Below are 72,089 nucleotides of genomic sequence, written 5' to 3'. Positions count from 1 at the left end.
AACGAGGGGAGACCTGGCTACACTTGACACTCAGGGGCAGTAGGACTCAAGTTACAGAGTCCAAACTAAGTCTCACCCAAGCAGAGCTGGTAGACAAAAACATACATACACATATAACACCCAATATGTCGTCTAGTATACCGGGCCGTCAGACTGCGTTAGTAACTTCATCATAGGCCCGGCCCCGGAGTCTAGGACGGGGAAGGCAGGCGGCCGAGCGATCGTGAGGGGAACAGGGAGAGGGGACCTCAGGTAGCCGATTCCAGCCTGCCTCTACGCCTGCGCCGGATCGTTTCCCTGAGATCCTGCTGCCAATGCCTCGCATCACGTCTCCTCTGAGACCTGCTCCTTGGAGGAGGAGGGCCTCGAGTGGCCACACTAGCCACCTGGCCCTGTCTCTGGCCCACGGGCCGAGATGTGCCAGGCTGTCCCCGGCGTTTGGGTGCGGGCGTGGACCGGCGAGGGATAAAGGACTTAAACGCCGCTGAGCGCGCCTTCGCCTCCCTGAATTTTTCGACCACCGTCTCTATAGACGTGCCGAACAATTCAGAAGGCGAAACCGGGGCATCGAGGAGAAATCGTTTGTCTTTCTCCCCGATGTCTGTGAGGTTCACCCACAGATGTCTCTCTGTGGCCACCAGAGCAGACATAGCGCGACCAACCGCGGTCGCGGTCTGCTTGGTAGCCCTCAGAGAGAGATCAGTGGTGCAGCGCAGCTCAGTCACCTCCTCTGGGGAAAGTCCCAGGCCCTGGTCCAGATCTTTGAGCAGGTCGGCCTGGTACGCCTGCAACACTGCTACTGTGTGCAGGGCCGCACCAGCCTGACCCACTGCCGCGTACGCCCTGCCATTCAGCCGCGATGTTTCTTTAAGCGGCTTGGATGGCAGGGTTGGAGCCTTAAGTGTCGATGTCACCCCTGATGAAAGATAAGCCGCCAGGGTATCTTCCACAGGGGGCATCGACACGTACCCGTGCTCACGTATTCCCTGGACATCAGCATAGTTAACATGCTGATGCCTGTGAATGCGGGCCGAGTACGGTTTATCCCATGCCTTCTCGACCTCAGAATGGAGGTCGGAAAGGAATGGGAGGCTCAAAGGAGGTGGCCTGACATGGCCAGGAAGATACCTCTCATCAAGTCTACCGTGAGGGATCTCTTCCTGTGTGCGCCGCCACGGCAGATCTAACCTCGCGGCGGCGCGTTCCATGACGGCCATCAGCTCCTCGTACGCGGGGCAGGAGGGCTGGACAGACTCAGAAGACTCATCTTCGCCCATCTCAACCTCTTCCTGCTCGCCCTGGCTAGCAGCCAGCAGAGCACTCACCGCTGGACCCGAAGATGTGAGAGACAACACATCTTCTTCCAGCAGCGCGCTCTCGTCCCTCGCCGTCGAGCGCGAGAGACAAACGCCTCTCTCGAACTCATCAGCGAGCTCCACCTGCGAACCCCACGATCTCAGCCGCCAGGCAGCCTCAGCTGCCGCGGGACCAGAGCCGCGTGGGGCAGATGAATGTCCCGATTCTCTCGAGAAAAGGGACAAACGAGAGCGGAGCTTTTTCAAAGAAAAGCCCTCACAATGTACGCACTCTGTCCCCTCAAGAACAGAGCGCGCGTGCTCCTCACCCAAACATACAACGCACAGGCTGTGTGAATCATCCGGTGTCAGACTCCTCGGACACGGATCAACACACTTCCTGAACTTCTTACCTCCGGGCATCGTCATCATACTCACGCTTAGAACAAGGTGATCTGAAGAACAAAAAGAAGGTTGATGTATTCACAAGCGCCCCTTTTATACTGGTAGGCGCCTTGTTAATGACGTCACGGGCTGGCGCCGGTCAATGTCAAGTTCATTTGTTGTTGTTTTACTCGAGCTTCAGAACCGGTCACGCTGAAGGCAGTTCCCATAGTGTACTGAATAAGGACGCAGCGTAGAGTTCCCTCCGGAAGGGAACTTGTCGTTCTCTCTTTTCCCCTCGGTTGTTCTGTCTTTTTTTCACTCAGAATTGATTTACGATTTTTGAGTTAAATCGACTTATAAAATATGAATTAGGAGATATAAACTTGCATTTGCAAGAAAAAAAAGTCAGAAGTGTAAAATAAAATAAATAAATATTACGTAAAAATGTTAATAATATAATAATATTTAATTGCTGCAACATATATATATGTATGTATGTATATATATATATATATATATATTTTTTTTTTTTTTATTCCATGGATTTTACCTACCTCCACTTGTTACCAGTGTTTTTTTTGTTTTTTTTTTGTTTTTTGGAACCACCATACGCACAGCTACAAGTGACGCAAGTGTCTCGTTCTTAAAGGCCCCCAGAACCATTTTCATATCACTATGCATTACTTTCATTTAGTTCAAATGGTGACAGCATAGCTAAAACTACAGTCGTGGCCAAAAGTTTTGAGAATTACATAAATATTGGAAATTGGAAAAGTTGCTGCTTAAGTTTTTATAATAGCAATTTGCATATACTCCAGAATGTTATGAAGAGTGATCAGATGAATTGCATAGTCCTTTGCCATGAAAATTAACTTAATCCCAAAAAAAAACTTTCCACTGCATTTCATTGCTGTCATTAAAGGACCTGCTGAGATAATTTCAGTAATTGTCTTGTTAACTCAGGTGAGAATGTTGATGAGCACAAGGCTGGAGATCATTATGTCAGGCTGATTGGGTTAGAATGGCAGACTTGACATGTTAAAAGGAAGGTGATTCTTGAAATCATTGTTCTTCCATTGTTAACCATGGTGACCTGCAAAGAAACGCATGCAGCCATCATTGCGTTGCATAAAAATTGTAACATAGGCTCAGAGACGTTCGGATCCATTTGCAAGGCTTTATTAAATCCCCCAGTCACACTGGTAACACAACTCACGGGAGTAGTCACAAAGCACGCGGTTGTCAATAGGGCTGGCAGCAAGAATCATAAACTAGATAAACAGTCCGGGGTCATACACGAAGAGGCATACACAGGAGAAAACGCTCAGAATTATGTCCATGGGAACGATAAGTCTTCGCAAGGAAGTTCAGAAAGTCCGCGCCTTATAAAGGCTAGAAATCACTGTGAATATTGACAACACCTGAGGCGGAACAGACCGAGGTGCGTGGGTAAAAAGGGTCCGGGTAGGAACTAGAATGCGGGCGAAGGTTCCCGCTGCGACCGTTCGGAGAGGGCCACAGAGGTGCCGTCTGTGACAGAGCCCCCCCCCCCCCCCCGCGAGCGGCTCCCGAAGCGTGCCACTCCTCGGCGCCGAGGTCTACCACGGGGGCGAGAGGCCGGCTTTTCCGGGTGATCCAGGTGGAACGAGGCGGTGAGTTGAGGGTCAAGAATGTCCTTGGAGTTAATCCATGACCCCTCCTCGGGGCCGTACCCCTCCCAATCAACAAGGTATTGAAGTACACCCCCTCGACGCCGAGAGTCCAAGATCTGGTTGACCAGATATATATCCTCATCATCAGGTAGCAGGGGAGGAGTCTCTGCTGGGTTGACCTCGTCCTGGTTCCCCTCTCCACCAGGGTCCGCAGCGGACTTAAACAAGGAGACATGAAAGGTGGGTGAGATACGATAATGGGACGGTAATTGTAAACGGAAAGAAAGGGGAGTGATTTGTTTGATAATTTTGAAGGGACCCACGTACCTCGGACTGAGTTTTCTGCAGGGGAGCCGGAGACGAAGATCTCGGGATGATAGCCACACCCACTAGCCCACCTGGTACTGGGGCGCCCTCCTACGGAGCCGATTAGCCTGGCGAGTGACCCGTTGAACAGCTCTCTGTAAGTTGGTATGGGCGGCTTCCCAGGTAGCCTCACTTCTCTGTAACCAAGCGTCCACAGTGGGGAGGTTGGTGGGTTCACCGGACCAGGGAAACAACGGCGGTTGGAAGCCCAACACGCACTGGAATGGGGTTAACTGTGTCGAGGGTTTCTTCAGAGAATTTTGGGCATACTCTGCCCACAGCAAGTAGTCACTCCAGTCAGTTTGATTGAGATGGCAGTAGGCTCGGAGAAATTTGATTAACTCTTGATTAAGCCTCTCTACCTGCCCATTGGACTTAGGTTGGTAGCCAGACGTCAGACTCAAGTTAATATTAAGCTGAGAGCAGAAGGCCTTCCAGACTCGGGAGGTGAACTGGGGACCACGATCCGATACTATGTCCTCTGGTAATCCATAGAAGCGAAAGACCTGATTGAGAAGGACCTGAGCGGTCTCCCAGGCGGTGGGCAGTTTGGGGAGGGGAATGAGTCGGCAAGCCTTAGAGAACCGGTCAATAATGGTTAAAATTGTGGTGTTACGGTTGGAGGGTGGTAAATCCGTGATGAAGTCCACAGCCACGTGAGACCAGGGTCGTTCAGGGATAGGTAAGGGCTGAAGGAGACCAGCTGGGCGTTGGTGCTGCGACTTCGACTTGTTACAGGTGGCACAAACCTTAACATAGTTGGTAATCTGCTGGTTCATATTGGGCCACCAGAATTTGTTCAATACTAGCTCCTTAGTGGCCTGGATACCGGGATGGCCAGAACAGGGATTTTCGTGGATTAAGGCTAGGAGACGCTGGCGAAGAGTCTCAGGCACATAGGTCAACTCGGCAGGACATTCGGGAGGCGTGGGATCGGTCTGCTGGGCGTTGGAGATCTCCGTCATGATATCCCACTGGACTGGGGAAACGATCAACGTGGGTGGTATGATGGTAGCGTGCTGTATTTCAACTTGGGATTGGTCATACTGTCGAGACAGAGCGTCGGCCTTGCCGTTCTTTGACCCGGGTCGATAGGTAATCTGAAAGTGGAAGCGTGAGAAGAAAAGTGACCACCTTGCTTGGCGAGCATTGAGATGTCGAGCCGACCTTAAGTACTCCAAGTTCTTGTGATCAGTAAGAACGAGGAATGGAACATTGGACCCCTCCAGCCAATGCCTCCACTCCTCCAAGGCTGCTTTCATGGCGAGTAGTTCCCTGTCCCCAACGTCATAATTCCACTCCGCTGGACTGAGTTTTCTGGAGTAGTATGCGCAGGGGTATAATTTGGGTGGGTTCCCATGACGTTGTGAGAGCCGCTGGATCCTGATCTGGCGAAGTCTTCTGTAACATAGGCTCAGAGACGTTCGGATCCATTTGCAAGGCTTTATTAAATCCCCTAGTCACACTGGTAACACAACTCACGGGATGTTCAGCAGAGTAGTCACAAAGCACGCGGTTGTCAATAGGGCTGGCAGCAAGAATCATAAACGAGAGAAACAGTCCGGGGTCATACACGAAGAGGCATACACAGGAGAAAACGCTCAGAATTATGTCCATGGGAACGATAAGACTTCGCAAGGAAGTTCAGAAAGTCCGCGCCTTATAAAGTCTAGAAATCACTGTGAATATTGACAACACCTGAGGCGGAACAGACCGAGGTGCGTGGGTAAAAAGGGTCCGGGTAGGAACTAGAATGCGGGCGAAGGTTCCCGCTGCGACCGTTCGGAGAGGGCCACAGAGGTGCCATCTGTGACAAAAATGGCTTCACAGGCAAGGATATTGTGGCTACTAAATTGCACCTAAATCAACAATTTATAGGATCATCAAGAACTTCAAGGAAAGAGGTTGAATTCTTGTTAAGAAGGTTTCAGGGCGTCCAAGAAAGTCCAGCAAGTGCCAGGATCGTCTCCTAAAGAGGATTCAGCTGCGGGATCAGAGTGCCACCAGTGCAGAGCTTGCTCAGGAATGGCAGCAGGCAGGTGTAAGCGCATCTGCATGCACAGTGAGGCCAAGACTTTTGGAAGATGGCCTGGTGTCAAGAAGGGCAGCAAAGAAGCCACTTCTCTCCAAAAAAAACCATCAGGGACAGATTGATCTTCTGCAAAAAGTATGGCGAATGGACTGCTGAGGACTGGGGCAAAGTCATATTCTCCGATGAAGCCTCTTTCCGATTGTTTGGGGCATCTGGAAAAAGGCTTGTCCAGAGAAGAAAAGGTGAGCGCTACCATCAGTCCTGTGTCATGCCAACAGTAAAGCATCCTGAGACCATTCATGTGTGGGGTTGCTTCTCATCCAAGGGAGTGGGCTCATTCACAATGTTGCCCAAAAACACAGCCATGAATAAAGAATGGTACCAAAACACCCTCCAACAGCAACTTCTTCCAACAATCCAACAACAGTTTGGTGAAGAACAATGCATTTTCCAGCACGATGGAGCCACCGTGCCATAAGGCAAAAGTGATAACTAAGTGGCTCGGGGACCAAAACGTTGAAATTTTGGGTCCATGGCCTGGAAACTCCCAAGATCTTAATCCCATTGAGAACTTGTGGAGGCAGGTGAACAAACAAAAACTCACTAATTCTGACAAACTCCAAGAAGTGATTATGAAAGAATGGGTTGCTATCAGTCAGCATTTGGCCCAGAAGTTGATTAAGAGCATGCCCAGTCGAATTGCAGAGGTCCTGAAAAAGAAGGGCCAACACTGCAAATACTGACTCTTTGCATAAATGTCATGTAATTGTCAATAAAAGCCTTTGAAACGTATGAAGTGCTTGTAATTATATTTCGGTACATCACAGAAACAACTGAAACAAAGATCTAAAAGCAGTTTAGCATCAACCTTTGTGAAAACTAATATTTGTGTAATTCTCAAAACTTCTGGCCACGACTGTACTCCGGTTCCTGCCTGTCCATCCTCACTCCTCATCCTGCTAAAGTGTGACAGTAATGAGTCAAGAATTACCAAATACTTCAGAAGGGATTACTAATTATTTGGATCCATATTCTAAAGTGAAGATGATGGTAACCCACTAGTAACGACTTAAGTGTTACTAAAGCCATCGGATGTATTACTATCCAGAACCTTACAAAAACCTCAATAGTTTTTAATGACTTTAGTCATTACTAGGGAGTTATCATGGTCTTCACTTTAGAATACAGATCCAAATAATAAGTAATCTCTTCTGACGGATTTGTTAATACCTGAATCATTATACTAATTATACATTTTGCATTATTCACATTAATTATGAACATGTATATAGTATTGTCAGGGGTGCGTGCAGGATTAGACGAGACGATATACAAAATAATATATATTTAATATAAATCTCCAAGTGGAACAAGGCAGGAACAAGGCAGGAATATTCACACACATCTTTTTCACAAAAGGACCGACAGGGAACTGAAATCAAAGACAGACTTTTAAAGACAGACTAATTAACAAACACAGGTGACACAGATGACTAATAATTACAGGTGCAGGGAATCACAATGACGAAGGGCTAAACCAAATGACAGATCAACGGGGGGAAGACAAATGGGCAAAACCAATGACAAGACAGACAGAACTGTGACATTACGCCCCCCTCCGGAAAGGCGCGTCCTCGCGCCGTGGAAAAAAGAAAAAACGAGAGGGGCGAAAAAACCAGGAAACCAGAGTCAATGAAGGAGGGGGTTCCGGCGGAGGACCTGAAGCAGGAGAGCAGGACCCAGATCGCAGCCAGGATGACGGCCCACGGAGGAGCCGACGGAGGGAGGAGCCATGGTGGAGGAAGGACCGCCTACTCCGTGGGGCCGACCGACAGAGGCAGAGCAGCTGGCAGAGGAACCCGAGGCGGAGATGGAGAGCCGACGGACCAGGGCGACACCGCGTAACCGGAGGGCCAAGGTGGAACAGGAGGCTCTGGCGGCCGAGGCGGAGGCGGAGATCCGGAGGTCCGCGGCGGAGCCGGAGCGACAGAGGACGAAGGCGATGCTGACGGGAAGGAGGAGCCTGACAGAGCCGGAGGGACAGAGGGACGAGGCGAAGCCAGAGGAGTGGAGTCCCGAGGCGGCGGATGGTCGACGACTGACCAAGGCGGAGCCGGAGGGACGATGGAGCCTGGTGGAGCTGGTGGGCCGACGGGCGACGGTGGAGAGGAGGGCGTCGAGAGCCGTGGTGGAACCGCAGGGTCGGAGGGCCGAGGTGGAGATCTGGGCTCAGAGGCTGGAGGCGGAGCTGAGGGAACCTCCAGCCATGCCACCGATGTGAGTTGGCATCCCTGCGGCGAGCCCACTGCATAGATGGTGGGCTGAGGGTGAGCAAGGGGACTGGCAGATGAACTCCGGTTCTCTGGACGGCTGGGCGGAACCAGCAGGGACTCAGGACGGCTGGGCGGAACCAGCGGGGACCAGGCAGATTCAGATAGAAGAGAGCGGGTGGGAGGGAAGTTCATGCCAGTCAGTGGCTCAGTGACAAAGTCTATTAGGTCAAACGATTTATAATCCAAAACTTCGGAAAAGTCAATAAGGTCCCCAGAGTTGTTTTCCAGCTCACCCCCAGCGGAGTTGCAGTGGGCAGGGCTCTCCATTTCCCTCACTTGCTCCACATCGCAATCCACCGTCACAGATGTAGAATCCGGCTCACGCACCTGATCAGCCGGAGAGGACTCTGGCTCTGTCGCTCGCGGCTCTAATCCCTCATCCGCGGTGCGCTCGGGTTCCCACTCTGCATGTCGGGGCGATGATTGGCTGCTCTCTGGGTCGTGAGTGGGGCTGACGTCCTCCTCGACGAAGCCGACAGTCCAGGAAGATCCTCAGGACGCCAGCACCCACTCGATGTATCCGGCAAGGCTCTCTCGAGGACCCTCCCCGGACAGCTGCGTCTTGATGTTTTCATTTAATCCGTTGCGGAAGAACGTGCACAAGCAGCTGTCCGGGTAATGAGTAGATGGGACGAGGAACAGAAAGTCTCTGATGTGGTCCTCGAGAGAGTGTTTCCCCTGCTTCAGGAGGATGATGATAACGGCAGGGTCCATAATAAATCAAAAACAAAACATTTCATTTTTTGGTTAAAGTTTTTAAAGGACGTCGTGACATTAAAAGATGTTTATGTCATTTTTGTAACCATGACGCACAAAAAAAATAATAATAATAATAAAAAAATAAATAAAACTGTGTAAAACACACAACGAAATTATTCAGTTTCTGAATTAAATTTCACTATTTTACCTGTATTTTAAATCGCACATTTCATTCAGATAATCTGGGAGGGGGGGGAATCTATTTTTCTAACTAACAACTAAGGTGTATCAAGAGAATTTATTTTTTATTGAACAAGTGCAACTAGCAACCTAGTCCACATGTGACATGCGTATTGCAAAGCACCTCTCTCCAAGTCTCTGAGGTGCCGCTTGACAAGCTTTTCAATATTTTCTTCTTTGCATGGTTAAGAGGAAAATGTATATCTTTTTAGTATCTTATTTTCAAGCATGTCTAAAGTTTATATATATGTATATTATCAATATTTTACTAAATATGTTGCTATGTGCTTTGGAAAACATGTTGCTAAGGTAATCCGAGAAACTGCTAAATCTGACAACAAAATTGTTAAATTAGTAACACTAAAAATACTGCAACATACAATCTATCCCACTTTCTTGCATTTTCTTCGCTGCGGTTGTAAATGTCCTTTTTATTCTGAGTTCACCAAGCTTGAAAATGTATATATACGGATGGCTTGCTGCTGTGTCTAATAATTTATGGTGTTATTATTGTTAAAAAAAATATGTTCTGTAAATGCTTTGTCTGCTGGTTTATGTAGCTACTTTTCAGTACACCACATTAAGTGTGCCATTTAGTACTGTAAGACTTTGAATGTTAAAGTGCAAATTAACATCCAAAATAATGAAATTCTGCGGTTTTAATATAAATTTGCAAACATTTACACACATACAAGTACAATGAAAAGTCTCTTGAAATGCAGTGTCCTCCATAAGTATTAGAACAGTTTGCTGTGGAGTCAAGAAATTAAGACGAGGGAGCTGACTTCAACAGAAAAGCAAGAAATTTGGATGCTAAAAGAAAATAGGAAATCAACAACAGAAGTTGATGACAGGCAAATCATAAAAGCTGTGAAAATTAACCCTAAAATACATTTCTGTAAAATTGCCAACAACCTCCAGAAAGCTGGGGTGATGCTCTGACAATCTGCTGTTCACAGGAGACTTTGACACAGAATTACAGAGGCTACAGCAAGATACAAACATCTGATCAGCACCAAAAATAGAAAGGCAAGATTAGAGTTTGCAAAAAAAAAAAAAAAAAACACAAAAGTGAGCCAGTAGAGTTTATGGAACGATGAGACAAAGATTAACCTTTATCTAAGTGATGGGAAAGCAAAAGTGTGGAGAAAAAAAGGAAACTGCAAATGATCCTAAGCATACAACCTCATCTCTAAAGCATGGTGGAGGGGGTGTCATGGCGTGGATATGCATGGCTGCTTCTGGAACAGTCCTTCTCAATTTTAATGATGACTTAATGTATGATGACAGCAGCAGAATGAATTTGGAAGGGTACAAAACCATCTTGGCTACCAATAATCAAGAAAATGCCACCCGACTCACCAGAAAGTATTTCATATTGGATCAGGACAATAACCCAAAACACCCTGCTAGTTCAGTTAAGGAGTTTATCAAGGCAAAGAAATAGAAAGTCTTAGATTGCCCTAATCAATCTCCAGATTTATATCCGATTGAACATGAATTTTACTGGCTGAAGAGAAGACTAAAGGCAGAAACTCCCCAAAACAAGCATCAGTTGGAATTGGCTGCATTAAAGGCTGGGAAAAAGCATTTCAAAGCATAAGACCAAGAGTCTGGTGATGTATATGAGTCGCAGACTCACTGCTGTGATTGCATAAGGGATGTGCAACTAAATATCAGCTTTTAATCTTTTACATCTGCCTTAAATGCAACTGTTCCAATACTTATGCTCACATCAAATAGTGGGATGAATTCTAAAAGTGCTTTTTATTTGGTAAAACATATTATTGTGTTGAAAGACCTAATAATAAAATGTTTTGTCTCATATTCATCTTTTAATCATATTTGCAAATGCACAGTAGAGAAAGCAATTTTGTCTTTACTGTTACAATACTTATGGAGGGCATTGCATGTTTTTCTCATTTTATACTATTTTCTTTGATTGGATGTATGTGATTTTGGCATGCCCCTCACAGTGCTCAGCTAACTTCAGTGAGTGTAAAAAATGGATAAATGACATAAAAATGAAAATACTTTTTGAATGTTCTTATTGTCCTCGACAAGTTATTTGATAAAACAAGTAATTTTGATCATTTCTATTCTGTTTTCATAATAATATTAAGCATTTTGTATGTGTCTCTAAAGTTGATGTCCACCCTGTCATTATGTGGTAAATGCCCCTTTAAGAAACCATCTGATGTACTCAGTGACATCCCCACCCCCATTTTACCTTTCTTCAGTGGAGGTTAAAACATCTGCTGCAAGTACACTAAGTATATACACTTTTATTCCCTAATTTTTATTTTGAAGTTGTATGTTGCCAAGCGTGTGTGATGTGTAACTGTGTGACCTATTAAAATGCAGTCATCTTTCTGAAAATCTACATTTTATAATCACAGTGTAATGCAAATGTATATACTCTACTTTGAATTTGTCCATGACAGGGTGAACATATATTATGGTTTGCTCGAAAATTGTTTGTTTGCAGTTATTTTATAAAAAACCTTCACTTAATCTACTTAAAAAAATAATTTCAGGGTAAATCAGAATAAAATAAAATATTACAATTTATCACCAATCAGGTATATATGTATTATGCCAATTACATAGTCAGTTGAGAGATATCAAATCAATACAAAGAAATTAAATTCTTAAAGATAAATCTAAGAGTAAAAGATGCATACCTGACTTTAGAAATAATACATTGTATGAAGTGTGTGGACGCAGTCCACTATGGGCTCATCTGGGTACAGAAGTGCTCTGATCTTCTTGCAACATCTCCTTAAAGGAATAGTTCACCCAAAAATGAAAATGTAATGTTTATCTGCTTACCCCCAGGGCATCCAAGATGTAGGTGACTTTGTTTCTTTAGTAGAACACAAACAAACATTTTTAACTCAAACCGTTGCAGTCTGTCAGTCATATAATGGTAGTAAATAGTTACCAAATCTTTAAGAGTTAAAAAAAATGACAATGACAATGCATTGAGGTCCTTAGATACATAACGATCGGTCTGTGCATGAAACTGAACAGTATTTATATCATTATTTACCTCTAATTCCGACGGAACGTTCAGCTGTATAGAGCGCGTTCACATCAGCTGGCGCACAACGCGTCAACGTGCTCTGGCAATGTAGTCAGTGAAAAGTCAACACTCCCAGATGAGTTTGCACAATGAAATTAATCTTTTAGTTTGTAATCGGTTGACAGACTCAGGATAAGCACAAGTGATTACCATTTTGAGAGGCCAATATGCACTATGTAAACAATGAGTGATGTATACACGCGACAGATCGCTTCCTCGCGTGCATCTACTATGGCAGATCACGTTGACGCATCACGCGCCGGCTGGGTGAATGCGCTCAGGACAGAAGAACGTTGCAGTGGATCAGAGGTAAATAATGATATAAATACCGTTCAGTTTTTTGCACAGACAGATCGTTTTGTGTCTTAAGACCTCAATGTATCGTCACGAGCCACAGGTTTTAATTTGGTTTTGTCTGTGTATGTTTTTTTTACTAACATTGACTGGCGTTATATGACTGTCAGACTGCAATGGTTTGAGTTGAAAATCTTCGTTTGTGTTCTACTGAAGAAACAAAGTCACCAACATCTTGGATGCCCTGGGGGTAAGCAGATAAACATCAAATTTTCATTTTTGGGTGAACTGTCCCTTTAAGTTCTTAGACCAAGACAAACATCCTCCAAATTGAGACAGGAACTAACAACTGGAATTTCCATTGATTTATAAGGCCTAGACATAGATAGTGTACACCTTTGGGGACTGATGGTCATTTGCATGAAAGACACTGGGAAATGGCACACCTTCTACAGTGAGTAATATATATTTCTAAACTTTGTATAGCCTTTTATACAATTCAAATGATACAAATTATACCAATTATACTATACTATTGACCATTCTGAGTGAGCTTAGAGTAGGGAGATGGGTGAGGGGAAGGAAGTGGATGAAAAGGATAGGTGAGAAAGGAAATTTTCCTGCATCTTCTCTCAGGGGAATGTGAAAACGGATATCTGTATGTTAATACAATGTGTGTATAATGTGCGTATTTAAGAAGATCAAAGTGCCTGAGGTTCTTCAAGTCTTAGAAAGATACAAAGATATTTTACAGTTCTTTTAGAGATACCTAAAATCCTATGTAATGTGAAGAGAGTAAAATTGCAGGATAGGAAAAGGTTTCCAGTTTTAGAATATTTCAAATTCTGCTCAGATTTGCCTAGATACCAAAGTTTACAGTAAAGAGTCAGTTATTTCTATATAAACTCAAAAATCAAGCCTCATCAAATGATTTCAAAATAAAGTGAACAATTAAAGAAATGTAGCCTAGTGTTTACAAAACTTTGAGCTAGGGAACTGTCTCTATAATACTACTATTACTACTACTAATAATAATAATAATCATTATCATACAGATTTATACATAATTTTATCATGATAGATTTGATTAATTTGCAATCCATGCAAAAAAATGATGTTATTCTATTTTTAAAAAAGTGCAAGAAGGAAATTTCGGACAAAGAAATTGAAATAGTATCAAATCAATTGGTAAATTAGGAAAATGTTTAGAAAAGAAAAAAAGTCAGATGCTACAGTGAATAAGTGGGGTGGATTTAGAAAAAAAAAAAGGAGGTGAGATTTGATGCCTTTCACCGTATCTTTTAAGTGGTAATAGGATAACCCTGGACACACAGGCAGCCTATCACACTGCCCCTCACACTCGACCCCTGTGTGAGCCAGAAAATGCCTGCTTTGTTTGCAAGCTGTTGGCTCTTATGTGCCTTTCCGTAATGAAGTGACCTGAAATAATGGAAAGCACTCTGCTTCACTCGGATGATTTTTGCTGGGATAAGAGCAGGGATCCTGATTTAGAGACACAGTTCATTTCATTTTTTTTTTTTTTTTTTTGCCTCTGATGAGATCTCCGTTATCTGATAAAATTGAACAGCCATTACCGCCTCTAGTTGAAGCAGGCTGACTGCTCCTAACAGAAATCCTATACACTCCACTTTGTCAGCATTTCTGAATTCATTGTCACCAGGGGTTGAGCTGGATGATAGGAATAATCTGGCACAACCAAGATTGACAGTTCATTTCAGAAATCAATATTTACAATTTACTTCTTTCAAAGTTCATTCTGGGAGAAGATTCCATATTATCCCTTTCCAAATAAGCTGATCATATCTCAACTGGGGTTTAAAATGGGTTTCCCAAAATGTGCATTTTTTGGTAAAAATCAATGTCGGCGTTGTGCACTTTAATCTGGTCTCTGATGACAGTAAATCTTTATCTTTTCAGTGGCACACAGCGGTAGGGTGCTGAGAACATTTCCTCTCAGAACAAAGCCCCTTGCCCCATTCAGACGCTGCTAGATACATAGGGCCCTAATATGGCTGGACGTGCCTCCGACGGGTCATTAATCAGACACAGTGACAGCCACCTCTCCTCATCTGCAGGCAGACAGATGAAGAGAGAAACACAAGGATTATAGAGAGGCTGAGAAAAAGGCTGCTTTCCTCTAAAGCATCCAATAAGAACTTCTTGTTGTGGTTTTATTCCAGATGATTTGGCAATATCTTAGTTTCTTGGTGTAACCTACAGTATATGTAAGAGTAGACTATTCAGAAATAAAGGCAAGTGGATCCAAATGAAGAGAAACTTTAATACTTTAATACAAATAGGGATATCAAATAACAAAAACAAAGCACGGAAAAGAATTTGCCAGTTATATAGGTTTTTTTTGTGGATGTCTCTCTTTTGATTTTGTTGATTAAATGTTAAGCTGAATTTAGATCAACTGTGCCTCACCTAATCTTCTTCCTTATTCTGACTATGACACCCTCAAATTAACTGACAACAGCTTTAATTAGGGTGACCAATTCTGTAACATCAAAAAGTAGGTCACATTGCAGGATACAGTGAAGCTAGGACTTAAACTAAAAAATAACCCCAAATGTATGAGCAGTGATAGAAACTTTGGTAACACTTTCAATGATCTCATATTTATAATACATTATTATAAATTTTATAATACAGGGTATTCATAAGGCATTATAATGAATGCATAATGCGTTATAAAAAAACGTATCATCTCATGAGTATTCATAAGAACAGTTTTAATGTATCATAATTTTTTATTTATTTGTGGTTATAGCTTTTAAGAGTATGATTACCTCATCATAGATTACCTCATCCCTGCCTGTTGATTACCAACTACTGCCTCTTGGATTTACCCCTTTGCTACGTTTGCCACAATTGGACTGATGTTTGTGTTCGGACTCTCTGCCTGCCTTCTGATTAATGCTATTTGGATTACCCTAGTGTACGTCGACAGATTGGAATGCTTTACTGGTTTTGACCCTTTGCCTGTTTTTACGTTTTGTATTGAAAACGTCTCTAATAAACATCCGCATATGGATTCTACTTCTGCTTCCGTGCCCTCCTTACACCATGTTACTCATGTCAATTTACTTAAAGCATACAAAGACCCCTTAAAAGTAATAATAATAATATTTCTCAAAGAGCCATAAGATCAGGTATCAGATCAGATGAATGTGTAATGACACATTTGTATTATCAGTTTGATTATCTTGATGGTTCCCTAGACAGCCTAGAAAGGTTAGACAGCTTTTGATAAGTAACTCTGCAACTGCATGTCAGCTAGCAGTAATTATTAGTAGTAGTATGCTAAATGTATGCTAACACTGTACTTTGATGGTTCCCCAAAAGACAAACTGATTATAAGTAATTTTGCAAGTATGTGAACTTTTTATCTAGCCTAACCTTAACCTAAGTCTACTATTACTCTAAGGAGTGTTTGTTGACATGTAGTTGGAAAGTTGCTAAGGGGACCATCAAAATAAAACGTAATATAATGTAAAAATAATAATAATAATAAAATGTAATATGATATAGTCCATTACAAATTAGGTAGATTTAATATGGCAACCATTGTGTGTTATTAATAATCATAATCTTAAAAGTTATAACCTCAAATACTCAAGTATTATAATGTATTATAATTGCTGTTATGATTATTCATGAGGTGATATAACATATTATAAGGTTTTTTATAATGCATTATGCATTCATTACAATGCCTTAGATTACCCGTTTGCCTCACCCATTTGGATTACGTTCACCGCCGATCAACCCTCGCCTGTCCCTGGATTACTCTTATATCTTTCCCGTACTGTACCTGTTTGTGTGATGTTTGACCCTGTCTATGTTTATAAATATAGCTTTGCATTTGAATCTGCCCGCTTCACGTCCTCGACACTCCATAGCACTTTTAGCCACGTATAGTATAATGAAGAGTGACCTCGTTTTTTGTTTTTGTTTTTTATATTGTGAGGACAATAAAATACAATTTGTTTTGTAAGAGAGGGAAATATTTCATACTAAGGGAAAGAACGCAAAAATTACTTTGGGGCTAGGCCAGGCCAAAATTGTCAGGGATCTGCAAAAATAGGACGAAGATGCAAATGAGCAGACAAGGGTATTGTATTAACAAGACGTAGACTGGAACAGCAGGGAGAATGAGGAGTGAAACCGTCCAAACAGAAGGGCAAGGTAGACGGCAATATGGGCAGGAGGGATGACTACTGAAACAGTCTGAGGTGGCAACAGGCTCGAGCACAGAGGAAGCAGCAGAGAAAGAACTAGACAGGAACATAGGGAACCCATAGCTTGGGTAGTACTAATCAGGCAGGGACTTCTAGAACCAGAGACTTGACTTGAGAGTGGAGAGCAGCTTCCAGGCAGTAGGGGTCAGTGGCCAGGAAATCTGGGAAAGGGCAGGACAGGACGAAACACTATAACAAAGACGAGACTCAAGACAAAACAACACAAGACAGACAATAGAAAACAAAAGAACAACGCAAAAGCAATATAAAACCCAAAACTAGCCAAAGAAATAATTTATAAAAAATTTAAAAAGCCAAGATCCAAAAAACTGGAACTGCAAAAACAAGGGCAAAAGAAAACCCAAATCAAAAGAGAGACAAAACTAGATTTATAATGCACAAAATAATAAAAAAAAATGCAAGAACTAGACAGAACCAGAGAAGACAAAAAGCAAAAGAGGAAATAAAAATAACTAGATAAGAGAACCAAAATAACTAGAGCAAGATCAAAGGACCAAGAAAAAAAAGAATTCTGGACCAAGAAACAGGTAAACACCTGTTACAGTGGGGGTCTGGAGACTGAAGTGTGGATCCATATGCAAGCTTTATTAGAAGTCGTAGTCAAGACAGGCAGGGGTCGAACACCAGCAAACAGAAACAACAAGGGTAATCCGAGAGAATAATCCAATAAACAGGCATGAAGGTCAGGGCGGGCGACAAGATTCAAAAACGTAGAAACAGTCCAAGAACAAAAAACACAGAAACACTAGGAACAAGGAACTAGGCTGGTTAAACACTAACAACGATCAGTACAGACAGAGGGGGAAGGGAAGGCTTTATACCAAACACAAGGGATCACATGACAGAAACAACCAATGGGGAACGGACACATGGATGCAGGAGAACCAATGAGAACATGACACATAAGGACAAAGCATGGTGGGTTGAGTGAACACAACATAAACAGAGTTCGGGATGGAGTGCCCTCTACTGGAGATGACGGGCACTCCAGCTGGTGATTGTGACAACACCAAAACAAACCCACAGAGACACAAGGGAAAGTAACACAATATAAAGGAGCAGAGCACATGAGGATCAGGTGAACACAATCAAGCAGACAAGGGCTAAACAACGGGACGTGACCAGGGGAAACAAGGAGGTGGAACAAGAGAAGCACATGGCAGACACAAACAGAGACAGAACCATGTGCTTAGACACAAAACAAACAAAGAAACATTGAACAAAGACAAGACAGTCAGGGCAGGATCCTGACAAAAATTAATAAACAACAGCAACAAAAAAATGACCTTATCCCAAAACTAAATATTCTAACCAAAATAAAGAAAAAGAAAATATAAGCACTTCCCTTACTCCTTATCTAACCCAAAACGGGAGAAAAATATGTCAAAAAGAAACGGCACCTAGCCCCTACAGCGTTCACAAGACTCAAGCCACAGACCGATTACATAAACAGTCTCTCTTACTCATTGAATAAGGAATAAGGCATTGTGAGGGGGATAGCATTAACATTTCAATCATTCACTTGTAAACTCTCACAAAACCCTGCAGTAGATACTATAACAGTCTCCACAACATTCAAATACTGTATTTATTTGTTGAATATACAGTATTTTATTTTGCGTTTCAGTCTTCAGTTTGAAATGTAGAATTTATTTGAAATTTATCTCACTGGGCACTTCTTTGTGACTCACTGTTTGCACTGAAGCCACTCAGCCATGAAACTGAAACAAGAAAACCTTCTTACTGCACCAAAATATCTTGCTTATTTTCTTCATTGCCCCTTGCCCCTGTACTATAAACATACTACTTGAATTTTAAGTACATTTTTAATACATTTAATAGTATGTCCTTTTTACCTGGGTATTGTTCAATAATTTTAATAAATACAATAATTTACACTTAATATGTTATTATTCCATACTGTTTTAAACTGTTCTACAATACCAATGTGCGACTGTTTGCCACTATTTGCATTAAGTATAAATAACATCTAATAATAAATTAAAAAAAGAAAATACTGCTATTTTACTGCTATTTACATGGTGTTAATAGATATCATTATCTGCATGTGTAACTAGCTGTTGCCAATAATAAAATAAAGATTCATTTAGCCTATGCTAACCATATATTTCTACAATATATTATAAATATGAAGATTGTTCTGTATCTTGAACATTGCATTGTATTGTATCTTCTATTATAAATATATTTTGGAAACAATTTATGTTCTGTTAGATGTGTTTTTATATAATTATATCTCTAGGTCACAAGATATTTATTTATTTATTTTTAGAAGAACCCTATTGATTCATTTTGCCTTGGGCCCCCACGTAATGTAGGTTTGCCTCTGTAACCACCTCCTAAGTTACTATTACACTGCTGGTACAGTCACAATTCTGAAGTGCAATTTGCTCAGGCCTGTGGTTTGTGTGTAACATGACATTTTTTATATGTGGTATAGTAGACATAGTTTGTGTGTCCATTATCCTGTCCCGTGTTTTCTGATGAAGAACCACAATTGTCTTTTATTTTCCTTTTCTAAAGTTGGCAACCCTAGTGGGTAAGGCTTGTCTTGCTCCATACTTCAGCAATAAATTGATTTGTGCCCTTTTTCAAAACAAAAAAAGGTAATCATTATTTTTTTTTACTCTAAGGTTTCTTTATTTTAGAAAGATGTATTGTTTGGGTTTATTAATACAAAAAAGTTGTAAGTCAGTGACAATTTTTATATTTTAATTTTTATGGTTAGGCAAGGGTATTCTACAGCAATACAATACAGGAAAAATTTCAGATGATATACAAAACAAAGCGCAATGCTGACATTCAATTAATCACTCAACATTATCAGTGCAGAGGCTCAAATCTCTGTTACTAAACTTGTGCTGAGGTTGTTCAAACCATTACTGGTGTAACCACAAGGGGGCAGCACATACATTACAAATCCTTCCATCTACTAGACTAGAGAATATGTGGCACGTTAGCCATCCAGTATAACATTAATTGAACAATTAACAGTAGGCATTCACAGAACTATAATATGACTACAGAACAGGTCTTTGTGGAGGTTTACTCTTCCAGGGTAACATCTCTTTGAGCTTAGTTCTTCTTCAGATACATTTGGAATTGTCACATCAGGTGTACCTAATTTCATGCTAGTCAGAGTCATTAATTTCGCCTGGGGTTGGAGTAGTACTGTCAGCATCATTCTTGTCTTTGTGATCAGACTTCTAAATGTGTTATCTGTAACTTTCACTGTATATTAGTGGCAGGGTGATATGATGCAAAAGTAATGTGTCTGATGCCATTCTATTCCATAAATCATGAAAGTTTGAACATTTTTAAATTTGAGATTCAAGCTGTACATTGTCAGCACATATTTGTTCTGGCAACCTGTTACTGGAGAATATATATACCAGAAACAGCTTTTCTGATGTGATTGTTTGCATTTATTTTTACAAGGCCACTTAGAGTGCACATGTGTGTAACATGACATTTTTTGTCATTTTTTGAGGTACAGTAAATATCCTGGGGATAAAAGTCACGTTTTGTGTTCTTCATGTAAATTTTGATAAGCATTCCTATTTTAAAAATATTATTATAATTTGAATGTTAATGTAATATTAGACTATGGTAAAGTTCAGTAATAAGGACCTAATTCATTAGAATATGACTGGCAACTGATATAAGCATATAACATATTTTCAATTCAATAAACTAATTTTATTTTATTTCAATATAAATGTCACAGTTGCTGGTGGTGAGGAACCAGATGGAACTTGCGGAAGCCAGGAAAATTATCAAACAGTAGTTTATTGAAAACAAGGAACAGAAACCAGAAAGACAACAACACTATGTAACTTTAAGACTGGACAATGGGAATGACAAACAAAGGACTATTTAAACACTAGTAAAGGGGAGTGGCAACTAAACAAGACAGATGTACACAATCAAGGACAATAATGGGGGAAGTCCGAATAAGGGCAAGGCAAAACCACATAAACACTGAACAAAGGGGGAGACAAAGGAACAAACCAAATCAATGGGAAAACACTACAAAACAAACCACAATACTGACAATAAAACCATATTTCATTTAAATGTAATCAATAGACACTTAACTGAATAGCACAATGTAAAGAAACTGTGTTTCCACGTCATTTTATAGCCCTGCAATAACAGGGTAATACTGTGGAAATATCTACATTGTAACTTAGGAAATGACATGGTAGTAATGGAAATTGCATGTAATTTTTGGGATAATAATGTAGAGATTAGCATAGTAACACCCTGTTATTACCAAGCTGTTATATGAAGTGGTACTGTGATGGTAGCCCTTTCTAACCTTGAAAGCCCTGGAACTGTGGCCTTTCTCTTAAGCCTAGATTTTTTTCTTTTGCTTTCTCCATAATTTGCGCATGTGTCTTTGGTCTCGCTCATTCAACCTATAAATACTTTTTCTTCTTTCCCTTTTCTGCCTCCATCTATCTATTTCTTTCTAAAGATGTTTCTCCGTTCTCTCAGGATCTGCATTTAGTCATGCCCGACATTGGCTTTGTCTCTCAGCTGCTCTAACTGGAGCCATCTAACTGCAACCTGTATGAATTAGAATAATTACAGTCATCATCGCTAAAAGCTAATATAAATGACAATTATATCTTTATATGTATTGAAATATCATTAATATACAAAGTGCATCCACAAAAGCAGTGCTACATGGCCTTGGTAAAAGAGGGACAAAATTCTAAAAGTTAGTCAATGAGCATAAAAAGCTTACAATTTACAGTGTAATGTCTATTTATTCAAATCATGTTTTATTATGGCATGTGTTAAATACATATTATATACAATAAAGGTAATAAAGAAGAACAATGCCATTCATTTGTAAGGCCCTATCACAGGACTGTCAGGCCCTCTCACACAGGGATGTGACAGGGCCTGAGAGTCAGCCTTTTTAAATCGCCATTACTCAGCCTGCTAGCATGCTAACATAAAAACTGTTAGCATGCAATCAAAGAATTTCAGTCACATTTTTGGACATATTTTGGATTTAAAACATTTTTATTATTTTCTGGGATGTTTTACTGTGACAGATCCTGACACTTTAGCTTGTCCTCCTTTAATACAAAAACAAGAATAAAATTTTACAATTCATCAAAAGAACTCACCCTTGATCAGTGTAAGCTTCACCTCGGTCAAATGATGTCACTTCCTCTGAGTCATACCCTTAAAAGCGTATTGTGCACATTTTATGTTGAGTTTAATGTGAACGTGACATGGGGGGGGCAGTTGTAGAATAGTATTAATTTGTAGAATGTATGTATAATTTCATGTCTTTAATCAATTGATGTGAATGATAACAACTTAAAGTTGTTATTGATGGAGTTTTTTTTTTTTTCATGAGAACAAACTGTTATGAATCTGGTTCTGATTCTTCTCTCAGGCTTTCCCTTTCCTTTTCCCCCCTCTGCTGGTCACTACCTCTCTCTTTCCCTCCTTCCCTCTTCAGCTGATTCTCATTAGATGTTATCTCGCTGATTCGTTTCACCTGTTCCTTCCTCTAGCCCGTTTGCTATTTAATGTCCTCTGTTTCCTTGCCATTTGTCGGATTATTTCGTTAGAGTCAGATGCTGGTGGCTATTTACAAACCCTGCTTTGTCAATCTTGTCTTGTCGTGTCCCAGTCCTGTCAAATCGTCTGGGTCAGGTCAGCTATAACTTTCCACTGTCTATTAATCTGCTCTCCTACACTGTGTCCAGTCCTCCTGCTGTCTACGAACGCCCGGAGCCGTGTTCTACGCATTGTTGCCGCTCTGTACGTGGAGACGAGAGCGCTGAAGTCTACTGGCCAGTCTCCCTGATCTTCTGCTGCTCCCCAGTCACGAACGAGAGTTACGAGAGAACTGCTGACCCGCTAAAGGGGGTGCTTCTTCTGAGTTCATCCTGTTTTTCCTATCTAATGATTTTTCTGCATAACCTGCAAGCTACCTGAGTTCCTGTTTTACGAGACTATTTATTTTTGCTCTCTCAATAAACTCTCAATCTCTCTCGCAATTGGATCCTATCTCCTCCTTACTACACAAACTGGTGTTTAACTTTCTCATTGATGATGCACAGTGCTTTTTATTGGTGGAGCAGACATCCTTCTAAAAATTCCATTCAAAAGACTACGAAAGCCGATCCCAGTTCTGCACGTAACCGTAGATGTAAATGTAGACTAAAAATGTAGCAGAATATTTGTGTCTATGGTTCGCTGCGCAAAACCACCTTTTGTGATTGGCCAAAATACTTGCAGACTGCCACCAATAGAAATGCTTCTCTATCGGTGCACGTCCTGCTACTCAGCACAGATTGTGAAAGCAGACTGCAAACAAAGTGTAGAGACGATGTAAAAAAAAAGGTTCAGTGTAGAGAGCTTCATTAACTAAAAAGCAAGTTTGTGAGATTGTGATGAACTAAGACAAGCGACAGATTTATTGATAATAAAGGGAGTTTGTAAAAGTGAAATTGAATTTATACAACAGTTTTATAGATTTTTGATTTTATACAAAAGTTAATATTAAGTGACGTACATTTTTGGAACACTGTTGTCTAATTTTTGCTACATTTCGTTAACAAAATAGTTCCAAACAAAGTCACAGCTGAGCCGCTGTGCATCTATAGTCTTTGACGCAGCGCTGTTTTGTTTAGGAATAAACCTACTGTTTTCAATCAATTGAATGAATTATTCAGTCACAAAGAGTTGGTCACAGTTGACTGGAGCTCTTAACCAGTATCCTCCTGCACTACTCTCTGCATCAGAGCTTGCCAGGTCACTGTCTTTGTCATCCATATTGTCTTTGCTTGTATGTCTCACTGTGTTTTTTTGTCTTTCAGGTCTCGCGGATCCGGGTATCGTCGCTGGAGCTTCTACAGGTAGGTCTTTCACCAGTAGCAACAGGTTTTGATGTAGTATCCTGGTCTTTACTCTGTCACCGTTCTCAGGATGTTTGACATACACAGGGTTGTTTGATATTTGTTCCTTCACCACATATACAGCTTTCTCCCAGTAGAACCGTAACTTACCTGGGCCTCGTCACTCCCCAAGATTCCTCACCTGTACTCGATCTCCTGCCTTCAGCACAACCCCCCTCAATTTCCGGTCATACTGCGCTTTCCCTCTCGCACTTGACTGCCGACTGTGGGTGGTACGGGGATGTGCGAGAGTGACCAATGCCAGCAAGTCGTCTGAGAGTCCGGAACAGTTCATTCTCAAATTCACAGCCTTGATCATGGTGCAACTTAGCAGGGTATCAATTAACTCCTGTATCCTAGGCAATGGGTGCCGATCAGGAATGGCCTTTTTATTTAGGAGGTGGTAGTCTACACAGAGCCGGAGCTTGCCGCCCTTTTTCCTAATGCAAACCACTGGAGTGGCATATGTCGACCTGGCCTTGACAATCCATCCTTTGGCCAGGAGTTCTTGTATGTAGCCTTTTACTTCACTGAACAGGGGCTTCTCTGAACTAGAATAGCATCTTGAAAAGTGATTGACATCAGCAGACTGGGGATGGATCTGTCGCCTTTACTGAAGACACTAGACTTCTTGTATAACATCTTCTGTACGATTTCAGGTTAACTGTCACTCAGATGCTCCAAATCAACAGAAGGATGCCACAAGCCCGTGTTAGTGTCTGCCTCTTGTGTCCCTACAGTCTGGACCCTTACAGTCTGCCTTGGTCAACTTGATTGTCCAGGATCCACTATTCTTTCTATCTGCTGCAATGTCCCAAGGACCATGCCCTGTGGTAGGGCTACATCACGTCCTGTGTAATTCCTTATGGTTATAGATATGTATGAGTCACCTTTGTTAGGTATTTCCAAGAGCCCCTCTCCAATATCCACACATTTCAGATGGGTGCTATCCTCTTGTGGTTCAAACAAGTCTACCAAATCCAACTGTGCTGAAATCCTGCACTGCACCCAGGCAACCTGTCCTGAAAAAATGATGACTCCTCTCTGGCTGACCTTCAGACTGCAGCTGCCTTCATCTTCTTCTGCAGTCCGTATAACTTAAATTAGAGTTTGTGCTTTCTCATTTGGGACATCAATAGCTCCAGCTAATAGAGCGGTGAATGTTTGCATGAGCTGTTCGGGTTTTCCCTGAATCAGTTCTTCAATCACATCAGATCAGATGGTCACAGCAGTCCCCCGGATCCAGTCCGTACCCAGCACAGATGGTGGATCAGCACCTAAGGACGACCTCTACAACCCTAGATGAGTTCCAGAGACAAATCATCAGTGAAGACCTCATCACCTAGATGGCCATTGGCTCAAGGCCACGGGAACCTGATGAGTCCTCTGAAATCTGAGATTGGTACAAACTGCTGGTTTCGTCTGGCCAGAGGGAAACTGGCCCCCCGACTGAGCCTGGTTTCTTCTAAAGTTTTTTTCTCCATTTCTGTCACCGGTGGAGTTTTGGTTTCTTGCTGCTGTCGCCTCTGGCTTGCTTAGTTGAATCCCTGAATTCAATGATGAACTGCCTTTAACTGAAAGTTGATTGTTTACAATACTGCATTATTGACACACAGTTGTCCTGTTTAATACTGTGAAGTTGCTTTGACACAACCTATATTGTTAAAAGCGCTATATAAGTAAAGGTGACTTGACTTGACTGACCTGTGCCCCTGTGTCGAGCAGTGCCCTCATGGTAAGTCCGTTCAAGTTGCGCTGGATCAATGCTTTGCTTCCTATCAGTTTAATTAGGGTGTCAGTTTTGGTCTGGTAAGGATCAAACCTGTTTCCTTAATCATTAATTCCTGTGTTCCACTTCTGGGTCTGTTGATTTGTCCCTTTGTCTCTGGTTGTCTCTGATCTATGGCTTCTCTTCCTTTAGGACCGTCCAGCGTTGAGTACGTTGAATCAGTTTGGGACATTCGCTCTGCAGTCACTGTTTACTGGCCGGTTCCCGGTTCCCGTTTCCCTGCTGCTGAGATCGTCTCAAGCACCCAGCTGCCTGGTGCCCCTCCTCACCACAAATGAAGCAGTGTGGACAATCCTGTCTCCCTTCTCCTGTACACGGTGCACAGCACAGTGATCGGCTTATTCTGTGGGGAACTGGTTGACTGGCTGAGCATTGGCAACCCCTCTCCACCCATGTCGCCAGGGAGTGTTGTAGTGTGTCAACCATGCTGGTAAGAGCGTCGATTCCTGCAGTAAGCTGTTTGATTGGGTCATTTGGGGCAGTCATGGCCTAATGGTTAGCGAGTTGGGCTTGTAACCCAAAGGTTGCTGGTTTGATTCCCGCTCTTTCCACCTTTAATACCATGACTAAGGTGCCCGAGCACCGAACCTCCAATTGTTCTCACTGGATCAATGGCTGCCCACTGCTCCGAAGGAAAAGGATTAATTCAGGCAAACCCTGAAAAATCAACCTTGAAATGGCACATCAAGTGACATTCAAAGAACTCAATCGAATGGCCAGAATCACACCAGATCTTGCAGGAGACCATGTCCATGAAAGACATTGACTTTTACTTCCAGTCTTGGAAATGTGTGAACCACCAAGATAGACTGATAGAGAGATCTGCTCTGGATCACCTCCAGCCCAGAGGTGCGACACTGCTCTGGATCACCTCCAGCCCAGAGGTGCGACACTTCCTGGCTCAACAGCCAGGACACATTCAATTCAATCTAAGACAAGCCATCATAAAGGAATTCTCAGACCAAGAGTCTGAACACAGACTTATCGCTGCCCTGGCCACCAAACAGGACCGGCATGACTCCACATGCTTACTACCACAAACTTCAATGAGCCTACTTTGCAGCTTATAATGAACCTGGGGTGGAGGAGGATTAGCTTCAAGAGCCTCTTCCTCCGAAACCTCCATCCTATAGTAAGTTACCATTTACAAATTTTGGCCCCACTCAATGCCTATTCAACAACTGCGTGACCTGACACAGAAAGCCTTTAACAAGCACAAGGCCTTTACTAAAGTTGTTTTTAAGACCCCATTGATTCTGAACTGCACAACCTAGAATCCCAAGCAGGCACCAAAAGGCACCCAGCATCGCCACAATGCCAGGCCCTTCTACAGAAAGATGCTAGCCAACAAGGACAGAACTGTCACCATAGCAGCAGACCCAGGTTCCAGACCAATCACTGGGAGAAGCCATGGAAAAGGGCATCTTCATCCTGCAAACACCACGGTATGTACAACAGCAGTCCACCACAACATCCTTCTTCACACCCACTACTGCACACAGGTGCCAAACAGAGGCTGCTTAACAGTATTGGATCTAAATTTACATACATACAGTATATCAGTAATTCTTTGCATTAATGTATTGCTTTATCAGTCTAATTGTTAATAATGGTTTAATGTTCTTATTTGCTTGTAACAATCTTTTAATGTTTTAAGCAATTAACAAAATAATAGGATCAGTAATAGTGTTATAGTGTAATGCTAAACCGACCCTTAAACTGTGGAAACCAGAATTAAATCGAGAGAAAATAGGTAAATACCATACATAGAAATACCATACATAATGGATGGAATAATTCAAAACTTTTATTTATTTATTCATTATTATTTATCACATCTTTTTCTAGACCGGCTCCCAAACCACTTTCAGAGTCCACCTTTGGACAGTTCTCCTGTGTTAGATGTGGCTCAAGAACCACTTTCACAGTCCAGTCCTGAGCCCATGGACTGTCTGACATCATTTATAAAGACACTAGATGACAAAGACAAGGTTGAACTGCAACATAATGTAAATTGTTCACAGTCAAGAGTTTTAAACAAAACTTTAAATAGTTATTTCCATATAGAAAATTAAGGTCCTTGAAAAGCTGCTCTGCAGGGAGAGAGCTCGTACAAGGTTAATACGATCCTGCCTTAAACATAAAATCAGCAATCTACACCTGAGATGAACAACCCAAAAAGTCACACATTTATAACCAGTCAAATGCATCTGGACAAATACAAAAAAGGGTCAGAGATACAGTAACCAAATAAAAGACCTGGCTATCCAGCTAAATCGTCACAGTCCCAAGTGTTACTCTGAACTGTGCAAGATGTTTCACCTGCCATCACCAGCAACTTTGAGAAGGCACCTAATAGTCTGTGTGGGAACATTTACAGTGAGTTAACATTTCACTACTATGGAAGGCATTTTTTTTTTTTTTTTGCCAATTTTAAATGACTTTAAATTAATTCTAAGATTAACCATTTTATTATAAAAAGCTATATGCAAATTATGTGCCAAAATTGAAAATTAAATGAAATTATTTAAAAAATAAATTTGTTCAAATGAAGTTCTTAGCAATGCATATTACTCATCAAAAATTAAGTTTTGATGTATTTATGGTAGGAAATGTACAAAATATCTTCATAAAACATGATCTTTACTGAATATCTTAATGATTTTTGGCATTAAAGAAAAGTTATCATTGATGCATACATTGTATTTTTGGCTACTGCTACATATAGTCGTGCTTTTTAAGACTGGTTTTGTGGTCCAGGGTCACATATGCTTTTCTCTACAACCAGCAAATCACTTTGATTTTTGTAGATGCATGAAAGACACCAAATGGTGCAGAAGGCCACTCTCCTCTTCCAGCACCATTTGCCTGGGTTACCTGAAGAACAGCATCAGATGGGTACAATCCTGGAAATTCAACATCAACAACATCAGGAAACAATTTGGACATAAAACATCCTGAACAGCAGTGGCAGAGCGGAGGCAACAGGGCTGATAGATGGAGATAACAGAGGAAGGGTGGGTAGGAAATTCAGGCAGGTAGACAGTTCAAGGCAGACAGATTGTTCAGGGTAGGCAGGAACTTCAAGGCAGGCAGATAGTTCCAAGCAGGCAGGTAGTTAAGGGCAGACAGGTAGCTCCACATACAGTAGTCAACATGTGGATTAAAAAAGTTTATGAAAGTGGTCCTAAGACAAGAACAGGTATTGTTTTGGTTATAGGTCAACTTTGATGAAAGGTTTTGATCCACTTCAAATGCTGACTACTGTGAAATCAATCAAATCTCATTCCATATGATAATCCCAGGTCCAGACTTCCCTCACCCTCAGCGGCGATGCAGTGGGTGGTGCTTTCCTCAGCACTCTTGCGCTCCACTGTAACTCCCACCATCACGTGTATTGTAGCCGGCTCTTGCACCTGGTTGGACGTGATTGACTCAGGCTGTATGGCGATCTTCCTCGCTGTCGCTCCCTTTGGCGATGGCTCTCCATCAACGGTGGGCTCTGGCTGCTGCTCCGTGGTGTGTGGTGATGGTGGGCTGGTCACTGGCTCCTGAGTGGGGCTGGTGTCGTTGTCCACGGTCAGCGAAGATCTGCATGACAACAGCACCCACTCAATATAGGCGACGATATTTCCCCCGAGGACCATCTCCGGACAACCACGTTCTGCACTAGTCGTTTAGGCTGGTCTTGTAGAAAGTGCAGAGGCAGTAGTCCGGGTAGTGTGTAAGGTTGGTGATTTCCACAAACAGTCTAGTATGGTCCTCAAGGAAAAGGCTCCTCTGCTCCAGCATGAGGAGGAAGCAGGCAGGGTGATTCATAACAAAGGATATAAATGTCGGCTCGATCTTCTGTCACAGTGTGTGTAGTGATAAGGAGGCGCACAACATCGAAATACAATAATAAATCCTTTTAATAGTATCCACAACAGGTAAATCCAACAGGCAGGGAAACACACACCAAAGTAACCTTGAGATCGGGTAAAGAAACACTGAACAGAAATCAGTATGACAGTATGGTCATGTGACCCAAAGGTGATGTTCATACAGTATAATACATTCTGTTTACAAGAGCAACAAGATTTGAAGCTCATGGCAGACGCCCAAGAGATTCGCGCTGTGATTGGCTAAATGTTACTTCACTCAAATCTAAGTAACAAATCAGAGACCAGGGGCGGAAATATTGGCGCTAGGTCAAAAAAAAGTGCGGGGGACAGAATCACCTGTTTCTAAAAGTGAGGGGGACGTTTTTCTTTACATTTCCAGAGAGCGAAACGAACGAAATTAAACATTACTTAATAAATTCAAGGCACTATAATTTCCTTATTCATTTGATACAACTATTATAGCTATACAATTAATATATATAAAATAATATTATTTTGTCATATTCATAATTCCTGAATTTATCTATAAAAACTTCGTTTTGAATTGCATTCATTATGTTTGTATAAGAAAATTCGTTAACCTAGCCTATTAAGTTGATTTAATATTCTTGATAATTTTTTAAAAGAAGTTAAAAGTTAAGAAAAAAGGAATAAGCTTGTAGTCTCTCTCTCTCTCTCTCTCTCTCTCTCTCTCTCTCTGTCTCTCTCTCTCTCTCTCTCTCTCTCTCTCTCTCTATATATATATATATATATTATTTATGGCTATAGGCTAATCTTTTTCTAAACTTATTACACTGTAGATCGAAATAAAATAATTCTTGATCATATTTAATCACGTAGAATCACTGACATAATTTAGAGTACTTCAAAAACGAAACTATTTAAATCTGTATAAAGGAAAGACAAAATAAATCACAACAAGAACAATCTGTATTTTTCTTGTAATCAAGAACATTTATTTTGACAAAATTACCTAATTAATGCCAAATGATGTTTGACAGTGAACGCATCTCCACCGCATATAGCCGCATATAATCGCTGGTGTCAGTCGCAAATATTAGACAGGAAGCGGGTCGGGTACAATAGTTTCTTTCTTTCTTTTTTTTTTCTTTTTTTTTGCGGTCCGAGTTGCGTTAGTAGTACGGAGCCCCTTACGTCACCTGTAGAAGAAAAATAATTAATCCGTGGGGACGGTTTTGCAATTCGTTCCCTCAGTTTATAAACCGTACTCACGAATTCTTAAACTGTTCCCTCGGTTTAACAATTCATGCCCACGGATTAACAAACCGTGCCCACGAATTTCCAATCCGTGCGCTCAGATTTTGTAAACCGTACCCTCGGATTTTGAATCTGTACCCACAAATTCATAATCCGTGCGCACGCTTTCGCAATCCGTTCCCACAGTTTGTAAACTGCTCTCACGGATTTGTGATTATGATAAGCTTTTCACCCAGAGTTAGATGCATGCTGCACTATTAATGTTATTATTTAATAAGGCCTATTATTACATTTCATTTAGTTTGAGAGCAAAGGAATGGTAACATCACCTGTACATTATTTGTTTTGTATTGCTTTTACCTTCATCCTCTCCAAAACTCGTTTTTTTTTTTAAATTCAGGTAATTTTATATTTTGAAAAATATTATATAAAACAAAGCCGTTTGAACAGCGCTCTTCACTTATTATTTTATGTTGGTACCATGACCGCACTTACAAAACAGGCTTCTTTTAAGCGTTTATTTTACATTAATAACCAATAGGATAAAACACATGGTGTTTTGGCAGCTAATCTATTGGTGATTAATATAAAATAAAGCTAAAAACTCTGTTTTGTCAGTGTTGCATATTCTCATATAGCCTACTGAGAAATAAAGTTTAATAAATGCAAAACAATGCATCCAGCACTTAAACAGGTGTCCTGGTTGAATTTGGGGGCGGGGCCACAAATCCGTGAGAGCAGTTTACAAACTGTGGGAACGGATTGCGAAAGTGTGCGCACGGATTATGAATTTGTGGGTACGGATTCAAAATTCGAGGGTACGGTTTACAAAATCTGAGCGCACGGATTGGAAATTCGTGGGCACGGTTTGTTAATCCGTGGGCACGAATTGTTAAACCGAGGGAACAGTTTAAGAATTCGTGAGTACGGTTTATAAACTGAGGGAACGAATTGAAAAACCGTCCCCACGGATTAATTATTTTTCTTCTACAGGTGACGTAAGGGGCTCCGTAGTAAAAATCGTCGGTCGGATTAGGGTTGTTTATACATTGACCCGCGCATCACTGATTTACATTAGTTAACAACATTTATTGTGATCTTAAAATTATATTTAAAGGAAAATAAAATTTCACTCCTCAGGGGCCCTCCCCCCACTTGGGGCCCTGGTAATTTAGTCCCCCTTTTCACCCAACTACGACGCCCCTGTTTGGAGGAGTTTTAGAAGTAAATGGCACCCATTCTGTGGAATGGCCATATTTATGTTTCATTTATTATTATTATTATTATTATTATTATGCAATAATGTACATATTACTACAAATATATACATCTCACAACAATAATAGAAGAAATTGAAAAAGGGTATATATGAGTTTTTATGTTTCTAATATTGTAGCACAAGTAGTACCATACTGTTTAATTTCTTTAATAAAATGTTCACAATTTGGCTTAGCTTTAGCCCATTATATATATATAAAAGATCATATATTTCTATTTGTATTAATGTACCAAACATCCTAGAAATAAAGTCTACCCAAAATAATCCTGAGTATACACTTTGAAAGAAAACACCACAAAAATCAGTCCAGTTTGAACCGTTCAAATAATTCTTTAACAGAGTAAATTCTGTGTAATATTCTAAATGTATGTTTTAGGCGTCTGAAGAGACTAAATATATTTCGCTCCTCCCCTACTGTAACTACTCCTACTCTCCTACTTTCAATGCGAGGCGGATGGCATCTCAAAACCAGACTATTGTCTAATATGTGATTTTCATTCACTCCAATGAGATCACGCCATACTCCCAGCTGACAGCTTAACCAGCCCCGCCTTCCATCCACTTCAACACATCCAACTTTATCCCAGTGTTACGGAGCGTTTGGATTGTCTTCACCATGCTTTAATTCTGAAATGATATATGTACCCGTAAAGTTTGGCGATTCGACGTCGATATTTGTGAGGTGATACAAGGATCCACACCATGCAGAATGGACAAAAAGGAAAACACAGATATCGCGTTTAAAACTACTGGGTGCACCTGGTTAAGTTCAGTCAGCGATCAAGTTGGAGTTCCTTTGAATCAGGTAAGTGTTTATTCAATTAAAAAGCAAAGACGATTTTGTTAGACTTCGATTTTCCTTGAGATATGATTTAAACAAACATAAGAAAGCTAATGTCTAATTGACATACAAGTACTCTATATAAAATCTCGAAGTTTTATCCTTTTTACAAATTGTAGGCCTAGTAAACTCAAACAATGACACAATGCTGCCAGAGGAGAACTGGTTTCACAAGTTTTTCCTCCTTCCAACACCTTTATTTGCCACAGTCGCCTTTTGGCTTTATTTTGCTATAAAGCTGCTTTGAAATAATGTACTGCATACAACATTAACTGAATGATAGTTCAGTTAAATTTACAGCACTATTACAACAGATAAGATAAAAGCAGAATAAAGCGGGTATCAGATAATGAGTATTAGCCTCTTTATGCAAGTATTATTCTATGTACTATATTAAAATAGAATAAATAATATTCTAATAATAATAATAATATTTTGCAATTTGACAATATAGTTTTAATATAGTTTAGGATATATAAAAATAAAGATAACATTGTATGATGTTTAAGCCTTTTGGAGATCATAACATTTTTTGAAAGCTGAGGTTAATATTTATTAAACCAGTGGTTCCCAAACTTAATTTCATGACCCACCTAGACAAGTATAATCTCAAGACCCACCAATGAATATGGAAGAGATACTGTTGCAGTCTAAATTGTTCAACCCCCTAGACTGCAGTAATTTACAAATACATGCTTTTCTGAAGATCCAGGACTTAAAAATAAAAATTGCATCAATAACAGATTGCTGCCATATTAAAAGTAATACATTGTCTCATTTTTGAGTTCTAGGATTTTTTAATAACACAGCTATGTCATAATTATTCAACCCCTTTTTAACATTACAGTTTGTTCAGACACTTATTTGTATGGTGGGGAACAGTTTTGTCTTAAAACATACTTTTAGCCCATGCATGTGCTAAAGTTGGGTAGCAAATATGGCAAAGTCAACAGAGCTCTCACAAAAGCTATAGCAGAAATAATTGTATTACTTTAGAAGGTCTTAAGGCTACGAAGATTTCCAATACACTAAATGTTAGCTGGCAGCTTTGTTCGTTAGCTTAAAAAATGTTGTTCCAGGATGTTGAAGAAAAAGCACAATATAATACAATGTTTGATCAAACAACTGAGAAAAAACCTGCAATGTACAGTCAAAGACAAAGTCACCCAATGAAAGGAGGAAAAAACATTTCAATGCAGTGTATAAGATGAACACAAGACAACCGAGGATTTTGTTTTGGGGCATCTTTTTATATGCCACTCTTGACCAAGAAGAACAAAAAACACTGACTAGAACAAAATTCATTTAGATAGGCCTGTGAAGTTCTGGAAGAATGTTTTATTGAGTGATGTGACCAAACTGGAACTTTTTGGACCCATGGATCAGCCATATGTTGGACTGTCTACTAGAGCCCTGCGCGGGACTGTTTTCTTTATCCCGCTCCCACCCGCCGAATTTCTGACCATTACCGCCCGCTCCCGCTACGTGTGTGTTACACTCCCGCCCGCTCCCGCAATATGTATGTCCACTCCCGCCAGCACCCGCAAAACTCTGAGAATTTATTCCCGCACGATGATAGAGATGCATTGATTTTGTGTCTTCTCCCATCCCGCAGGAAAAAAAAAAACGTAGGCTATTGGTATTGCTATTATTAAAGAGATTCATGTTTGTTTCTTTCCCTGGCCTGCATGTATTCTGACGCACTGGTAGGGAAGATGAATAGTAGCCTGGGCTATCGGGGACATCTAAAGGCTACCGCGCGTTTCTTTAGACTTCATGTACTTTGATTTGGGCTATTGAAGTATTCCGTAGGCTTGATTGATCCTGGTGTAAATGTGCAGAAAGCATGTCTGAAAGCAGCTAGCCTATGAGAACACAGAAAGACAAAACACACAATACATTCGAATATAATTTCGTTTTTATCAAAAACGTTGCACCATCACACGGCACATAAAATAGACTGCTTTGCAAAAAAACCCAATGATAAACTACATGAAAACAGCAGTTTTGCAATTATTAACCAAAGCCAGATGTCACAGGTATTCTGTATTCATGTCGCTAGGCTACCTCCCGATCCTGCAGTGTTTTTTTTTAGCCGCCCATTCCCGCCCGCAGCAAAGTTCAAACCGCCCGCTCCCGCGAGATTTGCGTTGGGTCCCAATCCCAATGCAGCCCTCTACTGTCTACCTTGAGATGTTGCCACCAGCAGAGCCCAGATTCATCAGGATGGCCTTGGTGGTGATCCTTGGAATTATTATTATTATTTTTTTTTTTAAAACCTCTCTCACTATCCTCCGGGCCACCACAGGGGTCACTTTTGGCTTCTGACCACGTCCTCTGAGATTTATTCACAGTGCGGAATGTCTTGTTTTTTTTAATAATACTTTGCACTGTAGCCACTGGAACTTCAAAACATTTAGATATGGTCTTATAGCCCTTTCCTGACTTGTGAGCAGCCACAATGCACAGCCGCAGGTTCTCAGTGGCTCTGATATCTCTATAGTGGTTAAACATGGGATATAATTCATTTTGGGTTAATCTAACGGGCAGCCTTTGGTCTCATTAAACTATTATTTGTTCCAGAACAAATAGTTTTGGCAAAATCTCATAATTCAATGTTGTATATCAGAGTGCTGTCTTTGTACATTTGACTGAATTACCTAGCAACTTTTATGATGAATGTTGCGTATCAAGATGCTGATTAGACAGCATTGTTGATTGTGGCCTGTGGAATGTTAGTCCACTCCTCTTCAATTGGCTGTGTGAAGTTGCTCGATATTGGCAGGAACTGGAACACGCTGTCGTATACGCCGATTCAAAGCATCCCAAACATGCTCAATGGGTGACATGTCCGGTGAGTATCCTGGCCATGTGAGAATTGGGATGTTTTTAGCTTCTAGGAATTGTGTGATCCTTGCAACATGGGGCCATGCATTATCATGCTGCAACATGAGGTGATGGCCGTGGATGATTGGCACAACAGTGGGCCCCAGGATCTCATTACAGTATCTCTGTGCATTCAAAATGCCATCAATAAAATGCACCCGTGTTCGTTGTCCATAACATATGCCTGTCCATACCATAACCCCACCACCACCATGGGCCACTCGATCTACAACGTTGACATCAGCAAACTGCTCACCCACACAACGCCATACACGCTGTCTGCCATCTGCCCTTTCCAGTGAAACCCGGGATTCATCTCTGAAGAGAACACCTCTCCAAAGTGCCAGACACCATCAAATGTGAGCATTTGCCCACTCAAGTCGGTTACGACGAACTGCAGTCAGGTCGGGACCCTGATGAGGACGACAAGCATGCAGATGAGCTTCCCTGAGATGTTTTCTGACAGTTTTGTGCAGAATGTTTTTGGTTATGCAAACCAATTGTTGCAGCAGCTGTCCAGGTGGCTGGTCTCAGACGATTTTAGAGGTGAAGATGCTGGATGTGGAGGTCCTGGGCTGGTGTGGTTACACATGGTCTGCGGTTGTGAGGCCGGTTGGATGTACTTTCAAATTCTCTGAAACGCCTTAGGAGACGGCTTATGGTGGAGAAATGAACATCAATTCACGGGCAACAGTTCTGGTGGACATTGGCAGTCAGCATGCCAATTGCACGCTCCCTCAAAACTTGCGACATCTGTGGCATTATGCTGTGTGATAAAACTGCACATTTTAGAGTGGCATTTATACCTGTGCAATAATCATGCTGTCTAATCAGCATCTTGATATGCCATACCTGTGAGGTGGGTGAATTATCTCGGCAAAGGAGACACAGATTTAGACAGATTTGTGAACAATATTTTAAAGGAATAGGCCTTTTGTGTACATAGAAAAAGTCTTAGATCTTTAAGTTCAGCTTATGAAGAATGGGGGCGAAAACAAAAGTGTTGCGTTTATAATTATAGTAAGTATTTACAAAAAAAAAAAAAATTTAAAGTTTGCCACTGAAAACATTGGATATTTTTTTTCTTTGTACTTTAGTCAATTAAATAAAGGTTAAAAAAATGGACAGATAACATATTGTTTATTTTATGGCATTTTACAAAACGTCCCAACTCAGGAATTGGGGTTGTATAAGTGCCTATTGAAATCATGTCCAATCAACTGAATTTCAAAAATTATAAATTGAAATTAATATACTCTCCTAAGGGTAGCATGTATAACGAAAAACAAAATATTTGGTTTTATTACATATGAATCATTTTGACCTCTCTTTTTCACTTTAGGTGAATTTCATTGCCTGCCAGGTTTTTGGACTAGCAGTTGCATTTTGGTTTCGACTCTGTCTTAATCCACAGCGTACCACCCCTGAGGTTCGACATGCTGTTGCTACCATCTTTGGAGCTTCATTTGTCATGTTTTGCTTTGGCTGGTAAGGAAAACTTTTTCTGTTGGAACATTTTTATGATATTAACTTATGATGTTAAACCTAAGTAAAAAAAATAATAATAATATATATATATATATATATATATATATATAAAAGGGTCAGGACTTGTTTTCCTTAACCCTAACCTTGACCGGGACAAAAAAAGTGCATTTTAATAGAAGTTAAACTGAACAACATAGAATAAGACACCTTTATTCTTTCTCTTGATGATGAAAACTGTGAAATCAGTTGGAACATTGTTAGAGAAGTAGATGTCCGGTGCAGCTGGCTTGGGTAGCCAAGATCTTATGATAACTGAATCTTTGAGTGATGAGAACAAACTTTATACCAGGGATCCTCAAATCTGGCCCGCAAGATCCACTTTCCTGAAAAGTTTAGATCTAACCCTAATCAAACACATCTGCGCATGCTAATCAGTGTCTTCAGGATCATTAGATAATCACAGGTAGGTGAATTTGATCTGGGTTACAGCTTAATAACTCTGAAGCACATTTAATATACATGGTACATGGTATACAGGGTATACATGGTATTTAATATACATACTGTATAAATGAATGCCCTTGTTTGCAAATATAAGTCCAGATAGCACACATACTACTTCAAGATGTCTGTTAAAGATCACTTGATCTGGAAAGCTGTGTACAAACATCTGACAGACGTCTGTAAGATGTAAGTTTTACATACATTCTAAATTGCCGCTAGGCATTGGTGGGCGGAGTTATTATAAATTGGTCTATTTGTCCTTAGAGTAAATACTGAGCACTTTTTTTTTTAGCTGCTTTACAGGGAAATTGAATTCTGTTTGCATAATTAAAATATTGTTCTCTTTATATTATTTATATAATGCAGTAATATTATTATTATTTAATATCTTTGAAACAATCACTACTCTATAAAGTAGGGGTTGCGCCGACTAGTCGACTTTAATGCTCTGCCATGACGCTTTAAAGGGGTCATCGGATGCAAAACTCACTTTTACATGTTGTTTGAACATTAATGTGTGTTAGCAGTTTGTGTACACCACCACCCTACAGTGATAAAAATCCACCCAGTGGTATTTTTTTTAATCTTTAAAAGTAATATCCCCTTTTTAAAATCAGATCATTCTCAGCTTCTTGTTGGGTGACGACACACTGACAGAGGCCGCTCCAATGATAGTTGATTGACATGTGCGCCTTACCTTAGACCCGCCCTTAACGAGCTGAAACAGTCCGACTTCGATTGCCATTGTGTCAACTCAGGTGCAGGGGAAGACAAGAATGTGTCTGATTGAGCGATTGAGGTGTTCTGTTGATATAATAATGAAAATAGCAGTAGTCATTTACTCCCGACATCTGAGCCGCTGAAGATGCAGAGGATTAACGTTACTTTCATTTTTGAAAGGAAAGTGCCGATCCTGATCTACATATGCGTCGCAAATCATGAATTGTTCGTGCAAATCATTCGTGATGCAGCTTCACCCACAGTAGAAGTGAGTATAAGGGTTTTTAATGCATCTTTGCAAATGGCCTTTCTTAATAAGTTTCACCGGTAAACACGGCTAAAGTAGAAATTACGACTCATCCCACAGCAGAGAGGGGCGGTGCGAGCAGAGCTCATTAGCATTTAAAGGAACATGCAACAGTATAGCTCGCTCTAAAAAGGGCTGATTTTAACGAGGTAAACCATTGAGAAATTTTAACCAAACTATGTTATAGACTTCTCATTAAGACCCTAAAGTATCATATCAAACTTGTGGAAAATGGGCATCCGATGACCCCTTTAAAAAATAAAATAAAACGCCTTTATTCTGTGGCACCTAAAAACATTATTTGGCACCCAAGTTTGTTTCTTATAGGAGCCAATGGCATTTTACTAATTTTTTTTTTTTGTCTGGAGCCCTGAAGTAGTAAGGTGACAATGCTTCTGTTTTTGAAGCAGTTAAACCTACAGCCTTTAATAAAGACGCTGCTGAACACTTTTGAGAGACAGAGAATTCACTCAAGCTTGACCTTTCTTTCTTTCTTTCTTTCTTTCTTTCTTTCTTTCTTTCTTTCTTTCTTTCTTTCTTTCTTTCTTTCTTTCTTTCTTTCTTTCTTTCTTTCTTTCTTTCTTTCTCTCTCTCTCTCTCTCTCTCTCTCTCTCTCTCTCTCTCTCACTTCCGGTGCATTCTGGGAGCGTTTGGGGTGGTGGTGGTGAGGGGTTTACAGAGAGGTGTTTGATAGTTTTGTTTTTGTTTTGTTTGTTTGTTTTGTTTATTTATTTATTTATTTATTTATTTATTTATTTATTTTTCTCATTTCTTTCTAAAATGGGATTTGAGACATAATATTTTTGTAGAGTTGAATTTGGAAATTAAAACCGTATTGGTGGTGTTCGCCGAGGCGCCGGTATGGCGTCGTTGTTGGCGGGTGGAGAACCACCTGTTTCGCGGCGTCACGGAGTCAGATGTGTCCCTGCGCAGGGTGTGTCTGTGGAGGATGTGTTGCTGGCGGTCGGAGAGGAGGTTGGATATGACAACATTTCTTCGGCCTCCAGGATGAATAAAGCGGTGGTGGTTTTTGTTAAAGAGGAGAAGCTAGTGAACCGCCTGATAGCCAACGGGATTGTGGTAGGTGGCGATTTTGTTATTGTTTCACCGCTTGTTACACCAACAACAAAAGTCTATGTCTCGAACGTCCCTCCGTTTATTCAAAATGAGGATATTGAGCGTGCTTTAGTTCAATATGGTAAATGTGCTAGTGCGATTAAAACGATCCCATTAGGATGTAAAAATGAAGCACTAAAACATGTGATGTCTTTTAGGAGACAAGTGTTTATGTTTCTCAATGTGCCGGAGTTAGACGTATCTTTCAGAGTCGTGCATGAAGGAAAATCGTATATGCTTTATGTTAATACGGGTAGCTTGAAGTGTTTTGAGTGTGGTGAACTTGGACACAAAAAGTTGACATGCCCACATAGAGCTCAGGCTAATGAGGAGGCCGCTGGGCCTAGTGGAGTAACTGCCGCTAATGTAAAAAATACAACAACGCAGCCTCAGCCTAATGAAGAGAGTATCGTTCAGAATGATGAATCATGTGTAAGTGTAGATAAAAATCAGAATGAAGGAGAAAAAGTGGAGAATGTGGTACAAGAGCATGAGGTCTTGGAACACAGCACACTTACAGTGGTAGTAGAGAAAGTAAGTGAAAGTGTTGCTTGCGAAGTGATCAGTATTGAAAATACAGAAAGCTTAAATGATGTTGAAAAAGGTGAGGATTATGAAATGAGGGAGGATGGTACATTGTCTGAGGTGTCGGATGTTTCTGAGTTTGGGTCGCAGAATATTGATGAAACCTATTCGGTGCAGGAGATTAATGATTTTTTGGATTTGACGTTTGGAAAAACTGTTGAGGTGAAGGATTTTTTCCCGGAGATAGACAAATTCATATGGTCAGTGGTGTCAATGCTGAAAGTTGTTAGTTATGAAGCTCTATGCAAGAAGAAGAGATTTAGGCTGAAAAAGATGTTGGCTAAATTACGGAAAGAAAAAAGAGCTGTGCAAAAGTAGGATGCTCAAATGCACAGGGTGATTTTCATACTTCATGCTTTGTGTTTATTCACATTTGTTTTTCTTTATTTTAATTTCCCTATGGAACTTTAAAAATTCGGTTCCTTAAATATAAATGGGGGTAGAGATCGGAATAAATTAGGCATGATTTCAGAGTTTGTTAAAGGGTTTGATATAGTTTTTTTGCAAGAAACACATACAAGTACTGATAATGAGACTCAGTGGGGTATGTGGTGGGAAGGGAAATATGCTCTTAGCCATGGTACAAACACAAGTGCTGGGGTAGCTATTCTTTTTTCCAAAAATCTAAATGTAAATATTATATCAACAGAGGAAATTGTAAAAGGTAGAGCACTTTTAACTAAAGTAGAGTCTGAAGGAAATATATTTGTTTTAATTAATGTATATGCTCCTAATAATGGTCATGAGCGTGTGGTGTTTTTTATGGAATTGAGAACAGTTATTCAAAAAATTAATGATACTGTGTGCATGATAATTGGGGGTGATTGGAATTGCACAATTAATTATATAATTGATAGGAATAGAGAGGAGCCACATAATCAGTCAAGCATTCAATTGTTAAAAATTATAAATGAGTTTGATTTAATAGACTTGTGGAGAAGTAGGAACATAGGAGTTAGACAACATGGTTAAAGGCATCAGATAATCTAGTTAGTGGTGCTCGGTTAGATAGATTTTATTTGGGGAAGATTTGGAATAATAAGGTAATGAATGTATCCATCTTGCCTAATGGTTTTTCAGATCACCATATGATTACTTTTGATTTTAATTTAAAGAAAGTGGTTAAACCTTGTTATTTTTGGCATTTTAATGTCAAATTATTACAGGATCTCAGTTTCTGTGAAAAGTTTAAGGTTTTCTGGGATAGGTGGAAATTTAAGAAAGACAGTTTTGAAAATCTTGGTCAATGGTGGGATGTAGGTAAAGCTAACATAAGAATTTTTTGCCAAAACTATACTTCACATACTACTGCAATGATGAAAACAACAGTGAAAAGTTTACAAAGAGACATTGTATCTCTGGAAAAAGACATGTTAAATAATATGGGATCGGTAAATAATGAAAAGTTAAATAAGAAAAAAGAAGAACTTGGGTCTTTTTTACAAGAAAAGGTAAAAGGAGCATTAATAAGATCAAGAATTTGCTCCATCAAAGATATGGATGCTCCTAGTGCCTATTTTTTTAATTTAGAAAAGAAAAGTTTTTTACAAAAACAGATGTGTCATCTAAGACGTCCGAATGGGACTATAACTTCTGACCCTCTGGAAATGAGAGAAATGACAATAGACTTTTATTCTAAATTATATAATGCTCAGAGTTGTGACTCTGCAAGTGTGGACGATTTGCTCTGTGATCTACCTCAGCTGAGAGATGAACAAAGAGATTCGCTAGATGAACAAATAACTTTGCAAGAGCTTACTGACGCAATGAGACAGTTATCCCCTGGAAGATCTCCAGGAGTGGACGGCATACCTGTGGAGTTCTATCAGGCTTTCTGGGATTTACTTGGACAAGATTTAAATGAACTGCTGATTGATTGCATCGAAAGAAAGACATTACCCACAAGTTGTTGCAGAGCAGTTCTATCTTTAATTCCTAAGAAAGGAGATTTGGGACTATTGAAAAACTGGAGACCAGTGTCGTTGCTATGTGTAGACTACAAAATATTCTCAAAGATTCTAGCAAATAGACTTAAAAAATATTTATATGTATTAGTTCATAGAGACCAGTCCTATTGTATACCAGATAGAACAATTATGGATAATTTATTTTTATTGCGTGATGTGATTGATTTTAGTCAAAGTAATAGTCTTAATTTGGGGATTGTTTCGCTTGACCAAGAGAAAGCTTTTGACCAAGTTGATCATGGTTTTCTTTTCAATGTGTTGAAAGAGTTTGGGTTTGGGGATAATTTTATATCTTATATAAAGTTGTTGTATTCTAATGCATTTGTTATGGTTAAAGCTGGAGGTGGATTGAGTGCACCTATCATGATGTCCAGGGGTATTAGACAAGGCTGTCCACTTTCTGGACAGTTGTATAGTCTAGTAATCGAACCATTTTTGTGCAGATTAAGGAAGGAACTAATCGGTATTTCACTTCCAGATTTAAAGAGTACCTTTGAAGTATCCCTGTCAGCATATGCTGATGATGTGACAGTGTTTATAAAAAGTCAAAATGATGTGAAAGTTTTAACGGAAATTATTGGAAAATATGAAAAAGCATCCTCAGCCAGAGTGAATTGGGGGAAAAGTGAGGGATTTATTATTGGCAAATGGGAAGAAGTAGGACCTCCAAAACTACCATGTGGTTTACTTTGGGGTAGAGAGGGGATAAAAACATTGGGTATTTTTTTAGGAAATGAAAATTTTCAGATGAGAAACTGGGAGGGATTGCTGGAGAAAGTGATTGCCCGATTGTCTAAATGGACCTGGCTATTACCACAATTGTCGTACAGAGGGCGAGTCTTGGTCATTAACAACTTGGCGGCCTCGACATTGTGGCATAAAATGACTGTTATGGAGCCTCCACTGGAGTTGGTTCGTAAAATACAAAGGACAATTGTGAACTTTTTTTTGGAGTGGGGCACACTGGATCCATGCTGCAGCACTCTATTTACCTGTCCATGAAGGAGGTCAAGGGCTCGTGGATGTGAGAAGTCGGTTGATTTCTTACAGGATACAAGCAGCACAAAGACTTTTATATCATAAAGACTTGACTTGGGCCCATACGGCAAGATTAATTTTGAAGAACGCAGGTGGGCTTGGGTTGGATAAACATTTGTTTATAATGGACTTGGGGAAGGTGAGTCTGTCAGAGATTACTCCCTTCTATAAGTCAATGTTTCAGTCCTGGAAAACAGTTTTTAAAGTGGATCGAAGTAGTGATGACACAGGACATTGGATTCTGGAAGAACCATTATTTTTCAATCCAATGATCCAAACAAGGCTGTTGTCTTCAGTAAGCGTATCTGCAGTTTTGAAGCGCAATGGGATTGTAAAAATTAGACATCTCTTGGACGATGATGGGTGGAAGCCGGTTGGAATTCTTAAAGAAGTGACAGGATTGAAATCTGATCGTCTTGTCTCGAAACTGACAGAGGAGATCTGGAATGTATTACCAAGTGGGCATAGAGAGTACATTGAAAGACGTCGGTCAATGGACTTAAGAGGTATAGAAGAAGAATTTCCAAAAATCAGAGTGTCTTCAGCCATACTTGAGGAAACGGTGGATGTAAATATGGACTCAATTTTGTCTTTTGATACACCACAGCTGGACTGTTTTAAATCTATGTCAAAGAAAGCGATTTACTATTCTTCAGTAAAAGTCATACATCAAGTTTTTCTCAAGAGAATAAAAGCTTCAAAGTGGCCAAGTTTGTTAGGACCAGACTTCCTCGTGAGGGACAGGTGGAGAGCCCTGTATAAGCCTCCTATAGAGAAGCGTACTGCGGATCTACAGTGGAGGCTTATCCACGGGGCGATAGCTACAGACAGACATGTGGCACACTTGAATCCAGCAGTGGGGGGGGGATGTAGATTTTGTGGAAACCAAGAAGACTTAGAGCATTTATTTTTAAAATGTGGAAGATTACAAGATCTTTTTAATCTTCTTAAAGATTTGTTTAAAGATTTTGATGAAGAATTTTCAGATCAAATATTTATTGGTGGTGTTAAGTATAGGTACTCTATGAGAAGGATGAAATGCTTATTAAATTATTTGTTGGGAACGGCAAAATTAGCAATCTGGAAAACAAGGAAAAATGAAGGAACACAACTTGGGTCTACTGATGTGGAAATGATGTTTAGAAAACTAGTGGGTGGAAGAATCAAGATTGAATTTGCGTACTACAAACTGGTGAAAAATGAAATGGTTTTTTGTGATATCTGGTGTTGTAAAGATGTCTTGTGTGAGGTTTTTGAGGGTCAGTTGGTTTTGAATATCTAATGTTTTATGTGTTTTATTTTTTTTATAGTATTACTGTGAATGTGTGTGAGATATTAATGAAAATTTAATAAACGTTGTTTAATCCTCTCTCTCTCTCTCTCTCTCTCTCTCTCTCTCTCTCTCTCTCTCTCTCTCTCTCTCTCTCTCTCTCTCTCTCTCTAATAACTGCATTAGTCTGCATTGCAGTGTCATAAAATAAAATATTATTGACATATGAACAGCGAATGAGCTTCCTCTGAGTCATAACTGCTATCACATAAGAGAAAACACAAGCAGATAGTGCTGGAAGCAGCTAATGTTCATCAGCAGCCACTCAGAACACTCTAACAACTAGTCAAGTCACAATGATTTATATAGCGCTTTTTACAATGCAGATTGTGTCAAAGCAGCTTTACAGTATTACCAAAGAAATAGCGTGTCAAATAGTGTTTTGTTCTCCTGTGGCCAGAGAAAACCAGCAGTTTAATTCTAGGCTGCAACAAAGTCAGAGTTTGCTGAGGACTCTTCTGGTTCCCTGGCTCTTATCAGGTTAACTGATCTAGCAAGCAATGCCTAGCAATCACCCAGAACACCTTAGCTACTACACAACAACACCTTAGGAACCACTCAGAATACCCTAGCAATGACACCTATCAACTCTTTAGCAACCACCAAGAACACTCTAAAAACTACTGTACCCACCAAATGCTCAGAACACTGCATAACAGTCGAACATAGCCCTAACATATACTGTATTTTTGAAATGGCCTCAGATAATTTGTTCTCTAATTAAACTACATGTTCTTGCAGGTATGCCATACATGTCTTCATCCTGGTGTTGGCTTGTTATGGAATTATGATCACAGCCAGTGTACACAGTGTCCACAGGTGAGCAATGTCTCCATTTTCTTGTGCAACATTGCCTACTCAAAATGCAAAGCAATGTGAACTTTTCAGGATATGGTTATATCAGGTTATATCAGGCAGGAGAGAGCACTTGTAAGACCTGTCCTGTGCTGTCTTACCACTTTTTCCACTTCTGTCTCATCTGATGGATAGAGCTAATCAGAATAGTCTCTTGAATAAGCCCTACCCTGGTTAATGTTGCTTTTCCAGACAGGCTTAACAGAACATTCCATAAGAGTGAATTTGAGTTTTGTTTTTAAGGTTGTTTTTTTTTTTTCAGTTCAGCAAGTAGGAAATATACAGAAATTGAATAAAATTAACAAACACTAAATTCTAAATTAAATGTAGATGAATCATTAAGGCTATTAAAGTTATTGATTTTTTTTTCTTTTGTTCTTAGATGAGCTTTGATCACCTGTTTGGTAACTTCATGAGTTAACTGATGACCTAACTACGACATTGCATGATAACGTTTTGATATGAAATGAGTGCGTTGACAGCACTAGTTTTTTTTTTAAACTTAAGCACTGAAATTATATGTATTCTAATTACAGATATACTATGATTGCATCAGTAGGATACCTCACGGTTTGCCAGGTGAGCAGAGTCTTCATATTCGACTATGGCGTCTTGTCCACGGATTTCTCAGGGTGAGGATTTCATCACCGTCTCATTTCTGTTGATGTGGCCACTCCCTAAGGTTACTTATCTACCAGTTTTGTCAGTTTTACTTTGCTGAGGTTTTTGTACACACCCTCTCAAGAATGAGAGATAACATTTTAAATAACAGATAAGAGTTTAAAGTTGGTGTTTTTTTCACCCCAGTTGTGTTTTGTATCTTTTTTTTATTGTTTGCTTCTGTTTTTTGTTTTGCCATACTGCATGTTGCATGTTCCAGGGATGCAAACGGCGCGCCTTTTACAGTCCATGAAACATAGGAAACTTATATGAAAAGAAAACAGTGAGTCAGAAAGCTGCGCACGTCAGCCAATTGGCTGCGCACTATTATCTGCTGCCAGCTGCTCTTATAGAGGATGATGGATACCCGACCCCGACGGTACCTTTAGAAATTTGTATTTAGGTGTTTTACACTTCCAAATATTTAACATTCCCCAAGCAAGTTATTACAATATTATTATAGATGATTTTCAGTGAAAACAGGCCTATTTAGTTTATTGACAATATAGACCTGTCAAAAACGTTCCAGGAGTAAAGTCATAGCTGAAACAGTGTTATATAAACAATATTTTTTCAGATAAATATATTCTTAATCTGAGTATGAACAATAAACACGAACAGTGTAGGAAGTAGTAAAACAATTGCACAAATTGTCTTGTGCAACAAAAATATAAATTAAATTCACAAACTACACACAAAATGAGAGAGAAATATACCGAGTGCAACAGAAAAAAATGTGCAAATAATCTTTACAAACTATATAATAATTAGTTACATAATATAACAACCAAATAGATAGATCTGCTGGCTGTAGTCTGCGTCAGAATCTATTTTACCGGGACATCGCCTAGTGACGCGAAAACCTAAATTCCAGTGCTTTATCTGATATGTGACCCTGGACCACAAAACCAGTCTTAAGTCGCTGGGGTGTATTTGTAGCAATAGCCAAAAATACATTGTATGGGTCAAAATTATTGATTTTTCTTTTATGCCAAAAATCATTAAGAAATTAAGTAAAGATCATGTTCCATCAAGATATTTTGTAAAATTTCTACTATAAATATATCAAAATGTAATTTTTTATTAGTAATATGCATTAAGAACTTAATTTGGACAAATTTAAAGGTGATTTTCTCAGTATTTTGATTTTTTTTGCATTTTTTTTTTCTCCAGATTTTCAAATAGATGTATCTCGACCAAATATTGTCCTATCCTAACAAACCATACATCAATAGAAAGCTTATTTATTGAGCTTTCATATGATGTATACTAGGGCTGCACGATTTTGAGAAAAAACCTAATTGCGGTTTTTCTGACATATTGCGATTGCGATGCGATTTTCGATTTTTGCGTTCGATACTTTTAAGTGCATAAAACAAAAATTATGAATAAAATATGTTGTTACTTTTACGACACAGAGGGTTAAATAAACTAGAGGTCGACCGATATTGGTTTTTACCGATACCGATAGCTAGGTTGGACCACACTGGCCGATACCGATTAATTAACCAATAGTTTTTGAAAATGGATACTGAAAGGAAACTAAAATAGTGCTCTACTAGTTTTTAAAAAAAGTACAAAACCATACTTTGTAAATTAATAAAAATATTAATATGAATTATATATTGATCATTAAAGTTATTTTATAGTTCATTAATGTTAACAAAATAAACTTCAAAATTTAACACTATATTAGTAAATGTTGAAATTAACACTATAACAAGGAACAACACTTATATTCAGCTTTCATAAATCTTAGTTGATGTTACAAATGGGCTCATTGTAAAGGGGTGGGAATCTTTACATTTTAACAATATGTAAAATAGCAGTTTCTATGCTTTTTGTTTATATTTGTAATCTCTGTATGTCAGTACTGCCATCTTAAAATTAAGATTCAATTTAATTAGATTTTATATCAAATTTAATTCGTGCAGAATTCACTTTATTTTTTTTTTATATAAGCAGGCTACTTTTTAAAACAATAGACAGTAACATATGACAGTGGCTGCTTTAACAGGCTTCAATGAATGCACAGATCTATTTCGATATATCAGATGTTTTGTCCTGCTCTTTAAACATAACTGGCTGTGTTTACATCAGTTTCATATAAAAGTATTAGAAAATGCAAGTGCATTTAACCGCATCCGCAATTGAGCTTTTTAGGACGAATAAAGAGAAAGTGAAAGTCTGTCAGTGCGCGAGTTTTGTGCATCTAATAGTACTGCATTACAAACGGCAGAAATGAAGGCATATCTAAAGTAAAACACTGCGGGTGGATGCACACACTGTCAAGCAATGCGCACGTGTCTCATAGTGCAAATTCTGTACAATGAAGCCCGCCCCGTCTCTAGCACGCACACGTGCCATATGCGGGAAAAAACACAAGCTCGTTGAAAAGAGGATTGCGATGCATCGGAGAATCCATTTTTCACCCACCCTTAATGAAACCGGGAAAAAGTGCAGTGCTGCGTTGTGCGGACAACTCGCAGCGCTGGTATCACACACACACAGGATGCGTCGCATGTAGTTCAAGGGGAAGTCTAAAACTGTTTATTTAATCACCAGACCGGCAAATGTTTACTTAAAGAATGATCAAAAAAGCGGCAAAGATTAGTTTAAACAGATCAAACGAAAAGAGAAAGAGCGATATATCTTGTTGTAGCCATTTAAGAATTTTTTTTCTGTTTTACATTGTTTAAATATTATTTGGTTATTACGAAAGAAGTTTGTGTAACTTGTAAATGTCATGAAGGACGTGGTATGAATTGGACTGCAATAAGCCGGGAGAATTGGAGAGGGTCAGACACAATTTTTGACAACTTTGTACGTTTTTATTTGTGGGAAATCCTTTCTTAAACGAATTTCGTTTTGTATAATTTTTATCTTAATTTTTAATTCATATTTTTGTTGATCAGTTATTAAAATCAAATAAGAACAAGGAAAACTGGCATTGTGAAATAAAGTGCGTAACTGCCATGCTTCCGCGGCCTGAAGAAAAGGCTAAAACATAAATTATATCTCTATATGAAGCATACAGACTTTATTAGAGCTACAGAAATACAAACGTTTCGCTTAAATGCACCATCCTTAATCTTCCAGGGTCAAGTCTTTATGAACATTAACAAAGATTTGGGACAGATATGATGTAATGTAAAACTATGAATTAGCTGCTTTGCTGCTGACAGAAAGCCGGTGCACTGCGTACAACCTTGTTTCCATTGCCATTTCTGATTGGCCAGCAAGCCAGGAACGTAAGATTCGACCATTTTGATTGGCTAATAGGTTTGTCACTCAAATGTCAGAGGCGGGGAAAAAACCTCAGCCTCCTGAGGTTAGGTTATCGCGGGAGTTAAAACCTCAATATCGATGCGATAAAGGTTAATCGTGCAGCCCTAATGTATACATCTCAGTTTTGTAAAATTTAACCTTATGACTGGTTTTGTGGTCCAGGGTCACATATGTACTGCTGTTGGGTCATCCTTGTTTTTAGTTTTTGTTGAGTCAAAGGGTTCTGTCGTGAGTATTTCTGTGCTTTTTCAAAAAAAAAAAAAGCTGTCATGCAAATGTGTTATTTTGTGCTTGTTTTTATCACTTTACTTTCACTTTGCGTTTGTTCAGATTTGCAAAGAAACTTGCTAATCGGTGGTTCAAAAGACCAAAACCTATGTTTGTTGGTTGAATAGATGACAGTTTGAACCAATCTGGACATAGGGGTGGGACTAAGCATCAACAATCGTTCGTGTTTGGCTCAGAGGACCGAATGCATTGGTTTCATCTGACGAATCAGTACTGAGGAAATGTGATGATGTAATCACGCTCATCATGGAGCCTCTGAATATCCAAATGAGACACATGCGATATCACTAGAAAAAAATAAGACTGCATTACGAGAGTTTAAAGCATATAAATTGGATAAGCGGTTCAATAGTTAATAAACATTTAACAACAATAGCTATTTTTAGCCGCGGGCGGCTGTCTCGGTCTTTGAGGGTTAAATGTCTGTGAAAGTGATCAAAAATGCTGGTAGTGGTTGGCAAAAAAAACTATACATACATATTCTGGCAACATAGACAGACAAGTCAATCAGTGATGTTAGTCTTGTCTAGCGCAGTTTGTTGACATTTTTACAGACCACAAGACTCATCACCTGATTCAGTATGTGAGGCTTATTGCTGCATGCTTAAGATTTTTAAATCACTCAGCAATTCTTCTTCTTCAAAAAAAATAGCATGTCTGCTTTTTCAGGAGAAAGACAAGTTTTGGTGAAATGCAACCACATTTTTGATCTTTTCCACATCTTTTAGGCTACTTTTGCAATAGTACGTTTTCATTTTAAAATGCATAGCTTAGAGAAAATCTTTTATTTATTTATTTTTATTAGGGCTGCACGATTAATTGAAGGCAATTGTCATGTGCTTTTGTTCAGTAAAGCCGGTTGTGTAATTAGTAGTAACTCCAGCAGGTGTTTTTTTTTTTTTTTTTTAAATGGAGCAGCATTTAGTACACCAAGACGTAGTTCTCTGACGAGTTCAGTATATCTGTGTAGAAATGCTGCTACATTTGAAAGCATGTGAAAACCCACATTTAATAACATGTTTTTACTCCAAACTCACTTCACAATGTCAGTCGAGTGTTTGAAATAAATCCTTCTGTGAGATGGTGTGGCATTTTACACAGAATAAGGCACGCATAGTATTCATAATAATCTAAGCAGTGGTAAAGGCATTACATTATTATATACTGTATTATAAGGTAAATTATAATAAGAATAACTCAGATAAACCATACATTGTCCTAGTCGTGTGTTTATCAGTCACATTGAATCAATGAAAGCAGTTAAATCTTCTGTTTATTCAGATGCAGTGATGGATCTCACATTTCTGGGTTTCTCATAGCGGAAGTCGCCATAGAACAGTGAATAGTTTCACCTAGTGGCAAAACAATGCAATCAACACTAAGTTATTTGAAGCACCAGTTACTTTTAAAGGATGACTTGCTCTATTTTGATCTCTATCATAGACATCAATGTTTATATCCAAACTATGACCTTTAATCCCAGTATTGCTGTAATAATATGAATGACTGTGTATTTGAAAAGACTGTTTGTGAAGCTGTTTCTTACCTAAACATGGTGACTGCTCTCTCTGTGTCAGCGGCAGTGCATTTTTTCAAAGGTTTAATAGACATGTTGTCATTTAGCCCAATAGCCAGCCCTAATGTACCCATTTGAACTTCTCATGAAAATGTTTCACCTAATTTACAACATGCGTATATACGTATGCATATATAATATGCGTATATAAACCAATGAGTGGCTGCATGCACAAGGTTAGTTACTTCCATAAAGCCCAAGCCATCTCCATGCTAGGGCTTTCCACACACATTCCTCCTATACACCGTTTCATCACCCTCATCGAACATAATCCACACACCACTATATGCCTCTGTCTAAAGATGCGCAGTATGCCCTGCCTGTTTTTTGACCCTGGACTTTTTTCTTGTTTTTGATTGTTTGTTGCCTGCTCTGACCTTTGCCTGTTTGTGGATTACTCTTTTGCCTCTGCCTTGATCTATACTGTTTGCTGGTGTTCGCCCCTGCATGTTTGACCACGTTTGTATACAGTAGTCAACATTTAAAGTGGATCATCCTTTCATCAAAGTTGTCCTAAAACCAAAACAATACCCGTTCTTGTCTTGACAACTTTGAACTTTTTTCGTTTTCAAATATTTTCAAATATTGACAACTGTATAACGCCTTGCATTTGGATCCCCAACTCCATTGTCACATTCCCACATTACACATATACAGTATCTGTGCTGGTAATCAGAGAAACGTTGCAACTCTGGATATAGGCTAATGCAGCCTTTCTTACTGTATAGCACGTAGCTATAATTTCAAAAGTGAGGGTGCAGAAATTTCAAATGTATTAATACCTTTTTTCTCATTATAACAAAACCTAATGATATCGCGATGAACTAAGATGAGGGTGATTATAAAGGGAGTGCTGTGTGTGCTTTCCAGGCTATATATAATCCATTTATTTTATCATAGCATTTGTATAAAACTTTAATTTTTCGGCCACATACACGCTGCAAAGTTTCGAAATGATGCACACTCGAAAAAGTAATGAACGGGACAGAAATATACGTACATTTAAGGCTAGAGCACACTTTCTAAAGTATCCTCAGAATATAAATCTGGAACCGAGCCTGGATAAAACTAGCTGTTTTTGAGCAGTTTTTACTGTAGCTCGTATTTAGGCAGTCACATGGAGTTTCATGTGATAGTAGGCTTTGCTTCAAAGTCAGAAAAATTAGCAGGATATTTGTTAATTTCCTCCATGAAAATCTCTATACAGTTAGAATAAATGTGTGAATGGGCTTCGTCGAATATTTCTTGCATGTGTTGATTTCATCTTATGTGTGGATTATTTGGTTTTATTTAGTGTAAATCTCCGGCTTCATCAGCTTTTATACAACATGATATGTGGCCAGCCAATTTTGACTATTAGGGATGGGACGATAAATCTTTGCAACGTGAATCAAAAAATTATTCAATATCGATTCTGAGATTTCCGAACACATCGCGGTTCTTTCTCAAATCGATTCTGAGCCTAGTTTTGAACAGCATTCTGAGCCGATTATATAACTCAGCCGAAAGACTCTTCAGCACTCTTCTTCTTGAGTGTTTGAGTGTGCAGATAAAATCTAAAACATAAAACATTTTTTACCCATTTTCCATCTGTGAGACACATTTTCCCTGTCAATTGCCTGACTGATAGACTCTAGGTAATGTATTTTCCCCCCCACCCCCACACACGGTTCGACTCTCAACTATAGGCAAGCTTTGGCAATCCTGTTTCAACTATGTAAATCCTTAGTTGGGTACACCCTGTATATATAACTCCTAAACAAGTTTTGTCTTATCCGTGTGTGTGTGTGTGTGTGTGGATGGATTGGTATTTTTACCAATTTATGGTAATTCACCAATTCATGGTCATTTTGTTACTTAATGGTAGCGTCATTGTATTTTCATGTACTTTGTCTTCTCTTATAGTCCTTTGATGATGATAACACAGAAGATCACTACTCTTGCCTTTCAGGTACATGACGGTGAGAAATCATTCCACTTGTTTACAAATAATATTTTTTGGTATATTTGTTACAGTAAATTGTTGAATCACTGACATCTTAGAAATGAATTCAGTTTATCATTTCAGAAAACATGAATTCTTGTCTTTCTGCATGTTTAAGGTATGTGTCGAAAGCAAGAGAAACTTACAGATGATCAGAGGCGTCTGGCTGTACAGTATGTAATTTCTTACCAGTAAACTATAAATTGAGCTATAAACTTGAACGATATATATGTTTGCACAATGCTTGTGTGTGTGAACCAAAGAGCATTATACTTATGATTGTGTACCACATAGTACATTACCATGTTTTGGACTAAAACAGTGATAAGTCTTTGTAGAAATAGAAGCTTGCGTAAAAACATCCCTAATGTTACTTAAATTATGTATCTCTCTACTGAACCTCTTTTTACAGCTCTGTGCCATCACTGTTGGAGTACCTCAGTTACAATATAAATTTCATGAGTGTATTGGTGGGACCCTGCAGTAACTATAAAGACTACATAGAGTTTATAAAGGGCCAGCATGTCCAGCACAGGCTGAAAAGAGTGAAAGACACCAGCTCTCATCAAAATGGCTGGGATAAAATTCCTGAGCCATCGCCTGTGGTGAGACACAAAGACATAGCTTATATGGCTTTTATATGTGGTCAAAACAGTGAATATGTAAAGATATACTTTACTTAATTACAAAATTCTGCCATCATCAGTAACTCGCCCTGTCATTTAAGACTCATGTGACTTTCTTTCTTCTGTAAAAAAAAAAAAAAAGCCTAAAAGGCCTAATTCACATTCATTTTTATTGTATGGAAAAGAACAGCATAAAAATATAATATAAAGAATATAATATGTAATGAAGCAAGAAAGTCAAATGCGTTTAGAAGGACATGAGCGTGAGTATATGACAGAATTTTTATTTCCAATTAAAATGTGTATTTAAAATTGTGTTTTGTTTAATGTATGGTATGTTTATTAGTTTGTAGCAGTGTTGTGAGAATCAATTAATCAAAGCTTGAACTTTTAAAGATTCTGTCAATTAGAGTGATTAAACTACAGAACCAAGTTGTCTTGCACATTTCCCAAGAAACTTCTCGAGTATTAATTTTGTTCACTGAGATGAATTCCTGCTGTTCTTGTACAGAGGGCTGTGATTAATAAGCTTCTTGTGTGCGCTTGCTGTCTGCTCTGGTTCTTCATCATCACAAAAGCATTCCCCATAACATACAATGTGGACCCACAATTCATCAGCAAGGCCTCATTTCTTAAAAGATTGGCCTATGCCTTCATTTCCGTCCAGGCAGCCAGACCCAAGTTCTACTTCGCATGGACCCTCGGTAAGCAGATGGGGGGCAGAGAATGTGATTAAAAAAAAAAAAGTGAAAATGTGTTATAAGTTGCTGTTCTAATACGTACTAGCTGAGCTGCTCAAATGTTATTTCTTGTTGTCTGTTGGAGGCAGAAATATATAGGTCTATTCCAAAACATTACCAAAGATCATTCCATATTGGCGTGGGATTAACTGTACAGCCAAGTGGCAGGTATTAGGTAGAGAACATGCCAGGGAATTTTGAATTTGGATCCGTTCTAATGACTACATTGAAACAGATCCTCTTGCAAATTCGCCCAGAGGACAGATTTCTTTCTATGGACCTGATGTTTTCATATCCAGATAACTTCCCTATCACAGATGATTCTTGAAATGCGCCTTCGAGGGAGTGGCTTATCAATACACAGTCCTTGTCTTCAGACTCTCTCTGGCTCCTCACACTTTTCCTCGCATGCAGCTCTTTCACCTGTAAGGCACATGTGAATCCGCAATCTCAACTACCTTGGAGGTGTAGTTGCTATCTCACAGATCCCTCCTCCTTAGTCACTTAGAATGCCTGGGACTCGGGGTCAATTTTGCCAAGAACACATCCAGCCAAAGAAAATAGTTCATGGGGCTCTGTTTTCGACTCAACCCAAATGTGGGTGATATGTGCACCAGAGCATGCTCTGGTCATACAGCAGCTCTCAGCCTTCTTTGAGATAAGAGCCTTTCACCTTCTCAAGACATTTCAGAAGATGCTGGGCCTTATGGCTGCAGCTTCTCCGGTCTTACAGTTGGGCCTGCTTCGTATGTGTCCCCTATCAGTACTTGCTGAAACCACAAGTTCCATCCCATGTGTAGCATCATGTTGGAACAGGACTGTGTATCAGCTCTGGCCCCTTGGAAGGATGCTCGTGGATGGAACAGGCAGTGGCCCTGGGAATGATCAGCAGGAGAAAGGTGGTCCCGACAGATGCTTCCAACAAACTGACTTTCAGCCATTGGTTAAAAGTAGAAGGGCTTTACATCAACTGCCTGGAAATGCTGGCAGTGTGTCAGGCCTGTCAAATCTTCATGCCAGACCTGAAGGGGCACCACGTTCTGATCCGCAGCTCAACCTGCGTTTGCTGAGAGCAAAAGATCTGGTAGGTCTTCGACAGAGCAGAGGTAGACATCTTTGCCTCAGAAGACAAACTCTCATTATCTGATTTATTATGCGTAGAGCAGGGACGTGTTGGCCCATAACTGGCCCAACCTCCTCTTTTATGCTTTTCACCCGATACGCCCTGATCCCACAGGTAATCAGGCGAATCAGGGAACAAGGATACAAGGTCCTTCTGGTGGCTCCTCCCTGGAGGAACTAGCATTGGTTGTCAGGTGAATGGGCCATGGGGGTGCTACAACCAGCTGAAACAGCTCTAAGGAGGGATATCCTCTCTCAGGCGAACAGGACAATAGGGCACCCCCAGCCTGAGCAATGGGCTCTGCACCTTTGGCCGCTCGATGGGAGTCTGCAGACCTCCCGTAGCATGTTTTAAACATTATTTCAGAGGCTAGAGCTCTGTCTACAAGACACCTCTACGCCCATAGGTGGTCTGTTGTCTCCACCTGGTGCTTAAACGGCAACGAGGACCTGTATATCTGTGACTTATCAGTTGTATTGTCCTTCCTACAAGAGTTGCTAGACAAAGGTTCATGGAACAACTTAGTTTTTTGAGGGGAGCTAGGAGGCTGAATCCAGCCCGCCCACTCACTGTCCCTACGTGGGAACTGTCCACTGGTTCTGAGAATCCTAAGGGCCCTCCCTTTGAGTCTCTACAGTCTGCTAACCTTCAGTCCTGTCGCTAAAAACTGCTCTGCTTCTTGTATTAGCACTGGTTAAGCGAATAGAAGATCTGCAGGTGCCTTTTGTGAACCCCACCTGCTATTTAAATTCTTGCTATACTTACCCGGGTGCTTAAGGCAAGTTTATATGTAGTCGTTCCTCTGCCATATCATTGCGTGATTTTACTGGTTCCCATAGTGTCTTAGCAGACGCGGTACAAATGGAGTATTGATAGGGAATGTACTTGGTTACCAGCATAACCTTGGTTCCCACAAATTAAATTGAACAGACTACAGTAATCATGTTGAACTGTGGTTGTGTGATGTGGCTTTGTGTTGACTGCGAGAAATTTAATTCATTTTGAACGATTGGAAAGTCATTAAAATGTATTAGTGTGGGTGTCCTTACACATGAACTAAATTCAATAGTGCTATGTAGTAAATGTTTTTTGTTTGTTTTTTATTTTCATTTATAGCGGATGCCGTTCATAATGCAGCAGGGTATGGAGTCAGTGGTGTAAATGACAGGGGAGAAGTCTCCTGGGACCTCATCTCCAATGTTCGCATCTGGAAGATAGAGGTTTGTTAAATACTTTTCAAAAAGGCCTAGCAAACAGTGTATTAAGTACTGAATTTATGAATATATATTTTTTTTCCACAGACAGCAACAAGTTTTAAATCATTTATTGACAACTGGAATATACAGACTGCTCTTTGGCTAAAAAGGTGCGTTTTAAATCTAATATATTTTAATCAAATGATCTTTTGCTTTTGACAAGAAAAAGGTTTTTTTTTTTTTTTTTTTTAGTTTTGAACTTTCAGTCTCTTGAAGAACAAGAGACAATTTGTTTAGGAATAAATGTGTCTGCGCAGCCATTGATGACATGAGACTGCTTATACATTATGTACGAGACCAAAACAGAAACGTTGTTAGCTGTGTTAGTTGCTGAAGATATGGGAAGGTTTCTTTTCTAGAGTGATCGTCTCTGAAGCCTATATACCATCATGTCACTTCAGTGGAAGATAAGGTCACACTAAACAACTACATCTAGATGTGGGTGTCACATTGTTGCTAATTTTGTTCCCCTCAGTAAGTGCGCCTGTCACACTCACTGATTTAGGAACATAGATTGTAATATAAACTATTATAATAGACGTAATTGGGATGTAATTTATATAATAACATGACCTATTTCCATGCAGCTTTAGTGATAACATGAATACAATACGAAAACTGACTCTCCTGCTTCATCAAATAGTGAAGACCAGAAAAAAATGGCAGTGAGTTCCACCCCGACAACTGCCTCCAAAACCAAATCTCTCTCTCTCTCTCTCTCTCTCTCTCTGTGTTTGTGTGTTCGTGTGCAAGTGATGTGTGTTGGTTAAGCTGCGGTCACACTAGCAGAAACTTTTGTCCATGCATGTCACCAGAATCAGGTTTTTTTGCTGCTAAATACAAACATTTTGAAGGCAAAAGACTGAATAACATATAAATATAAATTAAATCCATAAATAAAGAATGAATAGGAAGCAGAGCCTACTTTTTTTCCATTGCGTATGTTTATCTATGTCTGGGAGGAGAACGATCACATTAGCTCTTCCATCTTCTTTCCTATTGGCTGTCCCTGCCGAAAGTCGCTCTTCTTTTGCAAAAAGTTGAAGGATTCTGAACTTTGTCATGTTGCTGGACACGCCACAACCAGTCGCCAATGGCCTCTGTCACTCCTGTCACTGGAAATCGCTAGCTTTCCATTGATTGAATGAGATTGTGTTGCTTTGTCATTATATGTCGCTTGTAGTGTGAACGAGGCTTTAGTGTGCATCAATTAAAGCAGTGCATTAATATAGAATGTGATTAAACTGATTTGGAACTAACTGTGCATTAAATAGTTTAGCCAGAATCCAGTATTTAGGCAGACCATGTAATATATACATGTGCTGCTGAAAGTAGAAGAACAGAACCCAATCAAACAAGTGAGAGAAAAAATATTTTCTTTGTCATATATTTTTTGGAGAAAAATTACCCAGTGTTATATATCTGCATTGCAAAAGTATGTAAATATCTTGGATTAGCAGTTAATTTAAAGGTGAAATTAGAGTCCATCTGTGCAAATTTCAGTACGTGACCCATTTTATTTAAAGAATAGGGATCTGATCATGTTTGTTGAAGTGAATTGTATCACAAACAAAAGAGATTGCTGAGGGAAAAAGAGTTGATGTTGCTCATCATGCTAGAAAAGGTTACAAAACCATCTCTAAAGAGTTTGGAATGCACAGTCAGACAGACTGTGTACAAATGGAAGAAATTCAAGACCACTGTTACCTTCCCAAGAAGTGGTCAACCAACAAAGATCACCCCAGAGCAGAACATGTAATAGTCTGCAAGGTTCCCTGGGTAACTTCTAAGCAACTAAAGGCCTTTTTTTACATTGGCTAATGTTAATATAAATGAGCCCACCATCAGGAGAACACTGAGCAGCTATGGTGTGCATGGCAGAGTTGCAAGAAGAAAGCCACTGTTCTCCAAAAAGAAAATTCCTTGCTAAAGATCATGTGAACAAGCCAGAGGACTATTTGAGAAAGGTTTAATGGATGGATGAAACTAAAATGGAACTCATTGATTTAAATGAAGCTATTATGTTTGGAGAAAAGAACACGCTGCATTCCAGCTTAAGAATCTTATCCCATCTGTGAAACGCGGTGATGGTAGTATCATGGCTTGGGCCTGTTTTGCTGCATCTTGGTCAGGACAGCCTGCCATCATTGATGGAACAGTGAATTCTGAATTATACCAGGAAATTCTAAAAGAAAACATCAGGACATCTGTTTAAGCACAGAATCTCAAAAGAACGTGGATCATGCAGCAAGACAACAACCCCCAGCACATAAGTCATTCTACCAAAGACTGTTTAAAGAAGAACAAAGTTAATGTTTTGTAATGGCTTAGTCAAAGTGCAGACCTTAATCCAATTAAAATGTTGTGGAAGGACCTAAGCAAGCAGTTTATAGGAAAAACCCCCCAACATCACAGAGTTTAAGTGGTTCTGCACTAAGGAATGGGCTGAAACTCCTACGTTATTGGATGATCAGCATTTACAAGAAACTTTACCTTACTTTACTTTAGTTACTGCAGCAAAGGGGGTTTACACCAGATACTGAAAACAAATATTGACCTACTTTTGCAATGCACAGATATGTAACACTGGATCATTTTTCTCAAATAAATGACAAAGAAGATATTTTTCTCTCACTCAACATCCGGCCATTATTGTCAAAACAGCTGGCAAAAAAGCGAGTACACCTTAAGTGAACTTGTCCAAATTGTCAATATTTTGTGTTAGCACCATTGTTATCCGGTACTGCCTTAATCATCCTGGGCATAGAATTGACCAGAGCTGCACAGGTTGTTGCTGGGATCGTCTTGCATTCCTCTATAATGACATCACAGAGCTGCTGGATGTTGCTTCTTCACCTTCCACTTGAGGATGCCCCACAGGTGCTTAATAGGGTTCAGGTCTGGAGACATATTTGGCCACCCCATCACCTTCACCCAGCTTCTTCAGCAAGGCAGTTGTCATCTTGGTGGTGTGTTTGGGGTCGTTATCATGTTGGAAAACTGCCGTTCAACCTAGTTTCTGGTGGGAAGGCGTCATGTTCTGCTTCAGAATGTACAGTACATAATGGAATTCCCTCAATGAACTGCAGCTCCCCAGTATCAGCAGCACTCATGCAGCCCCAGACCATGATGCTACCACTACCATGCTTGACTGTAGGCAAGACACAATTTTCTTGGTACTACTAACTAGGGCATCGCCACACGCTGGACACCATCTGAGCCAAACAAGTTTATCTTCGTCTCATCAGACCACAGGACATGGTTCCAGTAATTCATGCTCTAATAGCCTTGGCCATCTTTGTGGAGAGCAACAATTCTAATTTTCAAATCCTCAGAGAGTTCTTTGCCATTAGGTGCCATATCAAACATCGAGTGGACAGTATGAGAGAATTGTACTTAAAGCACCAAATTTTAACTGCTCTAATACAAGATACACAGCTTTGTATGGTCTTGTCAGGCAGACAAAATATAAACATGAATAGGACACGTGGCTTTGCATGGTTAAACACCATACTGCTGTTATCACTTAGGGTGTACTCACTTTTGTTGCCAGCTGTTTTGACAATAATGGCTGCATGTTGAGTTATTTCAGAGGACAGTAAATCAATACTGCTATACAAGCTACACACTGCATACTCTAAAATATATCCAAGTTTCATTTCTATAGTATTGTCCCTCAAGAAGATACACTAAAATGGTTGCTGAAATGTAAGGGGTGTACTCACTTTTGTGACATACTGGATATGTGTATTTGCATATATATGTTCAGTGTCATTTCTCACAAGCTTTCTTGTGTTATTCTTTAGAGTATGTTATGATCGAGTGCCGTATTATCGCATGCCACTCACTTTTGTGCTGTCGGCCATCTGGCATGGAGTTTACCCAGGATACTACTTTACATTCATCACCGCTATACCTGTCACCTTAGCAGCTCGCTCTGTAAGTCTCTCTCACACACACACACACACACAAATAAATTCTCCTGTAATGACACATCAAGTTACCTGCATTACTGTTATGCCATTCACATATAACTTGTGTTGTTGGGCTGGTTCCACTGCATTCTCTGTCACAAGTCTGTTGAAATATTTACTAACATTTGTAATACTTTTGAGAATAGACTGCATGTAAATGCTTGTCCAGATGTGATGCATTCTAATTAAAACTTTAAACTTGTCAGATGAGATTTTTTTTTAAACTGCTAAAGCACAAATCTTTTTAAACTATTTCTTGTAAAACAGGCAGTTATGAATAATTATGTCTAAAATTATTACATTATATTTATTACATTATTATTTACATTAGTTAGCCCTAGGAATCCTACTATGCTTTTCCTTTTGTGTGGATATATTCATATAGTCAATTCATTATTGAATGACTTCCTTAAAGTATTGTATAAAGTATATACAACTAAGACCTTGTGGAGGAGCCTTTGGGGATAAAACTTGCTTTCCTTTGAAGTTGTGTGTGTGCCCAGGTAAAAATAGAGTATACTTGTATGCACAAAAAATGCTTAAAGGCACAATATGTAAGATTTTTTTTTAATTAAAATATCTAAAAACCACTATAACCATGTTACTGTATATATTTTGCTGACCTGTGTACTTTATCCCAGATGTTTCGAAGAATGTTTAAATCCAAAGAAATAAGCAGATTTAACTAGTGTAATGGACCATGTCACTGCGTCGCATGCCAATAACTTCATACACCCTCGATTTTCCAGTTTTATTTTGTAGAAAATATGGAAACCTCAAAGACACTTTAATATGTTATGCATTTTATTAGACGGGTGACAAACGCACAGAGTAGCATTATAACAGAACTTTCAACACTCAAATGTATCTACAATGATAAAACAGCAATGTTTTTTTCTATATATGCATGACTGAAAGAAGCGGAAGTGGTCGACTGTGGCATAATAAAGCTCTGCTACCTTTCGAGCCATGTTTCGCACTCATCCTTCATTAGCAATCGCTACAGCAGCCTCGTTTCACTTTCACGACTTGCAGCACCACCCTGCTTCATACTACAGTGACTCCCATGATTGCACACTCAATCACTGTGTCATCAAACTTTTGTTTGTTACTTACATATTGTGCCTTTTAATGCCAGCAAGTACATTTGTAGTACATTCATATTTTTTGTGCTAAATGAAATTGTGAAACGTATACAATATAAATACACTAATAAAAGTATATTTCTACTTCAGTAGTACTTCAGTACAATTGCAGAGTATACTAAATACCACTGGTATTTCAATAGATTTTATTAGTGTATTTCTTAAAAGCGTGCTTTGAATGATTAAAAAATTAGTTCAATGTTAGTACACTTGTATATAGTTATCTTAAGTTTCAAATTAAATTGATTTAAAATTGATTAAAATATATTAGTAATGTAATAGTTATAAGTACATTTTCCTTACTGCTACTCAAGTACACTTAAAGGAACAATATGTAGGATTGTGGCCAAAACTGGTACTGCAATCACTTTCAAAATACTGTAGAACGGTCTATCCCCTCCCCCTGACTCGAGGTTGCCAGCTAAGCTGCAGGATTCCGCAGGACTGTAGACTGCTACGAGGAGCTTCCAATGGCAAGTGACGAGTCCTTCACAATAAGTTTTTTTTCTTCTGTTACTTATGTTTATGCTTCACGAGAGATGTTTTGCGAAGTAATTAGGCGATTAGCCAAATATTTCGTAAAGATACACTGTAATATCACATAACATAGATTGTTTTCATACCCTGCTAGTGGTGCGATATAAAGCTTTTTATGAACACGTTACTTTGCACGAACATATATACCTTTGTTCGACTGTCGTGAATATTTGAAATATCTATTTACATTAAGTACAAGTAAGTTAGCCAAACATAGATGAATCTTACCTGTCCAGGAGAAAATTTGCAACGTTGGCATCTGTCTTCAAATTCTTCTCCGTTTTCAGCCGTCTCCATCTGTCAAAGGCATCTCCTATACCAAGGGTCACCAAATTTGATCCTGGAGGGCCGGTGTCCTGCAGAGTTTAGCTCCAACTTGCCTCAACACAGCTGCCTGGAAGTTTCAAGTATACCTATTAAGACCTTGATTAGCTGGTTCAGGTGTGTTTGATTAGGGTTGGAGCTAAACTCTGTAGGGACACCGGCCCTCCAGGACCGAGTGTGGTGACCCCTGTCCTATACAAATCCTTGTTTTATTTCGGATTTTGTTACGTCATTCTTCGGATTCATAACGAGGTCTTTCAGGTTTCGTAACTTTATACATGTTTTATCCGACTCGTTCTTAGCAGCAGCTGTAACTAACTAGAGCAGAGCTGGCAACCCGTCTCACGAAACTCTACTGACTTCGTGATTGGTAGATAGCTGGAGGGTGGAGCCTCAGACCAAAACACAAAATGACAACAATAACATCAGTTGAGGGCTGCAACTTGCACTTTTAAAGGAGAGCTCCGGTGTGATTTTGACCTGAAGTGTATTGAATCATGATACCGAGTGTGAACGTACCTTGCATATCTCATCTCGGTTTGTGTCCAGCTGTCCGAAATCTGGGGTCAGTTAGCCGATGCTCACAACAGGTTGTCAGTGAGAGTCAACAGGGCATCGGAATAGCCATGTAAATAAATCACTGTTTTACGCCATTTACGAGGCACAAAGTAGCTCCACACTTCATTGGTAGACTTCCAAGGGCCCTGACATTTAAAACGAGACATTGAGAACTCAGAAAAAGCACCGGTATTTTATTTACAAGTAGATTTATACAGACATTTTCCACCAGGAACAGACCGGTCGCCGCCATCTTAAATGTAGTCACGATAAGTCGAGTGTCGAGCACGAAGGAAACTACAACCTGATACGTTGATAACCTGATAAATTCCTTGGTGCTCGACACTTGACTTATCGTGACTAAGTTCAGGATGGCGGCGACCGGATTTTCTTTCCCAGGTACTGTCTGTATAAATCTTCTTGTAAATAAATTACCGGTGCTTTTTCTGAGTTCTCAATGTCTCGTTTTAAATGTCAGGGCCCTTGGAAGTCTACCAATGAAGTGTGGAGCTACTTTGTGCCTCGTAAATGGCATAAAACAGTGATTTATTTACATGGCTATTCCGATGCCCTGTTGACTCTCACTGACAACCTGTTGTGAGCATCGGCTAACTGACCCCAGATTTCGGACAGCTGGACACAAACCGAGATGAGATATGCAAGGTACGTTCACACTCGGTATCATGATTCAATACACTTCAGGTCAAAATCACACCGGAGTTCTCCTTTAAATGACAGTATCCTGGCCGGACCACTGTTGTCAGTGATATAAGTATTTGAAATGAACATGATTTCTTAATGTCTAGTGACATGTCAGGGCCATTTTATGATTAACTGACATAAATTTCTTACATATTGCTCCTTTAATATAAATACACTAGTTAGCACTAACACTTAAATAGTTTTTAAGTGTCAGATAAAGTACATTAGAAGTGTTTTATAATTGTTAATTAGAATTGTGTTTTATAATAGAAGTGTACTTAAAGGGTTACCCCACCCTAAAATGACAATTTTGTGATTAATCACTTAGCCCCATGTCATTCCAAACCCATAAAAGCTTTGTTAGTCTTCAGAACACAAATTAAGATATTTTTTATGCATTCTGACAGCTCCCTGGCCCTCCCATAGACAGCAATGTAATTAACATGATTAGTGTCCAGAAACGTTGCAAGAAGATTTGTAAAATAATCCATGTGACTTCAACCATAATTTTACAAAGCTATGAAAATACTATTTGTATGCAACAAATTAAAAATAACGACTTATTCAACAATTTGTCTCCTCCGGAGAGTGTCCACTGATCGCAATCAATGTATGCTGTTTTGTCACGCGCTCCACACGGATACGTTGTTTCCATTCAAATCAAAGTGTAAATGAACCAAAGACTATATATAGGACAACTGTGCATTCCTTTTACTTATGAGTGGGAGAAAGTGAAACGCCCAATATGACAAATAAGCCCCGCTTTCTTAAATTAAAGAACCAATCATTGATTAGTAAAGTCATTGCATCACTGCAGCTGCCGTTAGAAACTCTGATTCCTATAGAAACAAGCAGCGTTCGCAAACTCGCGCTCATGACTGCACATGGCCTGCTCTAGCCTGTCAAAATAAGCCTTTTTAAATGCTGTTTAGGCATTAGAAACAACAATTATTATGTCAGATTTCACTGGTGATTCCAAATATGAAATCTAATCGTAAGCTTAGCGAACCGTTTTGGAGAGTTTTGTTTATCCATTTAAAGAGATAGGAGCTGCACTTGCATGCCCGAAATTCAAACTCCCTATGAAAACATTCCGCCTAATTCACAACACCAGCATATGCGCAAATTAGTTTTTAACCTCATCCTAATGTTAAGGTGTGTTCATGACATGTGGTAATTACTGTGATTACGAGATACCACCCTGTAAAAAGCATTCACGTCCAGGTAGAACTCGTATTTCAACTCTATTTTTGGAGAGCTACAACTTGGTCCACCTGAACACCTCAGATTTATTTAGGTGCTATGTTTAGACACTGATAGTGCGACTCAAAATCCAAGGATGTGAATAGCTCCAAGTAAAATGTCATGTAATTTCGATTGCAGAATTAGTCAATTTGAAGTATTCTACATGAGCAGTCACGAGCACATGGTTAGTCATTTGCATAAAACATGCCCAGACCATCTCCACAGAAGGGCTTTCCCCACATGCTTTCCTTACAGCCTTTCGACACTCTTGTCAAAGATACTTCATGGAACCCCATATGAAGCTGCCTACAGACACACTCTCGTGCTCTCTCTAAGATAAAATAATTTTACAATGAAATATATATATAATATATAACTATTATTGTAAGGAGAAACATACATTTTGTCTGAACTTTATACTGTATATATACAGTGGGTACGGAAAGTATTCAGACCCTTAAATGTTTCACTCTTTGTTATATTGCAGCCATTTGCTGAAATCATTTAAGTTTAACTTTTTTTTTTCCTCATTAATGTTGAACTGGAGAGGATCTGCAAGGAGGAATGGCAGAGAATCCCCAAATCCAAGTGTGAAAAACTTGTTGCATCTTTCCCAAAAAGACTCATGGCTGTATTAGATCAAAAGGGTGCTTCTACTAAATACTGAGCAAAGGGTCTAAATATTTAGGACCATGTGATATTTCAGTTTTTCTTCTTTAATAAATCTGCAAAAATGTCAACAATTGTGTTTTTCTGTCAATATGGGGTGCTGTGTGTACATTAATGAGGGAAAAAATTAAAAAATGAACTTGAATGATTTCAGCAAATGGCTGCAATATAACAAGGAGTGAAAAAAATGAAATGGGGTCTGAATACTTTCTGTGCCCACTGTATATATCCATACATACATTATTAAGACCGACCAGTTTTTTTTTTTTTTTTTTAACATTTAGAATAATTTTAGTACAAAAATTTTTGTGAATCATAATTTGTATGTAAAAGCAATTGTATGCAGGTTTCTTGCACAAATTTGTGCATACGCATGCTTGGTGAATGTGACCCATTGTCTTTTTCCATTTCTCCTTACAGCACACATGACAGTATGAGTGGTACATTTATATAAATCACTGTTACATAACTAGTTTTTCACTTCTCATTCTCAGTCACACCTGTCAAACATCCACTCACTCACTCACTATTGCATTTTGATTTCATTTGATCTAATCAGGTGCGCAGAAACTTCCGGGAGTATTTTTTGTCTTCTTGGCACCTCAAGATCTGTTATGATATTGTGACCTGGGCTGCTACTCAGCTGACTGTCTGCTACACTGTAATGCCCTTCCTTCTACTTGCGGTGGAACCCACCATGCAGTATTACAGGTAAAAGCTCAGTTATGTGATTTGTGTAGTATGAAAATTGGCATAAAGTAAAGTCATTGCACCACGTTCTGGTCAAGAACTGTATAAGAAACGGTGTTATATGGTCAGCTTGTAAAATGACCAACCAGACTTTTTTTTTTGGTCAATTTTAAGGGTAGGTAAATCTGAAATCATACCACAATAGGAGTGTGGGGTGCAAATAAGTAATTGCTCTTTTAAATAATTGTATAGTAGTTCTTACAAACAATTGTACAGACAGCACCAAGGAATATGTGTATTTAAGTAAGGTATAATTGATGATGGGGCCATTAAATTATTAGAAAATTATGCACACTCAAGGCGACGACCTGTTTGTGATCTTAAATCCATTACAGTGTACAAAACAATTGTTCTGCAACAAGATTTACACTTTTCATCTACTTTTCTGCTATGAACAATGGCGGCCTCTGGTTGCATTTTACAGTAAATACAGTCAATAACTGAGGCACAAGATGATAGCATTTGCGTTTGAATGAAACTAGCGAGAGCATGGTATAGGTCTGGTATGGAGTGGATGTTGTTTGATTGCATATATTGTGCTCTTTTAGTTGCTCTGCACCAAAACTATGGAACTTAATTTTCATCATTTGTACTCTTTTCAAAGTTTAAATGCCAGATTAAAACAGATGATGGATTTTAAGTGTTATTTTTTTTTATAGGATTTATATACAATGATATGCATTTTTTCTGTTCTTTGCATGTCTGCATTTTATGTTGTGAATATATACAAGCCCGAAATTATTCATACCCCAGCAAATTCTGACTTAGTTTTATTCAACCAGCAAGTTTTTTTTTTTTTTTTATTAGAAATGACACAGACATCTCCCAGAAAATAATAAGATGGTGTACAAGAGGCATCATTGTGGAAAAAACTATTACTCATCTTTTATTTACATTTGAACAAAAAGTGGCATGTCCAAAATTATTCATACCCTTTGCAAACTGTCACAGTCTATGGGAAAATCCAAAGTTCTATACCATTCCAAATAGTCCAAACTGTTCTGAAGCATTCTAATTACCCTGATACATTGGAAGCAGCTGTTTTAATCAACTCAACAGGTGAAAAACAGAAGCTCTCTGCTGTTGGTTTCTGGACAGTCATGGCTAAGACAAAGGAGCTCACTGAGGACCTGCGGCTGCGCATTGTGGCTGCTCACAAGTCAGAAAAGGGCTATAAGACCATATCTAAATGTTTTGAAGTTCCAGTGGCTACAGTGTAAAGTATTATTAAAAAATACAAGACGTTCCGCACTGTGAAAAATCTCAGAGGATGTGGTCGGAAGCCAAAAGTGACACCTGTGCTGGCCAGGAGGATAGTGAGAGAGGTCTTTTGTTTTATGGTCAGATGAAACAAAAATTGAATTGAATTGTTTGGCCACAATGATGTAGCCTTCATTTGGCATAAAAAATGAGAAGCCTTCAACCCTAAGAACACCATCCCCACTGTCAAACATGGTGGTGGGAACCTAATGTTTTGGGGGTGTTTTTCAGCTGGTGGACCAGGGAACCTAATCACAGTAAACAGCACCATGAAAAAGGAGCAATACATCAAAATTCTCAACAACATCAGGCAGTCTGCAGAGAAACTTGGCCTTGGGCACCAGTGGACATTTCAGCACGACAACGACCCAAAACACACAGCAAAAGTAGTGAAGAAATGGTTAGCAGACAAAAACATTAACGTTTTGCAGTGGCCCAGCCAGAGTCCTGACTTAAATCCAATTGAGAATCTGTGGAGGGAGCTAAAGATCAGGGTGATGGCAAGGAAACCTTCCAACCTGAAAGGCTAAAGATGTCTCCAGTGGAGACATGCAAAAAGCTGGTCAGCAATTATAGGAAGTGTTTGATTGCTGTAATAGCCAATAAATGCTTTTCTATTGATTATTGAGAAGGGTATGAATAATTTTGGACATGCCACTTTTTGTTCAAATGTAAATAAAAGATGAGTTGTAATTTTTTCCTCAATGATGCCTCTTGTACATTTTCTTATTATCTTTTGGGAGAAGCTTGTGTCATTTCCGGTTAAAAAAAAAACTTGCTGATTGAATAAAAGTAACTTTAAGTCAGAATTTGCCAGGAGTATGAATAATTTCGGGCTTGACTGTACGTCCTTGAATGCTGTAATAAATAAATGTAGTAGTAGTAGTATTACTACTTCTACTAGTATATACTACTACTACTTACTAAAACCTTAGAATCTGTCCTTTGAATTTTATGGCATAATGTAACCAAGTTTTGTTTTTGTTTTTTTTGTTTTGTTTTTTTTGTAGTTTAATGATATATGTTTCAGGATATTGTTTGTGCTGGAAATACTTATCATTTGGTTTCTTCTGTCTTTCAGATCAATGTTCTTTCATGTGCATGTCATCAGCATTCTGGCTATCACCCTCCTGCCCAGCAAACCCAGTGGCTTCAAGCCTGAAATCCATGCCCGGCATTCGAACAATAATGTGAAGGAGGACTGAACACTGCTGTTGTTTGTGTGTGTGCGTATGCACTGGGAGCGTGAATGCACTGACAGACAAAGGCTACTTTGTATGAAAAAAAAAAAAAACTTAGCTCTCAGGCCACAGCTGAGCTGTACACAAATACACACAGCATAACTGACCAGGGATACAGTCCATTCAATCAAAAAACACACTTGCTCAAAAGCAGCTGGAGCAATGGTTTCACAAAAACCGATAAAGGCACACAACGTTTAATTCCTGCAGTACACGGTATGTGTCCTAAAGAGGCAAATATCAATTTTGTTAGTTTTACTACGTAAATGAATGCTGCCCATTTAAGGGTCTTTTAAAATAGTTTAACACTGTATTATATCTTAGTTTTGGTGTTAAGATATCAATTTTGACTATATGAAATTACAGTTTAGTAAACACATAATGTCTATGAATAATGAATGAAAATACTACTGCAAATATTAACTAAAGAATAATCAAATTATAATAATGAAATGTGTTACGAATGGTAATGCCTAAATAAATATTACAGGTCTTTGAATTAATGGGCACTGTACGTGCACGCATTCTTTTTATTTATTATTTTTGTTTTCTAAAACTCTTAGCAAGGTCACAGTCATGCAAGTTTGCATTGAACAGCTTTAGGAAGACCAGACTCTTCCTAACTGTGCCTCGCTGGTGCCATGATCTTCCTTCCACAGCTGAAAGGAATTTGTCTGTTAACTCTACTAAATGTTATTTCCTGACCATGGAAATTCTGTGGGTCTATTGTAAGGTCCACTCAGTTGACCCTGAGAAGGTATTCAATGGTGGCTGAAGGTTTCTTGCATACTCTGCCTTTTCAGTGTGTAAAGTTATTTAATTTAAGTTAAATTCTGTTGAACAAAGCAACATTTTCTCTAGCTAGAGGTCAGATTTAAGCTGACCTCCTTTACTGTGGTTTCCCATGTACACCTAGCTAGAGTAACATTACAGTAAACAGAGGTTAGGCTAACCCTATTTAGGTTGTTCAAACAACATCCAATTGACCTAAACGGAAATTCCCTTTTAGCCCTTACAGTCAAGTACACTTGAACTAAGACTAAGTGTTAGCCAAATCTCTAAAGATCCAGTTGGTGTGCCCTATGCCCCATGTCAATTGGGTTTTAGTCTGTTACTAACCTGATGCAGAAATGCGGTAACAAAAATACAACAAAATTTACTACTCAATAGCTTCTTTCTCAATACCAAGTACACAAAGTTCCAACTAGACAAGTTCGACCTGAAAGCGCAAACTCCTGAGGAAAATGGAACAGTAGCGTACTTAATATCGTCACTCAGCTCACCTTGGCTACTCTAGTTATATCCTCGCTATGTATAATCACAGTAAGAAGAGATACAATATCAAACACCACTGCCTCTTTTAATTTTCATTTCAACATTAATGGCCACAAAAATGTGATTCAGGCAATATGTACATAGTTTACCTTCGCTATATATTTAACAAAAAACCTTTTCGTTTTTATTTGAAAACAAATGCATTTTTTTCACTGTATGTATGTGTGTAGAGTCAAACAAAAATGTATTCAGACACCTTCAACATTTTTCCCATTGTCACAGTTTATTTGCTTGTTGAAAAAATAATAATAAAATATGACAAGAGTTTAGAGTTAAACTCTGTCAGAACAAATTCATTTTTTTTCATCTTTTTTCGAAGATGAAGTGATACTAGATCTTTTTTTTTAATATAATAAAAAGAAAATGCTAGAGGCCTAACAATAGATAGATAGAATACAGCAAGAACAGAGAAGCTAGTGTTATTATTATTATTATTTTAAGACAACAAGAAGTAAGTAAATTAATAGAGAATAAGTCTAAAATGGCAATATTTTTTTTTTTTTTAGAATAGAGTAGAATTAGAATAGAGGGTGCTAGAGTTAGAGGGTCAAATAAAGATGGAAGAGATGTTTTTTTTAGCCAATTCTTGAAGATGGCCAAGGACTCAACTGTTCGGATTGAGTTAGGCAGGTCATTCCACCAGAAGGGTACATTTAATGTGAAAATGATTTTGTGCCTCTTTGGGATGGCACAATAATGTGCCTTTCACTTGCAGAACGCAAGCTTCTAGAGGGCACATAAGTCTCAAGTAATGAATTTAGGTAAAGGGCTGCAGAGCCAGTGGTGGTTTTGTAGGCTAACATTAATGACCTGAATTTTATGCAAGCAGCTATTGTGCAAACTGATGAAGAGAGGTGTAATGTGTGGGTCAAATAAAGATGGAAGAGATGTGTTTTTAGCCGATTCTTGAAGATGGCTAAGGATTCAGCTGTTCGGATTGAGTTGGGCAGGTCATTCCACCATCATCATAAATTCCATCATTATAAAAGTATAAGTGTAAAGTAGGCTTATATACGGTGGCCGAGAGAGGCCAACGCGCTGCAAACAAGAAAACACATGCAAACAGAAAAAAACGACAACAAATTAAGAAAACATCTTCATCAGTTTGACAACACAGGCGCTGCAAATCCTCGCAACGCAAACACAAATACGCAAACGCGCTGCAAATTCTCACAACACACCAAACTCAGAAACGCACTGCGAACACACACAAACGCGCTGCATATAGCACGGACCACAACGGAAATGTTTCAGGGGGACCTCAAAAAGTGACGAACCATCTGGGACCTGATTATTTCACAGATGTTATCGGTGAACTATCACCTTTTAGTGATGAACTATCACCTTTTAGTGATAGTATAGTATCACTTAAAGGTGATAGT

The 72,089-nt window shown here is 39.4% G+C and overlaps 1 protein-coding gene across 1 annotated transcript; it reads left to right on the top strand.

Annotated features, from left to right (window-relative positions):
• Positions 1-32,365: 32,365 nt before the first annotated feature.
• mboat1 (membrane bound O-acyltransferase domain containing 1) lies at positions 32,366-71,003 on the top strand. The gene is made up of 13 exons (XM_073847489.1): positions 32,366-32,594; positions 36,859-37,004; positions 45,313-45,390; positions 45,963-46,058; positions 53,144-53,199; positions 53,341-53,395; positions 53,635-53,827; positions 54,360-54,552; positions 56,828-56,931; positions 57,013-57,077; positions 60,774-60,906; positions 66,681-66,832; positions 69,213-71,003. Exons 1-13 carry the CDS (start codon positions 32,499-32,501, stop codon positions 69,334-69,336), a joined length of 1,491 nt encoding a protein of 496 aa, XP_073703590.1. The 5' UTR covers positions 32,366-32,498; the 3' UTR covers positions 69,337-71,003.
• The last annotated feature ends 1,086 nt before the right edge of the window (positions 71,004-72,089 follow it).

The sequence above is a fragment of the Garra rufa genome, chromosome 9 (genome assembly GCF_049309525.1).
Source record: "Garra rufa chromosome 9, GarRuf1.0, whole genome shotgun sequence".
NCBI lineage: Eukaryota > Metazoa > Chordata > Actinopteri > Cypriniformes > Cyprinidae > Garra > Garra rufa.
Note: the sequence above shows the minus strand (reverse complement) of the source record. Positions and strands in the feature narration are given on the sequence as shown.

What these genes read in the sequence shown, in the direction of transcription:
- mboat1 (XM_073847489.1), top strand. Translation starts at nt 32,499, where the DNA reads ATGGACAAAAAGGAAAACACAGATATCGCGTTTAAAACTACTGGGTGC. An exon ending in TTCGCATCTGGAAGATAGAG is followed by an intron (nt 56,932 to 57,012) that starts GTTTGTTAAATA and finishes TTTTTTCCACAG; the next exon opens with ACAGCAACAAGTTTTAAATC. An exon ending in TCACCTTAGCAGCTCGCTCT is followed by an intron (nt 60,907 to 66,680) that starts GTAAGTCTCTCT and finishes TGATCTAATCAG; the next exon opens with GTGCGCAGAAACTTCCGGGA.